A 62,441-nucleotide genomic window follows, 5' to 3' on the forward strand; every position below is an offset into this window, starting at 1 on the left:
GCCGCAGAGACATCACTTGTACAAATAGGTCTACAACAATCACCATTTACTTGCAACATATTACGTGCCAACTTCAGCATGTGGCATGCATCCATCATTACAAATACTTTCTCATCAGTCGATGGATGCGGGAAACTGGTTTGAAGTGGCTCCTGTGGATTTCCCTTCAGCTCACACCCAAGTTGGTTGCACATGCTGACGTTGGAGGCATGCCCATCCATCATGCACATACCCCCCAAATGCCCCGTGCACGCAGCTCCTCCAAAGCATGACTGAGAAGGACCCCTTGTGTTTCTGGTGAGACTTCGTCAGGTAATATGCAATGGGAGCCTTCCAATGTTCTTGTAGGCCAACCACCATGAACACAAGAGCCTCAGTAGCAACATTGGTCTCATTGTTTCCATCACCCATGTCTACAAAACCAGACATTGACTGGTTATGTGGATTATATTGCACATGTTTTCTGTTGGCCATGGCATCCAACATGAGTGCAACACATCCATATTTAGCCTGGTCTTCCTGGTATCTTCTCTCCGGCATATCCAGGATCATCTTGTTGAAGCCAGGTTTGTCATCCACCGAACACAGCCACCTGTTAAGATATTGAGAAGTAACTATTTAACGTATTTGCAACAGTAATTTCCAAAAATTCAATTGAACAACATTAAGACTACCTTTGTAATGTATGTGGGTGAGGGAGGGGAAATTTTCAGGTGTCTCTAAGTTATTTGTATGCCTTTGGACTATGAAGATGGAGTGAGGGCAAACTCTCTGTGGTCCTTTGTGTACTCATGGTTCTACTTGGCCATGAAGTCCATTTGAAGATCTGAAATTGTATGAGAAAAAATTAATAAGTCCTTCATATAATAACAAATGAGTTTAAAAAAGAGTGTAAGAATAAGATGAAGGCCTATATGAATTTCAGAGTGCTAATTTCATCTTACAAGAGTAAAAATCAAGCCTTTCTTTGAGTTCTTCATTAATGAGGTTCTTTTCCCTCAAATCCAACAAAAGACTCCTCACTGTGGTCTTTGCCCTCTTTTCTCGAGCCATGGCATTCTTTTTCTCTCGCTCCAGACTCTTATTCCACAAGAGAGGGGCCTGATAACTGAAGGCTCTGCCTCCCATTCTACTTTTAGAAACTCTGGGAACAACAAGTAAACCTGCAGTTTGGGAGCGAAGTGCTCTGTTAGGAAAATATCTTAAAATGAGATCTTTAAGATATGATGGAGCTCGGTCATTAAGAGCTTTATATGTGAGGAGAAGAATCTTAAATTCTATTCTGAATTTAACAGGGAGCCAATGAAGAGAAGCTAAAACTGGAGAAACATGATCTCTCCTGTTAGTTCTCATCAGAACTCTGGCTGCAGCATTTTGGATCAGCTGGAGGCTTTTCAGAGAATATGTGGGACAGCCCAATAATAAAGATTACAGTAGTCCAATCTAGAAGTAACAAATGCATGAACTAGTTTCTCTGCATCACCCTGAGACAGGATGTTCCTGATTTTAGCAATATTACGAAGGTGAAAGAAGGCAGTCCTAGAAACCAGTTTTATATGTGCGTCAAATTATAAATTCTGGTCAAAAATAACTCCAAGGTTCCTCACTGTAGAACTAGAAGCCAAGGAAATACCATCTAGAGTAACTATATAACTAGACAATTTCTCCCTGAAGCGCTCAGGTCCAAAGAGAACAACTTCAGTTTTGTCTGAATTTAAAAGCAGACAGTTCTGACTCATCCAGGTCTTTATGTCTTTAAGACATTAAGAGGGATGGTAAGCACCACTGCAGTTGAAGAAACAGAGAACCTTGAGATCCAGCTCAAAAGAGCAAATAATGTTAGTTATATGCAATTGTTATGTGTAACCAGGTAACGCTACACCTAGAGGAGTGTTTTGTGTTGGTGCTGCTATCTCCCGCCCTCTCCTTCCTCTTTGTCGTCCTCCACAGGCCAGGAGGTAATCAGTAATCAGGTTGAGGATAAAGAGAGAGAGGAGAGAGGCCGCAGGCTCTCTCACTCTGGGGGCAGCAGCCGCATTTAAGGTTTTCTTTCTTTTGATTAAACAGTTAACCCTTGGTAGTCCTGTTTTGTTATTTTAGGTTATATCTGCTTTTCTTCAGTAAGTGGGGAAAACGCAGGGTGCGATGGCCCACTGCCTGGCTGGTCCTGTGTTTCCCCTTTTTGTTCCCTTTGGCCGGGATCTCCATCTCTTCTTGGTTCATAACTTTATGGGTTAACCTTTTCCCTTTCTCCCCACTGTTAATTTATCAATAAAGATTTTTTTTCTTTTGCAAACCTTGTGTGGCGTCCTTAGCCGATGTGTTACTTTAAATTCATGAGGTCGTAACTGTAACAAATCAACAAGCGAGATCTTTTCTACAAAATTACAACATAGAATGGCACAAAAGTCAGAAAAGGCAGATCACACACCTTATGTACACCTATAATTGCCCCTCGGGGACAAATAAAGTTACATTTACATTTACATTCCATGACTACCCTTGTGTAAATGATAAACAAAGCGTCAGATTGTCTGTCGTATACCTGCAGCTAATGTTATCTAAATGAACACAACAAGGTCAGTCAGACTCGCTTCAAATGGATTATTTGACGTTACAGTTTCAGCTCACACTAAATGATTCTTTTTTTTTGCCATCAGCAGTTAACCGAGATTTGCGATTATCTTCATCTTTGTCCAAGTCATCCTCAGATTGTCTATTTTTAATATTATATGTTATATTTAAGAACCAGTGGCCATATTCACAAAGCTTTTTATCTTTCTGCAAGGAGTGCTCCTAACTCACGCTAAAACATTTTACGTAGGAGTTTTTCCTTAAAAGTGATTCACAAAGCCTCTGAGACCTACTCGTACTAAGGAGTTCACTACAAGTTAACCAAGAGTGACGCACCATTGCTAGGGATTACATCGATTCTCGTGCACGACTTTAGGCGTGCTCAGTACCGTGATTGGTTGCTTGAGTGCAGGCGGTCTCGGTGAAACTCTTCCCACAAACGAGCCCACTAAATCAACGAAAAACGAGGAAATAGCCTAGGCTACAAAGTAACTAATAGTTATGGACAGTTAGGAGAATACACGCATGATGACAAGTTTGTGCAGACTACAATAATAACGTTATGCACGTTAAAGAGAGAGAGAGAAAGCAAACAATACAAATACATCAATTGCATTAAATCAATGAGGTAATTAATTTGTACCCTGCAAATGATCAATTATCCAATGAGCATATTTCCAGTATTTAAACCCTTTAAATATCAGCTGTTCAAGTCCACTCTGTTTCACACGGTCAAATTCAGCATCATCATCATCATCTGGCTGTGGAATGTTCCTCTGCTTGCAGTGGTTGTGGAGAAGTGCACATACAGTGCAGGACATGAAAACAACATTTCATCTGCCCAATTTCTCTCTCCACAACACTTAATGTATTTTTGTGTGCTATATGGACGTAAACAGTAAACAATAATAAATATGGATTCAAATAAAATTTTTATGCATAGGGCTAAGCGTAATCTGTGTAATCACTTACATGTTATACTTTAACTGTACTCCCGGTTGTGGATTGAGAAGGTGTCAGAGCCACGTCTTGCAAGGATAGCCACCGTCACCCAGCAAGTGACATCCAACTGGTACATGGTGCCTCTCAAAAACATCAGACCGCTCTCCATTAAAATACGCAAATCATGGGTAAATCCAGGCCACTTTGCATCAAAAACAACCTGCATATTGATGGAGTGGACTTTCTTTCGATTCACAAACACGTCCTCGTCTATTGATAGCGCAAATATTTTTATATGCGTCCCGTCAATAGCACCGACCACACCGGGCATGCCTACAATTGCCATAAAGTTGGCTTTGATTCTGTGCAGTTGCTGATTGTCCAAAGGAAACCGGATAAACTGTTGGTCTATGTGGTCTAAAGAGCGCATTGATGATTTGGTTTATGGCACGGCTGACTGATGGTTGTGATATTCCTAAATCGCCGGCATTGCAAAGTTGCATTTGTCCTGTTGCTGAACATCGTAGTGTTGCCAAACATTTTGTCTACGGACTGATTGGGTTATTTCTGTTAGTCAGGGACGTTATTGCATCAATTCTCCAAAACATTTCGTCTTGCTGCAGCCATTTTCTGTTTCTTTGTGAATAGCTCTTACTGAGTTAGGAGTCCTCTCGAAGACTTTTAAGCTCTCCTAGAGTTAGGTGCTACTTTTAGGCCTAAAATCCTTTGTGAATTGCTCTTAGTGAAAAAAATGAGGAGTCCTAAATTTAAGACTGACATGCCCATTATTTTTAGGAGTTTCTCCTAAATTCGCCAGTTAGAAGCTACTTTTAGCCCTAAGATCCTTTGTGAATACGGCCACAGATCTTTAACCTCGCAGAGTTACTGAGGGGTCATGGGAGTTTAACCATCCAGTCTACATGTGTTTTGTCAGCTTGGAGAAGGCTTATGACCATGTCCCCTGAGGGATTCTGTGGGAGGTGCTGCGGGACTATGGGGTACCAGAGTCACTTTTCCAAGTTATTCAGTCCTTGTATAACCAAAGCAAGAGCTATGCCCACATTCTTGTCACTAGGTCAAACTCGTTTACGGTGCATGTTGGACTTCCCCAGGGCTGCCCCTTGTCACCAATCCTGTCTGTGATTTTCATGGATAGGATCTCATGGCATAGTCGGGGATAGGAGGATGTCTTGTTTAGGAACTTCAGTAGAACTTCTCTTCTGAATTGAAAGCAGCCAGCTTGAGTGATTCGGGCATCTGGTTAGGGTAGCTCCTGGTTGAGAGATGAATAGATACTTTGTCATTCAGTAAACACCCATCAAAGGCCACACAAGTTCAACAGTCTTATGGCCTGAGGGATGAAGCTGTTTTTCAAACCTCATGGTTCTACTCCTCGGGCTGCGGAACCTCCTGTCAGAGGCCAGCAGGGATAATAGACCTTGGTGCGGGTGAGAGAAGCACTTGATTATATTTCTTCCCTGTGTCAGGCAGTGTTCGTGTCCAAGCTCCTGGATGGAATGAAGAGAATTCCTGATGATCTTCTCTGTTGTCCTCACCAATCTCTCCAGGGTCTTCCAGTCTGAAGTAGTGCAACAGCCAAACCAGGCAGAGATACAGTTTGCCAGGATGCTTTCTATTGTCCTCTTTTAGAAAGTGGTTAGAATGGAAGGGGAGGTAAGATCCCCTCATCCTGCAGAGGAAGAACAAACACTGCTGTGCTCTTTTTACCAGCACCTCTGTGCGCTGAAGCCAGGCCAGGTGAGAGTGTCAGAACTCGGTGCTCCCACCAATTCCTGCTCTGTGTTGTCATTGAGAAGAGGTGTGTGACTGGGACGTATCGTCCTGAAGTCAATAATGATCTCTTTCATTTCGCTTATATTTAGAATCAGGTTGTTCTTCCACACCAGTCGACCAGCTGCTCCACCAGTCCTCTATTGGACCAGTCGTCATTGTTATGGCTGATGCCTACTACTATTGTGTCATCAGCATTCTTGATGTGATTAGTGGTGGACACTAATCAACTGGTGTCCTACCTTTGGAGGTTTTTTGGGCATGTCCAACAAGGAGGAGGACCCGGAGCAAACCCAGAACTCTCTTCAGGTATATCTCTTCTAGCCTTGGAAACGCCATGGGATGCCCAGGAAGCACTGAGAAGAGGAATGTCTGGGTTTCCCCCCTGGACCTGTTGCCTCCGCGACCTTCCCTCAGATAAGCAGAAGATAATAGATATATAGATAAATCTCTCCCTCTAGGCCTATTTATGACTTTAAGATCACTGAGTTAGGTGTTAGAGGAGTTCATTTAAGAAACAGAGGGCCTAATATACAATTTAAGTATACCATACTGTGGATTTTGAAAGTTGAATAGACAGTCTACATTCTTTGGTTTGCCATTTTAGGATAGGGGCGAATAGGCTTCCTTCTGTCTTAGCAGTCCCATGTCACCAGGCCCCTGGTGCCACTGTGGGATTTGTCAGTGATGCTGAATGGTCTGTACAGCCCACTGTTTGGATCACTCGATGATGTTGATCTCAAACACTTATCAATAAAGAAAGTGTTGCTACTTTCTTTGACATCTAGTTTCTAGAAAGTCAAAGTTTGTGGCACCACAGAGGCGGCAGCCTGCTGCAGTTGCTCTGAACATATTGTTTCTTTCTTTGTGTCGTCTATACATACTCTCAGGGTTGTTGTTTTTTTGTGAAGACACCAGTTTTTAAAATGTTTTTCTACACTTGTTTGGATGCTGTTTTGCCTGAATGATTTCTGTTGGTAATTCTGGCACTCCTATTACATATATAAGAATATCATGAAGAATAACCAGGGTGACTATGCCAATGGGAAAGTTGTTTGCATCTTATAGAAGATGATTGAGCTTTCAAAAGCCCAGGTATTGCCTGGGATAAGAGTCCTGATTATTGGAAGAATAGACATTTTAAGATGTAGAGCAGGAACATAACAAAACAAGAAGAGAAGGATGTTTAAAACATTTCATTCCTTGATTGTTGTGAGAAATGTGAGATCACTGGCAGATGAACTGGAAGAGCTCAGAGCGCTGATAAGGATGCAGCAGGAATATTGTCTGTTTCATAAAGATATGGCTGCAACGACAACTCTGAAACTCTCTACTCGTCTTTTAAACTATACAGGCAGACATTGACTGCTGAAGAAAGGTAACAGTAATGAAGTAGTCAAAAAAACACAGTACAGAAGCTTTTACAACATTATTTTACTCTTATATTCAAGTGGATTATTTTAGGGTGTGGAGTGGCCCACATGCCTCTACTCAGTCCTTATCTTCCTCATGGTCTGCCTCTTTTGAAAATAACGTACCTTATTGTGGTGTAAGAGAGCATACAGTAAATCCCCTGAAAGCTTGGAGTACACACACATCAAACTGCCATTTTATTCAATAACGAATGTACATTGTTACAGCTGCTGGTTGATTAATAACACCACTGAGAACTTAATTCCTCTTTTACATACGGGCTCCATAAACTCTGGACTTCATCATCACTCCAACTCTGAGTTTTCTTTAAGTTTTTAGCAGCTAACATTAAGAACAGTTGCTTATGTGACCGATATTTCACCAATGTTTGTTTTTGAAACTGACACTGACCTCATGGTGCATTCAAAGACAAAAAGATATTAGAACAATGTGGTCAAAAGTGAAACATTCTATAAAACTGCAGAGGGAAAGAGGGAGCAAGAGCTTTATTCATGCAATTTAATCAATAGTAGGGGAACTATATAAAAAAAAGAAGTATATAAGGAGTATTATATAACAACATAGTACAACTTACTATATCCTCGATTAAAAATCGTAAATATGAGTTGAAAAAATAGCATATATATTGTATATCAGCATTTCATTGTAAGAAGATAACATTGAGCACAAGCTTACAATTAAGTGAACATGTGATTGTCTGATTGCTTTGGTACGTACCTGTGAGCTGACCTTTCACTAAAGCAATGGCGTCTCGGTAATGTGTTTCCCTTCTCTCTTTTAGGTGGCACCAGACTTCTTTGAGTATTTCCGAGCCCTGTATCCCATCCTGCGGTCTGACCCCACCCTTTGGTGTGTTTCTGCTTGGAATGATAATGGCAGAGATGCCTTGGTGGATCCATCCAAAGCTGAACTCCTCTACAGAACAGACTTCTTCCCTGGTCTGGGCTGGATGCTGCTGAAAGAGATGTGGGACGAACTGGAGCCAAAATGGCCCTCAGCCTTCTGGGATGACTGGATGCGTCAACCTGAGCAGCGCAAGGGCCGCTCCTGCATACGGCCTGAAATCTCTCGGACTATCACCTTTGGCCGTAAAGGTGTCAGCTTGGGTCAATTCTTTGACCAGTATCTTCGCTATATTAAGCTAAACACAGAGTTTGTGCCTTTTAAAAAACGTGATTTGTCTTATTTACTAAAGGAGAAGTATGACGAAATGTTTGTTAAAGAGGTTTATAGTGCCACACTGGTGAAGATCGAGGACCTGCAACAAGGGGGCAGTTTAAGAGGACCTGGACCATACAGGGTGCAGTACTCCAGCAGGGACAGTTTTAAAGTCTTTGCTCGAAATCTGGGGGTGATGGATGACTTAAAATCTGGAGTTCCTCGTACAGGTTATAGGGGTGTAGTCAGCTTCCTGCACCGGGGCCGAAGGGTGTTCTTGGCTCCACCTGAGGGCTGGACACAGTACGACATCAGCTGGAGCTGAGAGCGATCCAGACTCAGGCTCCATACGTAATGAATGATGTTAAGGAGAAACACCCTCTCAGACCAAAGAATAATACAAACATTGAGAGCTGAAGCAGCACAGACAGGGCTACCCATCAGTGGAGATCGAAGGCCTGTTTTCTCAGCTTCTAGAACAGGGTGCTTATCCCTGACCAGCAAGGATCACCCAGACAGACTTCACTAAGACTGTAAACTTTTACAAAAACACTGTTTAAAAACAGCTTTTGGCGATGTGCCTTGCTTTTTGTATGATATGTTTTTGATTTCAAATGAAGACTTTAACGTCGCATTTAGATTATTAGCAGCAGGTGTCAGTGGAGTTAGCAACACTTTGAATGAGGCTAAACACAAGCAGCAAGATCAACTGTAGACCTTTGGAGATTGTACATGAGCTTCTCTTTTCAACATTTTGGGTTTTTTTTAAAAGAAGCTGTTGTTCCAACACATATCCTGTTACAGTCAGAGGCTGTGACAGTAAGTGAAAGCGGAGCTGCTTCCAAACAAATTGAAAGGCTCAACAAGGTTATAGGTTGTAGTGAAATTCATAGATAAGCATGGTCATCATTTGAAGTCTGCAGGTTTACACTGAGGGTGAAACTACAGTGATGCAGAGAAAAGGAAGTGCTGAAGAAGTTGCAACACACATTTTTCACTTCCTGTAGTGCTGATGTACAGTAGGACTCACAGCTGACATCTCACAGGCCTGCTGCTTAATCTTCTGGAACTCTGACACAAGAATGCAGAAAACACTCACCTCAAACAGTCAAAAATGGAGCCAGACGGTTCCGGTTTGACTGACTGTTAAGGAGAATGTTCTCACCTGGTCAGAATTCGGTCAGATCAAAGAGAGGCTGAGATGTCAGAGTTCCATGACCACTTCTATGGTAATTGTTCCTGTATCAGATCTCCGTGTACTTTATCTTCTATAGACTGGACCACATGATGTCAGAAACTCAAAGGCCAGTGGAGAACATTTTGCAAAGAAGCAGCAGCAGGTCTTTGACCGTGCAGGGGGTCAAAGCTGTAGTTTTTCTTGATGCAGTTAATCAGGCAGTGTGCATCAGTCCAGTGATTGAACAGTGCTTTGAAATCAGTCCTATAATTCTCAGTCTGAATGAATGAACTAAATGAGTACAAGTTCATGATAAAGGATGAAAGTATAATATGATTAAAAAAATGTTTCAAATTTCTTGAACTTGACCTTCTGGCCTGTTTGCAAAGCTGCAAATGAGGATGACTCATGGAGTTTGACATTTCACTGATGAACCCCTGCTCGGGGCAGGTTGTAATTATATGATATTGGTCAGTGTCGGGTTCAAGAAAAACAAACAAATGTTGTTAGTTACTGGAGAAATGATTATCACTGTACTGTAATTAGCTTTGGGAGATTACTATCCGATTCCCATTCCTGTATAGTGATGTGAAAAACCACTGCCTGAATTGTTATAACTTTTAATACAGTATAAATAAAATCAACTATTTTGATATTTGTCCACTAGTTGAAGAAGTCTCTCCTTACTGATAACCATGAATGGCCACAGTGAACAGCTGATCACAGTGGAGAAAAAAGTGTACGGATTAAACCTTTTTTCCATCCGTGTGCATTCAGTGGCAGCTGGAAGTCCTCACAGCAGCATATAATCCAGCCTGCTGAATGTTGGACCTCCAGTTCACGCTCTCTACCTTCCTACGGTTCCTCTCCGACAAAACTAAACCAGTGGCTCCAACTAACCCAGGACAGGGACTGTGTCACATTGTAACTAATGGGAGCCAAAGGCAAAAAACAGCTGAGTTTGCTTCAGTAAAAGCCCACACGTGTGGTTTGAACCCATCTGAATACATCCTACTGATCACATTTCTCCAGTTTTAGCTTCTCTTCATTGGCTCCCTGTTAAATTCAGAATAGAATTTAAGATTCTTCTCCTCACATATAAAGCTCTTAATGACCGAGCTCCATCATATCTTAAAGATCTCATTGTAAGATATTTTCCTAACAGAGCACTTTGCTCCCAAACTGCAGGTTTACTTGTTGTTCCCAGAGTTTCTAAAAGTAGAATGGGAGGCAGAGCCTTCAGTTATCAGGCCCCTCTCTTGTGGAATAAGCTGCCAGTAAATGTCCAGGAAGCAGACACCCTTTCCACTTTTAAGATTAGGCTTAAAACTTTTCTTTTCGATAAAGCTTATAGTTAAGGATGGCTCAGGTGAGCCTGAAACATCCCATAGTTAAGCTGCTATAGGCTTAGACTGCTGGGGGACCTCATCTGTCACACCTTTCCTCACTTTGCTCTCTTTTTCCCCCTGTTTAATTTCTCAAATGATTTTATGTACATGTGACATTATTGTGGTTATTAACTTGTGTTTCCCTGTTCCAACAGGTATACTTTGAATGGTGTTATGGTGTTTTTCCCCCTCTTTTCCCTCTTTTCTGTCTTCTCAAACCCCAGCTGGTCGAGGCGGATGGCCACCCTTCCTGAGTCTGGTTCTGACAGAGGTTTCTTCCTGGTTCTGCCAGAGGTTTCTTCCTGGTTCTGGTTCTGCCAGAGGTTTCTTCCTGGTTCTGGTTCTGCCAGAGGTTTCTTCCTGGTTCTGGTTCTGCCAGAGGTCCCTCAGGCTCAGGACGGGAGATTGGACTGAAGACAAGTTTCGGTGCAATCTGTTGGTTTCCTTAGCTAGGATATTAATTTTTTTAATTGGCTCCATATGAATTAATTGGATTATGATTACAATGAATTGAATTCCAATTGGCTTGAATTGGACTATATTATTTAAGTGCCTTGAGATGACAATTGTTGTAATCTGGCGCTATATAAATAAAATTGAATTGAATTGAATTGAATTGAATTCTAAACTGAGTTGTGGGTTTGAGGTTTCAGTTTATTGTGGTGTGTCCGCATCTTTGAGTCACTAACGTGTTCTACTTGGTTTCTCATTCTCAGGTTTGTTCAGCAAGGTAATACCAAAAACTATTTAAATTTAAAGAACTCAGGCTGCTGCATTCTGAATGAGTTGAACTCGTCCTACACATTGGTTTTTTATAATCCTGCAAATAAAGAGTTACAGCAGTCCAACCTGCTTGATATGAATGCAAAAAATAAATTTTTTCCAAATCTACATTTCTTTTTGAAGTGGTGGAAGAACAGTTCCAGTAATGTTGGTATTCTGATGGTCAATACCAAAAATAATGTCAAAGTCTCTGACTTACTCGCTGTGTTTTTAAAGGAGCCGTATGCTGCCCTTTTTTAAATAAGCTGGCACAATTTCCTGAGGTCTGACTGAAATGTATGAGACAGGCTTTGGTCAAAATCCCACTTACATTGCTCAAGCACAATAGCTCCTCTCTGACCTTTGCTGAAACATCCGCCGTGTCGCTCCAGAAAAGGTGCTCTTGGCAGGGCTGGGGCTCCACCTACGTAAAGAAAGGGTGTGCTGCTCAGAGGATGTCCAGTCTCTCATCGCCGCGCCTGTCCCACCAACCATGATCAGGTGAACGACCTCTCCAGTCCACTGGTGATCAGCATGACTGGCAGCCCAGCTCCCCACAGGTCCACTGGCACTGACCTCCACATGATGGAGAAGGTCTTTTCCATCCATTGACTTCAGCTGGTTTTCCTCTGCCATTCGTCTCATTTCCATTCTCAACTCTCTTATGTCCTCAGTAAGTCTGTCCACACCCCGATACAGCCCGCTGCCATCAGGTACAGACTGCACCATTGCTACTGTACTTCCACAAACCAGAGGTGGGTGGCAACATAGTCCAACCTTAAAGTCTCTCAAGCCATCTCACACCGTCCTGCAATCACCAAAGCCTCATCCAGATCACTAGATCCTTGCTCATGACACTTAGCCCTTAGAGCCAGGTCATGCCCCACCAGGAACCTTCTGAACTGTTCCTCTTTGTGAGCTATTCCCCCGTAACTAGGCCATGAGATTATTAGCTATTTTTTACTATTATTATTACCATTATCTGGTATGCCTGGCTGTCCTTCCAGACATTGCCTCCATACTGCTGCCTGGTAATTTGCACGCTGTGTATGCAGCGTGAAGTATGAAGGTGCATACATCTGGCACACAAAGGATTCCATGGCTCTGTGGAAGTGCTCTGATACATCCCATGATGTTCCCAGGGATTTGAAGCGCTCTTGATATGTTCTGTTTCCTTGAACAAGTTTGAAAGCACAGAGAAGTGTCTCATTTACTGTTGATAGCTGTGTAGCAGGAACATTGATTGTAGGCAAACAGCCTATATTATCTTCTTGTACACATGATACACTGTGGGTGAGGATGTTGAACCCAGTCCAGATACGTATCTCTTTGTTGGAAAGATGAGCCATCAGCCACATGTGGTTTTTGTCTGCTGCATCCTTTAGACAAGTAGTGTGATCAGTATCAATTGTCTGTTCAAGAGGAGGGTTGACACGCTCTCCTGCATTGTAAGTAGGAAGCATCGTCTCAGCTGCTCCAATGCTTCTTATCTTGGTTTTTGGGATACAGGGCAAAGATCTGGTCTCAGCAGAATAGTCAGTGATAGGCTTTGCTTGCACAGCAATTCCATTCACCCTGTGTGATGTCCCCTTGCCACTGATTGTTTCCTCCAGTCTGTCTATATTGTCCCATGCCAATGTTGTGAACAGACCGGGTTTGATGTTTTGTGGTAATGGGATGGTATCTTTACTTGTTGCTTGCTTCAGAAGACAGAGGGCTGAGTCTGTTTCTTCTACCTGAGAATATGATACGCTATGGCCACGTCTGTTTAGCATCTGTATCAGTTCCACATTTCCTGTAAGAGTTTTGACACCAACGGGCAACAAAACATGTTTTGTAGGCTTAACTTTGCCAGAGGTAACAGCATAAACTAAATCTTGACCAAAGGATGCAGTGAGCCTTTGCACCCTGTGATGGGTTATCACTTCCTGGGGTTTTACCTGTTGTCTTGAGAAACTCTGCCAGACATTTCTGATCATTTCTGATCTTCAGTGCCACTTGTGATATCACATCACTGCCAGTGTTTGATTTGAACAACTTCTGTTCATCTTGAAGTTCCTGGAAGACTTTTACAAGTTCATCCATTTTCAAATTGTCAGGGTATACCAACAGCTTTCCTGTGTCATTTGGTATGATATGTAAAGATGGACCAAATTCAGCTTCAATCCTGCGGCGTGTTTCTTTATTGAGGGTATCACCTGTGTTACACCACACTTAGCCATTTCTGTATCAAGCATAGTAGTCAGGTCTGTGAATGTGACTACAGTATGATGTTCAATCAGTTCTTCTCTAATATATGCAAACACTTTGGAGAGTGCCATTTTTTCTGCTGCTTCATATGGGGACTCCATTTCATCCATGTTACTTTCATCAGCCTTTTTCTAGCTCCTTTGTGTAAGCTCTGTAGCAGGTTCTGAGGTAATGAGCTTCAGCTGCCATTAGCTCACGACTGACAGTGGCTAACAAGTTGTATCCCTTTTCCTCATCACTGCTCTCCTGATGATATCATCTGCTCTCAACTCTGCACATTTTGTCAACTTTCTTTAGTTCTTTGACCTTTAAGATACTTGCTGACTTTCCAAGTAAAATCTTAAGAGCTGGGATGCTCAAACCTCCAGAGCTATATACTTTGGACTGCTGCTGCAGATGATGCTTAGGGTAAAGATGTAAAGGAAACTAAATAAAACCTCTCATGGCCTGCGAGGCTTCCAGGCTGCTCCTGCCTCACCAAAAATCTTGAGTGCACGGAAATGTGCAAATATGCTCAAATCAGAGGGTGGAGGAGGATGAAGAAGTTGCCTTAACTCTGGACGACGACAACGAGGATGAATAGTTTGTGTTATTTGTGTCAGTGCTGTTCCTACATGTCACAGTGCGATAAAAACAGACTACAGTTTAGGCGAAAATAGTTGTTGAGCCAGTTTGACCTTTATATTTTTGAGATAGGTCCAAAAGAAAGCTTGGATTGTACACTTCAAAATGCTCTCATAACATATGAGTAAAGGTCTGAAAATGAGCACAAGACAGGATATGCCGTCTGCGTTTAGAGGCTATTTATTGCATAAAGTTATCAACCTTTATGTGCTGATAACTGTCATAAAGCTACCACTTAGGATGGGTTATTACACCAAAATATCATCTATGGACATGTGCCTTTTCAAAAAATGTTACTAGATTTTGCCACCCTGGGTGGAACCAAAAATGTTGGCCTTTGGCCCATGGACTAAAGTACACTATGGGAGACCGGAAGCAGTCGCAGGATTTTATATATTCTTGCCAATCACAAATGTAATTTACATACAACATCCCATTTGAAGGATAGACTGCAGATGTGGGGGCCAACTCCAACAGGACAGAACACTTGTTTTCCTTAACATAGACAATGAAAACTAAATGCCATTCTGTAGAACATGTAGATATTGTTCAAGCTCTCTGAGACAAAAGATTTAATAATGGGTCCAGTTTCATAAACCTCTCCAGTGTTAACTGTGCCAGTTATTTTTCCCTGTGAAAAGCAACATTCAGTTCACCTGAAAGGTTTCTTATCTGAACGTGTGCATTTAGTTTGATGTTCAACAAGAAAACACAAGTTGGAACATTTAGTGCTTTGATAAGTGATGAATGTCAATTCCTACCAACCACTGGTCCCAACAGTGGGATGAAGCAAAGCTTTAGGGATAATGAAAAATAAATAAATACATACTTCCATATCCCCACATCTTTCAAAAGAAATGCAGAAGCAGTAGGCATGTTTCCCCTTCCCAGGTTTTATACCACTCAAAGTCACAATAGGTCATGCATCCCAGAGCAGCCTTTTGCTTCACTGTGGGGAGAAACAAACAGCAGTCCCAGAGTTGTCAACCTTTTATTTTGAACCTCTAGGCACTGAAACTAAAGGCAGCAACACTTAATAGTCCAATAGTTTATCTACATACAGAGGTTAAAACCCAAAGTGTTTTTAAATGAAGCTTTGTCCTCCTGACTCCATGCTTCCTCTACCCGGATGACTGAAGGTCCAATCTCGTCTGAAGTTCTGCTCCTGTGAAGGCACATGAAATCTCAGAGTTAACACCTCAGCACTTGTCGATTGTGAAAGCTTCGCTCACATCGTTGTCATAACGCAGTGCGTTTGGCCTCATTGTTGCACCAACGCCACATGCTTAACACGCGCGTCTCACCACAGCCATACATACTGCCATCAATACTAACCTGGTCCATTTGTGCACACATGAACACATTTAAACAACCTGGAGAAGGAGGAAAAAACCTTAGTTTGGCCCAAACCTGACCTTTGAAACCGATGTAAACAGGTTAGTCCAACTGAAACTTTTATAAGCTGTCAAATTTTATAAAAGACAGCCGAGCACACCCAGATAATACAGTTGTGGATCTGATGAGGCGTTCTGTACATGCGCCAAACTTCCATCTTTTAGAAAACACTAAAGTGTAAATGTATATTACTCCAGCTGAAATCCCAATCACGCTGCTCTCGTTCCCATATTTTTCTGTTTTTCAGAAACCTAAAGACAGCGTGTGCAGTGGATTCAGCTGTACTTCCATGGCCTCCCACAGAGGAAGGTAGAAGCAGCAGGAGCTCTTAAATCTGTCCTCACACAGCGTCAGAAATCCCCAAGTAACTTGAGGTTGATTCAACTTTGCATGTCATCATTGTGACCATCTAGCCTGTGCTGCCTCAGTCAAACCCACAATTAAAGAAAGTGACTTATCCCCCAGTGTTTGACTTCCACAGACGCTAACAGCTCCAGCAGTCCGAGTCTCAGTGCGCTGCGAGTAAACTTCAGTTAACATCAGTAGAACCAAATAAGTGCATCATCATCGACCAGACAAGTGGAGCTATGGCCTTCTGCCAGAAGCAGATGGTTTCAGAAACCCTCACCATCCATCCATTGTGGAGGCAACAGGTCCAGACATCCTCTCCCCAGCAACACTGTCCAGCTCCTCCTTTGGGATCATAAGATGTTCCCAGGCCAGATGGGATGTATATATGATTCTGCTCCATGTAGAACATCATGTATACATCTAAAAATATTGTACAACTGCAGTGAGGAAACGTTAAACATAAATACAATAAAAACATTATTTAATTTCCAGGCAACCTTTGATATCATATAATTGAATAAATAAATAATAAATCAATTAATGAATTATGTAAATAGAATTATATTAGAACCCAAACAAAAAGTAGAATAAAAATAAGTACATATACTATAATTACTGGATGAATGGATGAATAACTAAAATTGAGCTGAGCAATGTACATCTGTAGTTATATAATATACTTTAAATGTAGAACTAACTTTTAACAGCAATTTAGAGGGCTTAACATTGGAAACTGCTCCTGATAATTGAATATTGCATAAGAAAGGTGTAGTTCAACATTGCTGTCATGCCGGTACGTGTAAGTAAGAATGACCAAGAAAATGAAAGCTGGACCCGCAAGCTTGTGCTATGCAGGAAAACAGTAATGAAACATCAGTTTCTGAGCGATGGTCTCAGCCTGGCCACCCCGACAAAACTTTCCTGGTTCTGGTACGGCTGAGAAGACTCCTTTTGTGAAGCAATGAAATGTATCATATATTATTGGTTAGGCTTTAAATTACAATTTGCAGTAATATAATAGTGTAATAATTTGTACTAATATTGTAGTAGTACAGTAACCAAGTACTGGGGAACAATGGGTTAGTTATTTCATCACATAAACTGTGACAGAGCAAACCTAAACTGTGACACCCAAGGATAAGAAAGGCTTCAAATGTAGTGAGTAAAGCTGGATTACTTGATATTTCATAGCTACTATTAGTTAATAATAACCCATTAATATTTCATTAGATAATATTTCATAGTTAGATGTGGCCAAAACAACATAGACACTGCTGTCTTCTGCACAGTAGTGTCTATTAAGCTATTCCTTTCTAAATAACAAGCTAATCTCTGTGCAACTAAACTAAAGAGAATCTTTAGGAGAGAGATCATCCAGAGATCATCCAGAACTGACTCAGGTCCGAGGACTCTTTCTCCTTTGGAATAAGAATAGGAATAAACTGTTTCTCCCAAACTATTCTTAATAGTTTAGAAATAGCTTTCTGCTCCACATTTCTCTCTCTAACTGGCCTATTCACCTCAGTATCAGATGCATCCCTTCTTAGAACCTCCTCCTCCACCTCCGTAGCTGTGTTGTTGATATCCTTTGGACTGTGGTTTTCTACCTGTCGCTGCCATGACGCTCTCTTTGCTCTGAGAACTATTCTGCCCAATTCTAGCCCTTGAGAATAGGTCCGTGCCCGTATTCTTCACTAAGTCACATCTCCACCTCATAGTCGTGTTCGTTCCAGTGTCAGTTGCCATGTAGTCTGCTTGTAAGTCATCTTCCGCCCCTCCTCTCGCTGACCCTATCGATATTCTCCTTAATTTACTTGTAGCTTATGCTGATTGTAACAAAGCTCCTAGGCCTCGCTACTGCTACCATGGATTGCTAAGAGCTAAGAGTAAGAGCAGCCTACATTATATCTTTGTACTTGGCTCTTGTTACCATTATATCAACAGCAGAGATTACACATTTGCATATTCAATAGGAATGTTCTTTACCTGTTGTAGGGTGGCAGAGGGTGCTGGCAGCAAGAGATGGCAGGCTGACGCTCCCAGGAAATCTGCCCAGCACCCATCTAAAACTCAGAAACCAAAGCTACAACAACACAGCCCAGCATGATTGTGACAATTCATAGCTGAGACCATGATGGGTGAAGGCACACCAGGATCCAGAAGGTTGTCTTCCACTCCAGAGTCCACGGGGGCGAGAAGTTCTTGGGTTGTCCTACCAAGTTGGACGGTCTCGGGTAGAGTTAAACATGGAGAAGTTTCATGTTGAGTTCCGCCTACCAGTAATCCTTCCCCTACTGGTGGGCTCTGTCTTTTGGCCACACAGGACAGGCGGAGATGTAATGACCCTTGGACCTTCAATAAATGCACTCGTTTGCCTTCACTCGACAAACCCTCTCCTCTGGTATGAGTCTCCGCATGGGGAGAACACTCTGACTGGGCTGGTCTAGAAAAAGGTACGAAGTGAGGAGACCGCCGAGGGGATGGTTGACGTGACTGGGAGACCCTCTCTCTCCTATGTTCCACTAGCCGGTTGTCAATGCGTATGGCCATAGTAATTAAATTCTCGAAGGAGGATGGCTCTTCCCTAGAGGCTGGTCATTTAATGCATTTAAAAGGACTCCCTGGAGTGCACTGGGTGGCCACTCCGTTTCTGCAGCTAAGATGTGGAAGTCTATTACGACTTCTGTTACAGACCTGCTCCCTTGTCTTAAATTCACCAACTGCTTAGCTGCATTTACTTCACGGAGAGGGTGGTTGAATGCTCTTCTTAACTCTTCCTTAAAAGAGGAAAACAGAAAATGGTATCGGAAGAAGGCTAGAGCCCAGTCCAGAGCTTTATCTTTGGATTATGACGGAGGAAATATTAGAAGAAGGAGCGTGGAGAACGGGAAAAGGCTAATGACTATAGGAGAAGAAAACCACCACACTTGTTGATGTCACATGAGAAGTGTTCCAGGGTGGGGAAGGTAGTGTCACGGAAGGCTGGCTAAGGAATGACGTCATGGCTGGCAGAAGGCGGACCGTAGACTTGGGTGGCGGAAGGAACGGAGGAACAGACACTAGGAACATAGGAGAACATGGTAAGTACACAGAGTGTTTTACTATGAAAGAAGCGCTTAAGGATAACCACTGTAACAATCTGGCTGGTTGCTCCTGCAGATCCTTACGAAGGCGATGATGAGCGCCGATGGGTGCGAGTGCAGGAGCTGAACCAGACTCCGCCCCGAGCTTCCTGGAAAACCTGCTCAACCCGCCTAAGACCCAGAAACCAAGCAAACACCACAGCCAAGCATGATTATTATGAGAGTCTATTGCTTGTATGACATCTGTTCCTCAAGAAAACTGTTGTGTCGTCAGCTAACTGACTTCTAATTAGTTAGAAAATGTCACAGTTTATGTTTTAATAGTCTTGTTTTCAGGTTCTGTTCTGGTCATGTTTTTCCCCTGCCACCTAGTTTCACTCACATCACCCGCTTCATTGCTCACAGCTGCACCTCTTGTCACTGATCACTCCCACAGTATTTAGTCTCCTGGTTTCCTTTCATTCACTGCAGAATCCTCACCAACCCTTCATGCCTCAGTCTCTGAAGATAAGGCTGGTTTCCTGCCTCATAGCCATAGTCCCGTTCGTAGTTATTTATTCATAGTCACAGTTAATCATAGTCTTGTTTTCTTTTTCATAGTCTTGGTTTTTGTCATCGTTTAAGTATTTTTTAATCCGGCTCTGCTGCGCTTTCTTTTCTTGCCTTTTGCTCCCTGTTTTTTGGAAATAAACCTTTTTTTTTTAACTTAAAGAACTGCATCTGGGTCCTACCTCTCCACACTTTCTGACATCAGGTGTGCATTACACTACAGTTTATCAGCTCCTTTTTAAAATACACCACATCACAGGATGAAGTTTATCATGTTTAACAAAGGTCTGGCATTTAAATACTTGTGGCCACTTATAAAAGTACACACCTGTAAACATTTCACCACACCCCTTTCTACATTTTAACTCCCACATACTGCTTATTTTGTGTGACTGTATCTCATAATTTCTCTAAACCACGAGTCAGTCACAAATAACTCTTCAGGACTCCTTAACCTTTGAAGCTTGCTACTGATGTACGACTGATAGATTTCATAATGCACACAAAGCTTAAAGGCAGGTAATGACATCTTTATTTTGCACATAATAAAATACACTCTGAACAAAGTATTCCAGTTTCTATGGAACATATTCTCTTTAAATGTGTATTTTCATGTACACATGTATGTTCTGTCTGTAAAACTTCCAAAATATGATGCTCATTATGAAAAGGTGTGTTGTGATCAGCTGGAAGGCGCAAGATAAGGCATTAAGGCTGCACTCCCTCCAACTCCTTCAGTATCTGGAGCAGGTGGTTGTATTGAAATATCTGGCTGTGGATAAGGGTTGTCTTCACTCCACTCCTCTCTATACTTCTCACTATGGCTTTCACAGAGGTGTGCAATGAGCCGCAGCAATGTCTGAAACGCAAACAGAACACGAGTTACAATAGGCCTACAGTATGAAATATTCCCTTTTTGTAATCTGCTCAAAGCAAATGTAACACAGTAGTGAGGATTATTCAATGAATTAATTAAAAGGCCAATAGGTTGGCACTGTGGTGTGTTTAAACGATTCACCGGCTTTAGTGAATTCAATTGGACACAGTTGTACAGCACTTATACAATTATGAAAAGAAAATGACAAAGAATATCGTCACGATTTACGTTCTGTTCCATGTCTTGTCTCGTCATTTCCTCTTTTATTTTGAAAAATCGCTGACCTTCTCCTCTCGTTTCAGGTGTCTGGCCCTTCCTCCCGTGTCATGCGTCTGATTGTCTTCCCTGATTCCAAAGTGTTTCCACCTGTTCCCCTTGGTCCCTCATGTGTTCAAACAGTCTGCGTTTCCCTTGTCTTGTGCCAGTATGTTGTCTCCTTTTGAGCATCATTACCAGCCATTTGTCATGAGCCACAGTTTACCTTGATCCATAGTTCCATGAGCCTGCAGTGAAGCGATCCTCCTGCAGTGCTATCTTGTTTTGTAATTTATTCTTGTTCCTAGCCTTAGTTTATTTATTAATACGGTAAGTTTTCATAGCTTTTTTTTCCTCCGTTTTCAAGGAGTGATTTTTGTTTGCTTTAAGTTTGTAGTTCAAGTTTTATAGTGCCTCTGTTTTTCGAGTGCGTCCTTGGTTTAAATCTGCCTCGTTAGGAGAGCATGTCTTTGTTTTGTAAAACTGTTCATAGCTGTTCTGTTTTCCTCCCAGCGTGGAGAGTTTTATGTTTGTAACTTTCATAGCTGCGCTCCTCCACCCCATAGTTACTGAGGAGAGCGCTTAGGTTTTCACAGCCTTTTCCTTTGCTCTGCCTGGAGATCGCCCGGCCTTGCTGTGCTCTGTGTTTAAAACTAAAGCCTCTTGGAATCCAAAACGACCCTGCGTCTGTGTCCTGAGTCCACGGCACCTGACAAATATACTATCTGAAATACCAATAATACTCGGCTAAGTGTGCTAAGTTCTCAGTTTTAAATTAGTTTGGGTGCACCCTGTTAACCTGACTTCTAAACCATTGTAGAACACAGATTACTCAAATTCAGTTTCAATTCCAGTCTAAACTCAACCACTATTCACATGAGGAGAATTTCCTACACAACAGCTTGTCATACTGTCCCAAATGAAAATAATGTCCAAATGATACAGTCTGAAAATTCCTGGGGTGAAAGATTAGGAATGAGAAAATGTCAGTCAGTAGTCTTGCCCATAACGGGCTGTGTGTGAAAGTGTGCATGATCCAGGCCTACCACACCACAGGGTGCAGCAGAACTCTTGAACTGGAAAGGACCGAATCCAAGTCTCTGTAAGTCCATGTGGGAAGGCTCACCGTCTAATTCACTGGAGGAATCCACCTCAGGAACAATCCAGCATAAAAAACCTGACCTGCCAACAAACAGGATCAAAGGAATAATATTTTTTTCAAGCTGTTCTAGCTATAATCCACAATTTAGGTTTCTCAGGACACATTTGACATCAATTTTACATCAAATTACTCAAATTTGCAAGAATAAAACATTTTTTCTAATACAAGTGCATTATTTTTGTGTACCATCCATTCACTTTGTGTAAATTGCAAAACAATCATTTTTCCAAAGACAATATGAAAACATTACATTTCACTCAAAAATTCAGTAAAGGTTTTGATTTAAAAGTTAAACACTTCAGATAAACACAATTATTCAACAACAATATGCAAAACAGACTGAAAACCTAACTGAAAAGCATAGAATATGCTCACCGATCTCAAAGTGACACGATGGAGACAACAGTATAGTGACTCTCAGTCAGAACACACAGGGCACTAGATAACGTAACAAGGCATGTTTTTGTGCTTTAATCTCAGTAATATGAAATTTCACTGTGAGTAAAGTAAATATATATTGTTTTAATTATGACCTTTCAGTTAACTGTAGAACGAAATGAGCTTTTCAGGAAACCAACCGCAAATAAGAGCTAACAAGGCTAGCAAAGTAGCTCCAACAGTACTCTTTAAAGTCGGCAGAAAACTGAAACACCGGTTCATTTATTCATTTCGACTACCTTTCAGCTCAGAAACCAGTTGATAAACGGTGAAACTATACTGCAAGTTTATATCTGGTACTTTTTCCGTCTTGAACTACATGGACTCATGCTGCACAGTGCGGCGCTCTCCCTTTCATATCGGCATGTCACGACACCCTCAACACTGCGCAGACACAGAAGGATGGCGGGACTTCCAACAGGCTGCATTCCAATTGGTTGAAACACCCTGGACCGGAGCTGTTGCGCTACACCTATACAGTCTATGCGCTGCTCAGAATCTCTGCCCATGGCTGCCTGTGACTGTGACCAAGAGCTGTGACCCTCTTAAAAAAAATTCCCCCACAGAACACAAGCAACATGTCCGTAAGGTTCTCCAAAGACTCCTGTGGAATTGTTTCCTCGTTAAGGCTGAAAAGTGTGAATTCCACGCATCCTCAGTCAAAGAACTAAACCGCCAGTACACACCAGGGGCCTCATGTACAAAAACTTGCATGGATTTCCTACTGAAATGGGTACGCTCAAACCAAAATGCCCTCCAATGTACAAAAATATCCGGATGTATCAATGTGTGCACACACATGAACATGTACATCCCAATCAACATGGAATTGAGCGCACATGTTGGAGTACCCGACGCCTCCCTGTCCACGCCCCTACGTAAATATGCAAATCATATTTAAATGAGCCCTACACCTGTGATTCCCATCTCTGCACATAAGAAAATAAAGAAAAAAAGAATAACTTAACGGAAGGTGAGATGGAGGTGCTACTTTCTGAAGTTGAGGGCCGCAAAAATGTGCTCGTTGGCAGGCTGTCCTAAGATATAAGCAGCTAACGTAACGTGTTTGAACAGAGAGTCGGCACAACTATGGGTGACACTGCTCTCTCAGGGGTGGTGGGTGTGGGAGTGTGGATGCCTCTGATTAAAGGTAAATAACTATATTTGTGTAACTCACAACAAATGTGTTCATTCAGCAACCTATAGTGCAGAAGTGCGCCGGGGAAAAGGTGAGGCTGATTAAGACATTTCACACTTTACACACAGGGTTACTAACATTTGTACACAGAGACGATCAGGGGCTTGTTAGAAAGATCTTAAGCTGCAGTTTAACCAGCAAAAGACAGGAAGTTACTAACTTTAACCACCGACTATGATGCTGTGAAGACGGAATAGAAATTGGGGGGGCACACGCTCAATGCACGTCACGGGGAATAATATTAGGACAATTACACGGATAAAATTACTCACCAAGAAGCCACCCATCGCGCACAGTGCCAGGTTGTAATCTGTTCCCAACAATTCTGTTACTGAATGTATGAATCGTGCGTTGAACCAGGCCCCCCCCACAAAGCATTTACGCATCACATACGATCTGTACATTGATGGAATGAAAATGTTTCCTGTTGATATATAAATTCATCATGTGATGGTGCTTTTACAGCACTGTGTGTGCAGTCGATAGCTCCGACTACATTAGGAAAACCGGCTGTCGCTGCAAATTGTGCTTTAATGTTGGCCTGTTCAGCTGCATTGTGGGAATTTGATATACCTGCTGAGATGCAGATAATTCCGTCCCACTCAGCTGGCATGGCTCGGCTCAGGGTCGACTGGCACAGTCCCAATCGGTTGGCCAGCTCTGGTTGCTAGGAACCCCAGTGTGCACATCACCTGTGGTACAAGCAGCGCATGCCTTCTAACTGTGTTGCGCTCCAACGCCGACCGCAGCTCTGCGCACAGTTCCAGGAGGATTGCCCTTGCACCATATGCAATGTCTTCCAATACCGCTAAAGCAGCCATTGTTTTTAATGGTATGCACTGCAGCACTTTGCGCATGCTTTTATATCCACTCGTGTAATTGCAGACACATGGGTGTGTTAATTGTTCATGTGTCTCAAATGTCTCAAACAGCTGTAGAAAAGTACGTACGACAGCCCTTAAGTTGGCGTGAGGCACCACACATTTCCATGGTAATTTCGCTCTGGATACATCTGATCGTTGATGTGAAAAAGTGTGTACGTCACTTTTTTTGTGCGTACGCACCCTTTGTACATGAGGCCCCTGGTCAGCATGTTTGGCTGGCAGCCAAGGACATTCCTCTGTAATCCACCTCTAAGAAACTGACTTCATGTTCATGGGCCCCTTCGAAGTCGAGTCCGTAATCAACTCCTCCACTGTCCGCCTCAAGCTTCTGGCCTTCATGCATCCTACTTTCCATGTTTAATTGATTAAACTTGTCACTTTGAGCCATTGACAACTGGTTGGAAAAAATTATAATAACAAAATTCCTCAAATACCGAATTCCTCCCTAACATGAAAAGAATAATTTCAAAGCTATCAATTACACCTCTCAAATTAATTAATCGAAACTAAATTCAAACTTGTGGTTGATAACTCACACCTATGCAGTAACTAGTAAGAATCAGCAGGGTGTCAGATGATTCCATACCAGTGGAAATTCCAACATGACTGGCTGCGTTCAAACTCCATGAATGTAGACTTTTTTTTTTCAATGGTGTGAAATTTGATGTGATTTTGAAAGACAAACCAATGGAATTCTTAATCAACATGTGTCCTAATCTAACTTCTTTGCCATATTTCTTTATTTCATTTATATGGTTTTGATGTTCAGAACTTAGCCTACTTATTCTTTTTTGTGGAGTGAATGTGAAGAATAATGACCTTGTTTAAATATATAATGTGAACAACGTGTGTCTAATGAATTATATATAATGCACCAGTATACCGTTGCTCTTTTGTTATAAAGTTAATTGAAAAAAAATAAAAGAATAAGCAGGAGCAGCATATGTCATCACAGTAACAGCCACATCCCATTATCAGTTTCTTAAACTCTTTCTGCTATTTTGGCTCCTAAACATGTGCATGCATTGTTTGCTACACGGTTAACAAGCAAGTTATCTCAATTAAACAGCAAGACATGTTAAAATGCACAGTGGTGTGGTGGTTAGCACCGTCCCCTAACAGCAGAGGGTTCCTGGTTCAAATCCCTGCTGGGGCCTTTCTGTGTGGTTTGCATGTTCTTTCTGTGTATTTCCGGAGAACATTTAGTGACACTAAATTGTCCCTGGGAGTGAGTGTGAGTGTTGTTTGTCTTTGTGTGGCCCTGTGATGGACTGGCGACTGTGGCGATGTACTCTGCTTCTCACCCAATGACAACTGGGATAGGCTGCAGGCCCCCCTGCAACCTTAAACTTGATTTAGCGGGTATAGAAGATGGATGGATGGTAAAATGTGTTACAACATTGTGAACGGCTAACATTAGTGAGTTTCACCTCCCAATACAAGAATATAATAAAGTTATGAAAATCATTCCTACTCCTGTAAAAACAATGATTCAACAGGGTGTGGTGCACTCTATTGAGTCAGAATTGAGGTATTAATGGTGTCCACTTAAACAACATACTGTTCACTAACAAATTCATTGGAGAGGAGTTAACAGCTCATAACCATCCTTATCAACTGAGAAGAAAACATATTCCTCTGAATTATAATGAAGATGAGGCTAGGACAATAAGGAAATGATACTTGTCTTTTCCAGTTCTCTAAAACCAAAGAAACATTATTTAAAATTATGAATAAAATGGATCTATCTTATGACTTCATACATGAGAGATTCAGTAACAATAAATCCTGTGGACTCTGAAAGGGATGTTAAACAACTGAACCCATGTTCTTTCTATGTGAATATGTGTGTGATTTTTGGACAGCACTTCAAAGTACATTGCTACACCCTCTTGACATTTTAAAAGCTGTGAAAGCTGGTGTCATGTTGAAAGAGAGTAACTTGGATTTTCTTGTGAACTTTAATTCTGTTGGTCAAACATTTTTTTCATCAAAAACCAAGTCCCATATCAGAGGATGGAAGAATACCCTAAGACTTTTTCCTTAGTGGACTTCTGTATGATTCTGGACTAACAGCCCTGCTTTGTTCACTGTTTGGTTACCCTGAATTATTTTCTAACTTTTTTCTGGTTACAAAGCTACGTCAACATTTGGAGAACATTCCGACTCTGATTACCCAGTTAGGCTATACAGTAACTTTCTGTTTTGTACATGCATTTGTACCAATAAAGTTATTTTAAAATAAACAGTTACAGACTCACAATGACGTCATAGCATGCGACAGTGGGACGTCTTAAGACCCTACAGTGCACCTATGCGGTTGCCAAACTCGAAGTAACACTAAAACAGAAGACGGAGTTCAGCCTGCGGCTTGTTTGTGGGTCTCAGCGCTTCAGACTTACTAAAAGGTAATAAACGAGGATCAATGTCTTTGACGTGGCTGAAACCTGATAGCTAAATGTTTAGCTAAACATGTCACTCTCACGTGCTGAAGTTAAACACGCTGCAGGTTTTAAGAACGTGTTCATGTAGAAAGTCTGATCCAAAATGGGAAACCTGAAACCATGTGATTATTGCTAACAGATCATTTGAAACCAGGACCAGCAGAATCTCGCTGAGATGTCGTGTTTTGGTGGGGATCCCAACTTCTGTCCTGAATGTGGGAACGTTCTTCCGCTCCCAGGAGTGTCCGACACGGTCCGTTGCCCTCGCTGCTCTTTCTGCATCCCTGTAACAGGTACTCTGGCCAGGAACACCCTAATCATGGTGTGTACGTTAGCTCACTGCGGTCAAGCCAGACCTCGCCTTATTTTGTTGTGCGCGCTGACCTGAGGAATTATGGTATTCACGGTTAAGAGCAACTTTCAAAGTAAAAGTAAGATTCCTCTGCATGGTATGTGACATTTGGTCAGTAGTTTTCACATTGAAACATTTTATGAAGTGTAAAAAGAAATTAAATAATGCATTGTCAATGCAAAATTAAACGTATAGGTAAATTAAATGTATAAGTTCTCCTACTAGAGTATACCAGCTCCTCAGAGAGAAAAAGTTAATATAGTATTTCAAAATAAAATCCCCAATAAATGGTCTAATCTTACCCACATTTTTCATCTTCAGATCCATAGTTATAAATAACGATTTCACAACAGGATGGATGCCTAGTGCCGTCATCCCAAGATGAAGTGGTCCCAGTAGAGTGCCTGTGTAGAAATCCCTCTGTTAGCTCTCCTATAGCCGCAAGTAGCCACATAACAGCACCTATGAGCTAACGTTCATTCATTCATTCTTCTTAAAGTATTGGTGAAATAAAGACAGATAATGCCTTATTTAGAGGCTGCATCGTCTAAGCCCCGTTCACTTCGTTATATGGATATACGCCGATCGCGTGTTATCTAAATGGCTTTCGAAGGACGCCAACTTTCGCCAAACTGTTCTCAGTGAGTAGATGAACGTATTTCATGTATGAAATAAGGTTTAGGTTTAAAAATACCGGAGTTCCCCTTTAAGGGTCTCTCTGAGGAGCTGGTATACTCTAGTAGGAAAGCCAATAAATTTCTGTTTAATTTTTAAATATATCACCAGATTGAGATATTGCTTGACTGACTTTGAGGATATGTACTCTGAAATGAAACTGGTATGTGGAAACAACACATCACTTGAAAGTTCTTCTGGTATTGGGAATTTTAACTTGTGTATGAAATGCAACAGGATCTAATTTTGAAATTTGAAATCATAATTGCTGAGTATTGTAGGGATGACACAATGTTTTTTATTACTATTTATACATTTACCAATGTGAAAACTTCTGGCCAAATATAAAATATTGTACAGGGGAATCATACTTTTACTTTGAAAGCCGCTCTTAAACGTGAATAGCGTAATTCCCCACACAACTTGCACTGGCTTGACCAGTTGAGTTGGGCACAGAGGTGGACTGTGATTATTAAAAAAAAAAAAAAAAAAAAAAAAAATAAGGTCAGCAGGCCACAGTCATGAGAACTTATTAAAAAGTTGGAATTCAGATGAATTTTTGGGCACCCCATTATCAACAAGGCATTCTTTGTGGAATTCTTCAAATTCAAATAGCTTGGAGTGAGGGCTGGGCGATATGACGATATTAAATCGTGAAGGATTGCAACGTGAAGACGCTCCGTAACGATCTGTCAAACTGCAGAGATCGTGGGATCGTCTCGGGCACATTCTATAAATTGCAGTTCTATGCTGACGCACCAGACGTGTTACGTCATCAACCTGACCGACCAATCACAGCGAATTACAGGCAGTGACGCGCTTTCTTGCCCGCCTCCTTGTTTGTGTGTGTAGCAGTAGCTGCATGGAGAGCCATGGCTGAAAGCCAAACAGAGGAGGTCGCTAAAAAAAATTCCACCTCCATTATATGGAACAAAGTTTGCACAGAAACGGTTCGCATGTGGGGTGGCAACACCACGAACCTGTTCAATCACTTGAAGAGGAAGTGTCCCAAAGCAGCCCCTCGCTGCTGAGAGCCAAGCAGCGAGGGGCCGGAGGTGGAGGCAGCAGCTGGTGTAAGGCCAAAACAGATAATATTAACACAGGCGTTTGACAAAGGCACTCCTATGACAAGTCAAGCAAGCGATGGAAAGAGGTAACAGAAGCAGTTACCGTTTATCTTGCAATAGATATGGTACCGTTCAAGATGGTAGAAAAGGTTCGAACGCCTGCTTCAAGTAGTTGACCCGTGGTACGAGCTGCCCAGCCGAAAATACTTCTGCAACACTGCCTGTTTTTCACTTTTCAATTTAAGATCGTCATTTTTAAAAAATTGTGATGATATTTTTGCCATATCGCCCACCCCTTGCTGAGTCCATCTGCCATGTTTGTTTTGGGAACTCAGAGCGTTGCTGAGAGCTGAACATGTCGCAGATTATAGTAAGTTATCTCTGGAACTTATCTTTTACTTCCATCTATTCATTATCCAGAGTTTTCTGGCCAGGAGATCCGGTCAACAGTTGCCTTCAACTCTGTGGAGCACTTATCAATGGCTCTTGACGATGAGGAGGGCTCTGAGCTGAAGGGGCCTGTGGTAAGAACGGTCGACCAGCTGCTCACTGACTGCTGCAGGTGATGCTAACAGCTGGATGCTGTTAACCAGGTCTTCTGCTTCCTTTAGATTGACAGGCGTTGCTCTCGCTGCAATAAAGAGGGGATGATTTACCACACCAGGCAGATGAGATCTGCAGATGAAGGACAGACTGTCTTCTTCACCTGTACACACTGCAGGTAGCTGACATGAACACTTCACTTTTGTGATGTGCTGACGACTCATTTTACTGATGACTTTGGTCTTCTTGTTGTAGGTATCAAGAAAAGGAGGACTCCTGAGAGACACTCGACATGTTGATTTTAGACGTGACGGTCACAGGCCCCTCCCCTCCTCCAGTGGGGGCGTTCTGAACATCTCAGAGATACGTCCGTCAGCATCACCATGATGCCCTCAGTGTTCTCACAGTTTCCCTGGTTGCTAATGATAAGTGTGGCGAGAGAAAAATCTTCACTTGACTTAAATTGCTCTTTTTCAACAGCATGATGATCACGAGCTTCATTTAAGCTGTTATTTGTAAATCTAAAGTTGTTTCTAATAAAAAAAAATATTTTAACAATCAGTTTTGTAGTTAAGCATCCTACAGTGGCAAAAAAACAAAACCAAAGAGGTGAGGATGATGAAATAACAGCTGGATTCCTGTAGTGCTGCATTCTCAACAGGCTTCTTTTCTGAGGTGATCTGAGGGAAACTGGTTCAGAGGAACTCCAGCAATCTGTAAGCTTCCTCATTTCTTTATTTTATAAAACTTTTCCAGTTATGTGCTTCGTACATGGTATGTGTGTATGTGTGAGTGTGCATACCTGCCTGACTGGTGTCGGCCCGTAGTCTTACCGTCGGCCCGTAGTCTTACCGTCGGCCCGTAGTCTTACCGTCGGCCCGTAGTCTTACCGTCGGCCCGGAGTCTTACCGTCGGCCCGTAGTCTTACGGTCGGCCCGTAGTCTTACCGTCGGCCCGTAGTCTTACCGTCGGCCCGTAGTCTTACCGTCGGCCCGTAGTCTTACCGTCGGCCCGTAGTCTTACCGTCGGCCCGTAGTCTTACCGTCGGCCCGTAGTCTTACCGTCGGCCCGTAGTCTTACCGTCGGCCCGGAGTCTTACCGTCGGCCCGTAGTCTTACGGTCGGCCCGTAGTCTTACCGTCGGCCCGTAGTCTTACCGTCGGCCCGTAGTCTTACCGTCGGCCCGTAGTCTTACCGTCGCCCCGGAGTCTTACGGTCGGCCCGTAGTCTTACCGTCGGCCCGTAGTCTTACCGTCGCCCCGGAGTCTTACGGTCGGCCCGTAGTCTTACCGTCGGCCCGTAGTCTTACCGTCGGCCCGTAGTCTTACCGTCGGCCCGTAGTCTTACCGTCGGCCCGTAGTCTTACCGTCGGGCCGGAGTCTTACCGTCGGCCCGTAGTCTTACCGTCGCCCCGGAGTCTTACGGTCGGCCCGTAGTCTTACCGTCGGCCCGTAGTCTTACCGTCGGCCCGTAGTCTTACCGTCGGCCCGTAGTCTTACCGTCGGCCCGGAGTCTTACCGTCGCCCCGGAGTCTTACCGTCGCCCCGGAGTCTTACCGTCGCCCCGGAGTCTTACCGTCGGCCCGTAGTCTTACCGTCGGCCCGTAGTCTTACCGTCGGCCCGTAGTCTTACGGTCGGCCCGTAGTCTTACCGTCGCCCCGGAGTCTTACCGTCGGCCCGTAGTCTTACGGTCGGCCCGTAGTCTTACCGTCGCCCCGGAGTCTTACCGTCGGCCCGTAGTCTTACGGTCGGCCCGTAGTCTTACCGTCGCCCCGGAGTCTTACGGTCGGCCCGTAGTCTTACCGTCGGCCCGTAGTCTTACCGTCGGCCCGTAGTCTTACCGTCGGCCCGTAGTCTTACCGTCGGCCCGTAGTCTTACCGTCGGCCCGTAGTCTTACCGTCGGCCCGTAGTCTTACCGTCGGCCCGTAGTCTTACCGTCGCCCCGGAGTCTTACGGTCGGCCCGTAGTCTTACCGTCGGCCCGTAGTCTTACCGTCGCCCCGGAGTCTTACGGTCGGCCCGTAGTCTTACGGTCGGCCCGTAGTCTTACCGTCGGCCCGTAGTCTTACCGTCGGCCCGTAGTCTTACCGTCGGCCCGTAGTCTTACCGTCGGCCCGTAGTCTTACCGTCGGCCCGGAGTCTTACCGTCGGGCCGGAGTCTTACCGTCGGCCCGTAGTCTTACCGTCGCCCCGGAGTCTTACGGTCGGCCCGTAGTCTTACCGTCGGCCCGTAGTCTTACCGTCGGCCCGTAGTCTTACCGTCGGCCCGTAGTCTTACCGTCGGCCCGGAGTCTTACCGTCGCCCCGGAGTCTTACCGTCGCCCCGGAGTCTTACCGTCGCCCCGGAGTCTTACCGTCGGCCCGTAGTCTTACCGTCGGCCCGTAGTCTTACCGTCGGCCCGTAGTCTTACGGTCGGCCCGTAGTCTTACCGTCGCCCCGGAGTCTTACCGTCGGCCCGTAGTCTTACGGTCGGCCCGTAGTCTTACCGTCGCCCCGGAGTCTTACCGTCGGCCCGTAGTCTTACGGTCGGCCCGTAGTCTTACCGTCGCCCCGGAGTCTTACCGTCGGCCCGTAGTCTTACCGTCGGCCCGTAGTCTTACCGTCGGCCCGGAGTCTTACCGTCGGCCCGGAGTCTTACCGTCGCCCCGGAGTCTTACCGTCGCCCCGGAGTCTTACCGTCGCCCCGGAGTCTTACCGTCGCCCCGGAGTCTTACCGTCGGCCCGTAGTCTTACCGTCGGCCCGTAGTCTTACCGTCGGCCCGTAGTCTTACCGTCGGCCCGTAGTCTTACCGTCGGCCCGGAGTCTTACCGTCGGCCCGGAGTCTTACCGTCGGCCCGTAGTCTTACCGTCGGCCCGTAGTCTTACCGTCGGCCCGTAGTCTTACCGTCGGCCCGTAGTCTTACCGTCGGCCCGTAGTCTTACCGTCGGCCCGGAGTCTTACCGTCGGCCCGGAGTCTTACCGTCGGCCCGGAGTCTTACCGTCGGCCCGGAGTCTTACCGTCGGCCCGTAGTCTTACCTTCGGCCCGGAGTCTTACCGTCGGCCCGTAGTCTTACCGTCGGCCCGGAGTCTTACCGTCGGCCCGTAGTCTTACCGTCGGCCCGGAGTCTTACCGTCGGCCCGGAGTCTTACCGTCGGCCCGGAGTCTTACCGTCGGCCCGGAGTCTCTTACATAAAGTTGGCTGGGACTCTTTTTGAGGCCATGACTCTGAAAAAAAATCCCAAAGAGGCCTTTGTTTATAAAAGAAAAAGCAACAACATATGCAGAACTTTTGATTGTATATAACATGAAGATGTTAGTTTGCATCTAACGGAAAACTGCAAAGAGAAAATGTGGATGAAGAATTTTCCCTGTGGAGGAGAAGCTGCACTGGCTGAAGGCGCGGAATGTTAAAGGGGATGTTTTGAGGGAGGTTCCATAGACCACATACCGTGCTGTTCCCTTTGTTACGATAAAAACTTTTTGGCACATCTTCGTATTTCAGCATAAAGTTTTAATAGAATTTTTTTTCAAAGCTAAAGAAAGCAGAACGGTTCAGCAAACTCTACAGGTTTATTTGTAAAAGAAAAGAATATTGAAAAGGGGTATTGTGTCCAAACTGTAATCAGACACGGGCATTCATACGACTTCGGTGGCTCAGAGCCGGCAGCAGCTCCGTACCAAACGGAGCCCTTTTCCTTGTGCGAGCTGCTGGTTCATCAGAGTGGACGTCAGTCATAGAAAAAGGCGCAGTATGTCATGGTTGGGCTTCATTCTTTAGCTGAATTTCTGGATTAGTCACAGCATGTATTTTATGTTGCCTGCTCAGGCCGCCCACCCTTCATTCCTGACCTCTCACTCAGTTACCTGTAACCAGCTGTCTGTGATCGAGCTCATGTTGAGTTACTGTATTTAAAGGTCCCCCTCAGTGATAGCAGCAGGACATCAGTGGAACACACAGCTGTTCAGTACAGCTACCTGCAACAGAATGACCGCTTGGAACCGTCACAGTACATTTGCAACAATAAACTGTTGTTTTTCAGTTAGTCCAGACTCCACTGCGCTCTCTGCTGTTACGCACTTGAAAAGAGCAGAACAATTTCACATGATCTTTCTGATTTCATTGAATTGTATGAAAACCTCTTGAGGCAATGAGAGCTATCAGGTTTCTGGGGATTTGCTCTGAGAAAATGTTACCATGATAAAATATCATAAATGGTCCACAAAGCTTGGGGCAGGAGTGGGCAGAACATGTCCTGGGTTCTCATGAGATCCATTCAGAACTGTGGATGCACTGCTCATGTGTCAGCGACTGAATCCAACTTTAATGGGCTGCAAGCCCATGGCCAGAGAGGCTGCTGTGGAGCATTCAGAACATCTGTAGCATCTGCAGCGCAGGTAGAAATGGGAGAAATGCCATTTCTGATTAGAAGATGATGCTTATATGATCACCAGGGGCACTGTGATCCACATAAGCATTCCCACAGATCCAGAGAAGGGCTGATGGAGGCCATCAAGAAACAACACCAACATGAACAAAGTTCAGCTTCCATTCAGCAAAGCACAGGCATTTATCATTGTCTTCTTTCTTTCTTTTTTTTTTTTGGCCAAAGATGAAATAAATTGCAACTGTGTGGAAAAACTAGTTTTTCTGTAGTTAGTCTGTGTTCTGGCACCATGTGCTGTTCAAACAGAAACTGGTGCAGAGGGCAGTCAGTGACCAGCTGAATGTCTGATGAGAGAACATGGCAACTCTGTGCCCCCCTGCTCACTTCCACTCCATCCATACTGTAGGGCTGTGTGGGGGGAGTGAAACGACACCAATCCCATGGAAACATATGTGAGGCTGAGACGGAGCAAATCCTGGACGCAAATTTAGCTCTCAAAAAGAGGACGTGTCCAGGTAAGAGGTCTGGTCAGCCTGTCAGGAAGTCATTTAGTGAAAGTAACCGGTTTGTCTTTTCTGTCGCCCGCTCCACCCTCCGCACCAGCTGGGGGCGGTAATGGGCCTTTGCGTCGGTCTCCCAACCGCCAGTGAACCAAGAATAACAAGAAAAAGAATGTGAGGAAGAAAAAGGTCACATGATGCCCAACATGGCAGCTTGAAGCCCGGCAGAAATCAGGCCACGGGGATTGAGTGACAGCAGAACTCTGCGGCAGACCATGAAGCTGCGTGTCCAGCTGCAGTGTAAAAATCTGCACGATTACCTGAGAGAGCTGAGTCCGGACATCCTGGACAGGCTCTACAACCACCCAGCAACATGTCTGGCAGTCTCCAGGTATGAGTGCGTCTGACGCCGGCGTGGACACATGACTGCGCAGTAAGGTGTCATTTCAAGGTGTTTTCTCTCCAACAGGGAGCTCCCCTCGCTGGCCAAGAACTACGTGATGCGCATGCTGTTCCTGGAGCAGCCTCTCCCGCAGGCAGCCGTGGCCCTGTGGGTGAGGAAAGACGGTGAGAGGTGAGTCCAGCTGCGCAGTCTGCGGGTCAACCGGTGGAACAACCCCCTGCAGGGCTTTTAATCAGAATTCACATTTTTCACTTGCTTTTTAAACGGTGGTTTTCTCAAAGTGTGCAATCCACGTGTGATCTGCGGAGGCTGCAACTGTTTAATTTATGTGTCCACGAATCAGGGATGCTCTCCTGCTGCTTCTCCACCGACCTGCTTTAAGAAGTCTCGCACTTTGTGGAACACGTGGACAAAGTATAGATGCTCCTAACCGGTGCAGATTAGGGTGCCAGTGTTAGTTGCCATGGTGATGCAACACAGTAAAAAGTGTATGATTTTCCCGATACTGAAAGCGAAGAGCTGAACCTGAAGCTTTGCAGCCGTGACCTTCCAGGAGGAGGTGCTTCACAGTGGAACAGAGTGGCTCCACTGTATCTCTGAGCTCCAAAGGCCCAGGGCTCTGTCAGCTCCTTGAAAAAAGCTGTTTGAAATTTTCCCTGTTTAGTAAACTGTTGGCTGATATCTGCTATGAAAAAATATTACCATCTCAAGATCGTAATATATGTTCATCACATCCGTCACTGTTTGTGCAGAGATCGGGGAGAAGTTGAGACTGGAAAACAGCTTTAGGGCTGAGAAAAAGAATTGTTTGGTGTATCCTCTGGACAGAGGAGAGAAGACGATGTTTGCAGACAACATTATGGTGTATGGTGAGGTGGAAGATGGATGAGTCAACCATCCAAAGCAACGGCCAGTGCACACAAGAGGTGAAGAAGAGAGTGTATGCAGGGTGGAGTGGGTGTAGACGGGTGCCAAGGGTGATTTGTGACAGAAGGATAGCAGCAAGAGTAAACCTATTGCTCATAAGTGTCAGATGTTACAATGGATTCCATCAGTGACTGGGACAGCGTCTCTATCACAGCTGAATTCTTGCAGTGTGGAAACTCATCTGAGACTTCTTGAAAGTAAAATGGTCACTGGACAGTGACTATAATTCCTGTGGTTTGCAGCTTCTCTGCCTCCTCTGTGAGCTGCACGTCAGAGTGCTCGTTAGTTCATCTCAGTGCGTTTGTCTATCTGCAGGGATCACGAGGAATGTGTCTCCGTGTTAGCAGGTCTTCGACTTTGGCACAGTCAGCAACTGCAGGGTGGTCTGCAAGGATACATTTTAAATCCAGTGTTCAAGGACAACCTGAGAACTGCTCTGCTCGGTGGGTAAGTCTGCCCCTGTGAAACGGTGTTAATCACACAACTTTAGGCTCTCCCCTTTCATTCCACAATGTAAATGAAGATGTGAGTTCAGTGCATATCAGGATCTAAATCCCTCACAGAGGACTCTAAAACAAATAACAAAGCATGTTTAAGATTTCACAGACATTTACAAGCTAGCTCCAAAATCACATTTAATATCCTATGTTAATCTATTGTCCATATATTTTGTTTTAAAGAGTCACCTGCAGTACATCCTCTGCAATCTCATTATGTTTTATTCGCCTAAAACACACTGAATTTAGAAAAAGGCAACAATAGGAGGTCTGTGAAGCCTTAAACTATGTTCCTCTGATTCATTCTGAAGTTTATGTACATTCCTTGGTCTGAAACTGCCCTGGGATACCATGGGACTGATATACTGCAGTCCATGTTGGTTTCTGCACTGCTTTTTTGGTACAACATAACACACCAACACTGGGATAACAATTCAAGGTAAACGCAAAAAACTTGTGCTAAAGAAGAAAAATGGACCAGACTCAGTGAATAAGTCTCTATAATCTCTATATAGACCAGGGAGCAGTGCTGACCAACATGTCATTGGGGTCATCAGGTGGGAACCTCCTTTCATCAGTGTTTCATCTAGTTGGGCCCATGGCACCTCCAGGAGGCTAGACAGTGATCTCTGGCGTCCCAGAGTCACTCCCCTAATGCCAGCCATCACTGCTCCTCACACCACAGAAACCATCTTTTCTTCCACAACCACAAGCTACCCCAGCCTCTCACCAACTGCACACCAGTCATAGCTGGTGGGGATACAAACCCTGTCCACTTACACCCAACTCCCTCAACAGTGAGACAACACACTTTGCAACAAATCCTCTACATCCCACTTACACTGAACATATCCTAACTTTCCATCCTCGCTGCTCTGCTTCTGCCCCCAACTCCACACACCTAAGCTTTTTCCTTTCATATGCTTCTGCCACTAATTCCTCCCAAGGGACAGTCAGCTCTATGAAATAGACTCTCATTCTACTCCTAGACCACAAGACTACATCAGGCATTAGATTTGTAGAGGCTATTTCCTGGGGAACAACAAGCTTTCCTTCTAAATCTACCTGCATCTCCCAACCACAAGCAGCCTCTAAGCAGCCTCTAACCCTCCTAAATTCACCTGCCTTCGTTTATCTTCAATACCTGCAGCTAAGCTTCTTAATACTTGGTTATGTCACCACGTATACCGGCCTTGTGACAGATTAACCTTACAACCTGACAAAATGTGCCTTAGAGTTGCAGTACCTGAACATAAGGGGTCTCCATTTCCCCAGAGTTTTAGGTTCTGGGGAGTGGACAATACATCATATGTTGCCCCTATCAAAAATCTAATACTCCTTTCCTCCATACACAGCTCTTTTCAGCTAAGCTTTTACTTCTCTACACCTTCCCAATTCAACTACTGTCCCTGCTTAGCCTGAGCCACTGCCTTTGTACCCCTTAATGTTTCCTCCTGTCTACGAACCTGCTCAGCAACTAGCTTTCTCTTCTCCTTGGGACCTGTTCTACTCCACACCGGTTTGCCTGGGCCAAGACCCAAGCCTCCCCGGCCTATTTGAACATTACCCACAATCTCTGTATGTCTAAGAGTTGCTTCTGCCTCCTGCGCTGCCATTCTTGGATTCCATTTCCTCCCCTTGGTTGGGTTTGGAACCACCTTACTAACTACAACATCTTTACTCCCAGCTAACAGGAGCTCTGTCCTAACTTTAGTACATTTAAACTCCTACCAGACCGAATACTGGGAGCTGGAGTATGCCTTTCCCATACAGTGCCACAGTACTTAAGCATCTAGGAACACCTAGCCACTTCCTAGTGTAAAATTTAATTAATCTTTCCAGTTTTTCAGAAACAGATAATGGAATCTCATACACAGAGAGTGGCCACATGAACCAAGGAAACAATCCAAATTGCAGACACCACAGCTTAAACTTTCCTGGAAGCCCTGATTTATCTATTCTATCCCTAAGAAACATCTTTCTGAAACTGCACTGCCTGCTCTCCATCATTCATATCTTCCTGGTACCACCTACCTAAAGTCTATACTGCCTTTTCCCTAATTATTGGAATTTTTTCTTCATCTATTACAAACTTTCTATCATTTAATTCCCCTCTACTTATTGAGATACTCCTAGACTTAGTGGGTTTGAGTTTCATACCAGCCCACTTTAGATTTTTGTTAAGTCTCTCAAGTATTCTCCTCATACGTGTCACTGTTGTAGTCACCAGCGTCATATCATCTATGTAGGACCTAATTGGTGTAATGCGCATGCCATCCTGTTGTCTCTCTCCACCTACAACCCACTTGGAAGCTCTAATAATTGTCTCCATCGCCGTTGTAAATGCTAATGGAGAAATTGTACACCCTGCCATAATGCCTATTTCTAGCCTCTGCCAACCTGCTGTGAAACCTGCTGTACTTAGGCACAGTCTAATATCCTGGAAATATTATCTCATTAAGTTAACAACTACTACAGGCACTCTAAAATAATCAAACACTTTCCAAAAAAAGTTTGTGGGACTGAACCAAAAGCATTTGCTAGATCCAGAAATATAACATGCAAGTCTTTTTTCTCACTCTTGGCTGTCTGAATCTGATGCCAAATCATGCTAGTGTGCTCTAAACACCCGACAAAACCTGGTATTCCTGTCTTCTGCACAGTGGTATCTATTAAGCTATTCCTTTCTAAATAACAAGCTAATCTCTGTGCAACTACACTAAAGAAAATCTTCCCCTCTACATTTAGGAGAGAGATCATCCAGAACTGACTCAGGTCAGAGGACTCTTTCTCCTTTGGAATAAGAACGCCTCCTGTCCTACACCATGCTCTAGGAATAAACTGTTTCTCCCAAACTATTCTTAATTGCCTCCACAAACATTTTAAGATAACAGGAGCACTTTTATAAACCCAGTAGGGGACTCCATTTGGCCCTGGGGCCAACGAAGCCTTTGCACACCTGACTACCTGCTCAACCTCCTTCCACCTCGGTGGTCTAACATCCATCTTATGAGCTATCTCTCCTAATGGTGGCATGTCAGGTGGAAGGCCTACTACTCTACACTGCTCAAGATCTGAATATGTATTTCTTTGATACTCTTCCGCCTCTGACTTTGTTGCTTTAAGCTGCCCTCCCTTTTCCTGGTTAAACAACCCTTTAACAAACTTGAACGGGTCCCTATAAAACTCCCATCTTCTCTAGCCTATCGCCTGCATTTCCTCCTGGCCTACTTAGTATTAATGATAGATCTTTATTGACTGCCTCCCATTCTTTGTTGCTATTTGCCCTAGGCCACTTAACTCTAGCTTTCTGCTCCATATTTCTCTCTCTAACTGGCCTATTCACCTCAGTATCAGCTGCATCCCTTCTTAGAACCTCCTCCTCCATAGCTGTGTTATTGATATCCTTCAGACTGTGGTTTTCTACCTGCCGCTGGACTTCATCAGACTTACTCGACTGACTTCTTAAAAAGTACTGATCGATGCGGCCACACTACCCTTCTTTTACCACATCTCTTTCTTCCCTGATGCATTTTAAGGCCTCTAACTCTGCTTTCTGCCAGCCACAAGGATAAACCTGGAGATTATTTCCCTCTAGCCTACCACTTATTTTCTCCAGCTACGCTCTCTTTGCTGTGAGTCAATATGTATTAGACAATATATTACTGCCATAGTGAAGTTTTAAAAGATGGAAAATACACTGTCACCGTCTCTTTGTGAGCATGTTTTCAGTCTTCTTTGGTCATATTACATTACCCTACTTTGTTCCTTGAAATTTTTGTTGGTTTCTAGAGGTGTTATTGTGAGCCTCTAAAGCATGTCAATAAATTCACGTGTATAGCTGTGTATGTACAGGGTTCAGAGGTACATTTGTTTTAATGACAATAGTGTTACAACTCACAACTGTAGGGGGAGCCAAAGAGAAAAATAAACTGCTCAAAGCATCAGTTGAGAATCTCTTTTTTTTTCTAAAAAATTCTAAAGATCCATCATCTTGTTGACACAGGGGCACAGCGTGGGCAGATGAGGGGAGCACTCTGGGTCCTGATCGCCATGCTCGGGACATTGAGAGCCTCGATCGCTATGCTATGGAGCGGTGGGAGGTCATCCTGCAGTTCATGGTGGGTTCTCCCAGTGCTGTCAGTCAGGACCTGGCACAGCTGTTGGTTCAAGCTGGCCTCATGAGAAGGTACACAACCATCTTCAGCTTATTTGACTTTTTTCCCCAGAGGGGAAAAGAGGTTGACCTATTCACTCGTTGGAACAGTAAATCTGTGCCTGTTGGACATTTTACAAAATCTCAGAATTTATGGCAGAAGATTGGGAAGCCTCCACCATCTCTGCCAGCCACACACAGACACACGAGTTTTACATTAAGGCTCCATGAAGTTGCTGATGTCACTGTGTTTTAAGTATGTGCAGTTAAGTGTCACACCTTTCACCGAGTACGTGGCTAATTAGCAATGTGTTTTTTCTTCTTTTTTTTTTTTTTTTTTTTTAAACCACTGTGTCTCAGACGACAGAATTCTCCCACACCAATTCGGTGTACACCAACTCAAAGTGTTCTTAATGAATCAACGGTTCAGCAGAAGGATGAGTCTTTGTCGTAAGCAGTGATGAACTGTTCTTTGTCAAAGCCACGCCCCCTGGGTGGCTGCTTACCTTGAACAGGTGATGGCAGAGCTCAGAGCTGCAGCTCAGACACTTTGACTGATCGTCTCCATTACTGTGAACATTTTAAGTCATGTCTATAATTTTGTCTTCGCGTTCCAGTTTAAAAAGCTGAACAGAAGTCATATTTATCAGGCTGAAGGGTCCAAAGGCCAGGATGTTCTGGCTAATTGACATTAACACTGGCAGCCTACGAGTTAAAGGATTTTTATTTTTTTTTTCAAACCTTTACCCTAAATATCATATTGTTATAACCTGTACCAATGTTAATGTAGGAGCTTGAAAATGTCTACCTTCCTAAAATGAGCTTGAATGTAAAAATGTAGTAAAAAATTAGATAATGAACTATTTAAAAGATAACGTTTAGAAAGATGTATGTCAGACGTTACAATACCTTTTTAAAGGAGAGCTCCAGACTGTAACCATTTCTTTTAGTTTACATTTGGCTGGATGGACAGTTGCAATGGTAACTGCTTGATAATCTTGAGGGTGTTTTGTGCCCTTCCAGCCCAGGTAGCTATTGCTTCAGCTCATGTGTTTAAAAGTGTCCTCACAGATTCTGTCATTAATATATAATTCTGCCTCACAACAACGATAACATGTGATTTGAGGAAAAAACATTGACCTGTTGTGGTTTTCATGCATTCATTTGTGAATGAAAGCTTGATAGCAATTTTTCTCTTTGAGAAGTGGAGTTTGTGGCTGCAGTAAACAACAAACTCTAGAGCAGCAAGTGCCTGAAGTATGTAGATCCTCAATTATATTTGATTCTGTACCCCTATCGAAATCCAGTCATTTTAAAACTCCTAAATATCCAATTTAAAATCAACCAATATATTTATCAGCTACAAAAGTACCTTTTTAAAAAAGACACTTAAGATTCCATCCATCCATTTTCTATGCCTGCTTAATCCCACTCAGGGTTTCGGTGGGGGGGAGCCTATCCCTGCTGCCATCACATTGACGGGTTGCCAGCATAGACCTAATACGTGCTCACTCCATGGGTCAATTTCGAATGGCCACTTACCTTCACGTGCATGTTTTAACAGTGGGATGAAGCAGGAGTGCTCAGAGAGAACCCACACAAGCTCCACACAGAAAGAACCAGCTGAGATTTGAAATGGGAGCTTTCTTGCTGTGAGGCTAGCCACCACACCACTGAGAAACCTCATTGTAGGTCTCTGTTTAGCGCAAAGATAACAACAGAATTGACAAATGGACACAAAAATAGTGTTGCCAGCTAAGAAAATGAATTGGGCAAATTCTGCTGGTTCTATGAGAAAGGCAGATATGGAGATTGTCTGATATCTGAGCAGAACCCATCACAGGGAGGATCATCAGATAACTATGAAAATGGAACTTTAGGTTCACTACCAATCAGAAGGTCAGTGGGTCAATACTCAGTCTACATGTGGAAGACGTTGAACCCCACTTTGCCTCAGTTGCCTTCATCTGTGTATGGTATAGAAGAAGTAGTGCTGTATGAGTGGTGAATAAAACCTTTAATTTTAAAACAGCAGTCTACAAAACCACAGAGGTGTTTTTACTTTACCTTTGAACTATTGTTGTTTTAAAGCTTTGACCTGTACCTCATGTTGTGCTATCATCTTGTCTGATTGTCAGTGAGGCAGGAGAGGCGCCGTACATCACCTCAGCTGGTTTTCAGTTCCTCCTGCTGGACACAGCCTCTCAGCTTTGGTACTTCACCCTGCAGTATCTCAAAACTGCTCAGGTAAATTTAAACTTAAACCCGATTAGCTTTAAAATGTACAAAACTCTGGTTGATGCAGCAAAGAGACCCGAGAAAACATTATTGGAGGAAGAAGTGACAAAGTGTTCGAGCGGGACAAGAATAAAGATCGGGTTGGATTTTACTGCTTGAGAGATCTCAGAGAAAACACAGGATGACAGACGGATACAGAGTTGGATTCACTGTTGCTATCAGTCAGTAATAACTGAGCAGCTCTCTGTTCTGACCCATTAGCTTTTCTTGGTTCTGTTGGTGAAGAAACATCTGATCTAGATCAGTTCTCCCTCTGCTCTGTGTAGGCTGTAAATCGGAGGAGGTTGAAGCTCTTATGGTGTTTTTTCAGTATGTGGTACAGTTAGACTTTGCACTTCTCTTCAATGCTTCGTTTTCTATGACAGACAGTATCCCCTCGCTATGGTCAGGATCAGCTGTTTAACACATTGAATCGCCATTACATCTATTAGCCAAATAGATCACTCTGATTGACTGGTCTTAATGGTAAAGGAGGTCTATATTTTAAAGTTACATTAACTCTTTACGCTGCAGGTAACTTGATAAATTCACAAATGTGTTAAACCATCCACATGTATGTGTTACATTGAACTGAACTGTAGGTTTTTGAGTTGAAATGCATTAAAACATGGCTAACCATGCTACAACTATGTTAAATCTTAAAAACTGAACTAACTTTATGAACTTTTCAATTGACTTAAGGAAAATGTATATTCCCTAATGTTTTTTATTTACATGGTCCTCTTGCCTCCCTTACTGAGTAACCCATAGACTACTGCTCCCTTGTACACTGCAAAGTTATATTGTCTTGTGAAGATGTACTTTGTATGGCCTAGTTGGCAGGAGGAAGTGGTCTTAATAGTGGGTTGTTTTGGAGCTAGTTGTTTTTCTGCAGACAACCTGAAAAATATGAAGCACCTGGTCTTGCCTTCGGCTTGTTTTGTCATGACCTTTAGGCATGTTTTTACTGTCAGTCATTTTAAAAAGAAAAAAATGTGGAAGTGGAATGATCAGTGACATCAAAAGCAATTTACCACTAAGTAGTAATGTTATTTTTGACCTTTGATCAGTCTCACTAGTACAATGCTAGAAGAGTTCCTTGGTCTATAGTATTCTAAGATGTTGTAAGTGAACCACTAATTCTACGATAATTGAACACTTAATTGAAATGATCCCCGAAAGTAATTTTCTGATTGGAAAATTCTCTGAGCCCTTGGAGTAATCCTGTGACGGAATCATCCATCCATTTTAATCCGCTTATCTGAGGTCTGGTTGCGAAGGCAACAGGTTCAACCCAGACATTCCTCTCCCAGGTGACACTCTCCAGCTCCTCCTGGGGGATCGTTCCCAGACCAGAGTGGATATATAATCCCCCTCCAGCGAGTTCTGGGTCTTCCTCCAAGTAGGATGTGCCCGGAAAACCTTGAAAGGAAGGCTACCAGGAGACATCCTAACCAGATTCTTGAACCACCACAGCTAACTCCCTTTGATGCAGAGGAGCAGAGGCTCTACTTTGAGTTCCCTCCAGATGGCAGAGTTCCTCACCCGATCTGTAATGCTGAGCTCAGCCACCCTCTGAAGGAAACTAATTTTATCTGCTAATTTCATCCAGGATATGGTTCTTTCCAGATCTTGTGACCACAAGATAAGGGTTGGAACAAAACACGGACAAGTAAATTGAAAGCTTTGCCTTCTGGCTTAGCTCCATCTTTACCACAACGGCCTAGAGCAGCCCCCTCATTACATCTGACAAAAACCCAATCCGTCTGTCTATCTCTCACTCCAACCTGCCGTCACTCGTGAACAAGATACCCAGATACTCAAACTCCTCTGCCTGAAGCATGGACTCATCGCCAACCCAGAGAGAGCATTCCACTTATTTCTGGTTGAGAACCGTAGTCGAGGATTTGGAAGAGCTGATTTTCATCCTTGCTGCTTCACACTCGGCTGTGAACTGCGTGCTAAAGGTCTTGGCTTGCATAAGCCATCAGAACCACATCATCTGCAAAAAGCACGGATGCAACCCTGAGGTTCCCAAACCAGATGCCCTCCTCTACAGGACTATACTTTGAGATCATGTCCATGAAAATCACAAACGGGATCAGAGACCTAGCGTTGCTCTGGCAGAGTCCAACAAGCGCTGTAAACAAGTTTAGCTGCCAAGAATGCAGACACAGCTCTTGCTTTGGTTATACAAGGACCGGATAATTCTTCCACCAATCCTCAGACTGTGCCTCCTCAATGGAGGATATGCTGGCCAGATTGAGGCGATCCTCAAAGTGCTCTTTCCACCACCCAAAAATATTCTCAGTTCAGGTCAGCAGTTCTCCACCCAGGTCAAGCACAACCTGGGAAAGGTCCCTGCTTTCCCTTTCTGAATCATTGAATGGTTTACCAGAACATCCTTGAGGCCAACCAAAAGTCCTTCTCCACAGTTTCCCCGAATTCCTCCCACACCGGAGTTTTAGTTTCAGCAACCATCAACGCTGCAGCCCTTTTAGCCACTCGGTACCTGTCGGCTGCTTCAGGTGACCCCTGGGACAATCAAGCCCGAAAGGCCTCCTTCTTCAGCTTGACAGCTTCCCTCACCACTGGCATCCACTAGATCTCCAGGATGAAGGAGGATTGCCTGTGAACACCTAATGTTTTTGTGTTATTAGGTATGTAGCTGTAGGTATATAGATGTGGGGATAACTCAGACTGACAGGTCAAAATGGTAGAATGCCTTTCAAAGATATCAGCACTCAGAGCAACACTTCTGAATTAGTAATGGAAATAAAAAAAGCGGGAAAGCCAATTTAAAGATGTGTAGGAAGACCGCTTGGTATGCTAATAATAATCTCATATTATATAATGATAATTTGTTAATAACATGAATTTTGCTAATGATAAGATGGTAATATCGGTTCATTATTTTGAGTTAACCTGGTAACATTAATTTGGTAATAAGTATGATGTAATAAAGGAAAATAGTTTGCAATCAGCCAACCTGCTATGAAAGAAGTTAAGACTAAGTTTAAGGTAATAACCATGATATAGAACCAATGTTGGTTAATACTGTAGAAAGTAAATATTTTTGCAACCTGTTACATGGAAACACCTATGGTAATTTATATGGAAAAACTATGGCCAATTATCTGTTCCCATTTAATTTATTGGTAATATTACAGTAAACTAAACAGCTAGAGTCCTGTGCTTATGCCTGTTACCAGGAAAAGCGTTAGTTTCCATGTTCTAACCGTGGTCTACAAACTGACCAATTACCTGTATACTTCATATGCACGATCTGGAGATCACACTTGCCTCTTTTTTGTTTTTTGGCCTAAGAAGTAGACACATCTGAGTAAGTTATACAGACCGATCAGAGCCCCGTCATTCTTGGAACTGGTTGCGTGAAAAGAATGTCTTCTCCAGCCTCATATAGCTGGCTGTTATTTGGGAATATCTGCTCAAATGAATTTTGTGCTCTGTCCTTTGCAGTCCCGGGGGATGGACCTGGTGGAAATCTTATCATTCTTGTTCCAGCTCAGTTTCTCCACACTTGGCAGAGTGAGTACAATAAACTGACCAGACTGTTTAATTCTCTGAATGGTTTATGTGCATGCTGTGAAGCAACAGAAGGATGTCATTGGGCAGTGGTCTGAGCTTTTGGACATTCTTTTTCAGTCTGTGTTACTTTTTTTTATTGATCATGCGCTTCCTGTGTGCCTCAGGATTACTCAGTGGAGGGTATGAGTGAATCCCTACTCACATTCCTGCAGCATCTGCGGGAGTTTGGACTGGTCTTTCAGAGGAAGGTGAAGAGCTGAGAAGAGAAAGGAAGATCTGCTAGAACTTTTCATATTGTCAGCTCCAGTGTTTTTGTCATCTGTCACATGTATCTGTATCAAAAACAGTGATAGAATATATATACTAGTCACTGAAACATGGTTACATCCATTTAATTGTTTTAATTTAATAGCAGTTCTCAAAAAGCTTTGCCGATAAAGAAACTTATGGGTTGTATTGAATCTTCAGTTGCTGTTTAGCTTTAGTTTTATGTTCAAAAGGAAAGGGACAATAGTGAAGTTGTATACCTTACAGTAATTAAAGGTTTTACATCACAGTGGCAAGTTACTCAAATGAAAAGCACTGTGTCTGAATGTTCTTTGTCTGGAGTAGCAGTATATAATCTGTATGGAGCTACTTCCATAGTCCTATCGAGACTCTACCAAAAAAGTCTGAGTTCACCAGAACTTCTGGGAAATTGCACACTTAATTGGTATTAAAGGTAAAAATGTAAGGATATTAGCTTTAGAGCAACATATAGTCTTGTCAAACCTGGAGATGTTTGTAAGTGTGGTAGCTGAAGATGGATTTTTTAAATTTATTTCTCTTTGAGCACAAAGTGTGGTTCCACATGGGTTCGTTTCATGTAGTAAACAGTGCGAGTAGTAAAACTCTCTCTTAAACAAGAGAGTAAAACAATTTGATTCCTTGATCATGTGTCATCAGAGAAAGTCCCGGCGATACTATCCCACCAGACTGGCAATCACACTGGCTGCCGGAGTCACCACCAGTTCCTCCTCTTCCAACTTGGCTTCCACTCCTGGAAGTGGAGATGCAGGATTCATTGTTGTAGAAACCAATTATCGTATCTACGCCTACACAAGTATGTGTGAATTTTATGCTGCATGTTAACACAGAAAAACGTTTTTCTTCATCTTTGTGTCCTGAAAGCCCTTTTTCAGAAATGAGAAATGTAACATGAGGACATTAAGATCGTCTTCATCAATCTGTAACCGCACCAGCCTTCAGTCGCTTCCGTGTTGCTGTTCCTCTCTGCATTCATACATGTCTGTGAGAGAGACAGAATGGTGAAATGACATTTGCCGAAACACGAAACTTGACAGCACATAGTGAAGTCCAACAGTTCCTCCACTGTTCCACTGTGAGGGTGGAGTGTACTACAGTAACCGTGTAGTTGTTCTGCCCTGCAGGAAAAGCGTGAAGTTTGACTTCACCTGAGGACACCGTCTGCACCATCACTGTTTGCCAGCTGCTCAATCTGTCAGTGCTTCTGCACTCAGTTTTCTCACAGCAACCAGAAAGCTCACACCAAGATAAAAGACACGCAGCATTGTGTTAAACTAAAGGTGGTGGATGGAGCAGCTGAAAATCTGATCTCTAATCGGAGAGAGAGAGAGCAGAAGCTGCAGCTCAAACACTTGAAACCAGTTTTCTCTTGTTCATTTGGTTGAGACGCTGAGAAAAAAACCACCCGGTGCTGCAGCTGATTATTGGAAGTAAACCATGGCGGAGGAAAGTTTATTTATTCAGTAACTGGACCTGTGGGATTCCTCTGATCAGATGACTCCACCTCGGCTGCATTTGTCTTAATGTGACTGCAGCAGTTCACACCTGTGTTGAAAGGGATGCAATATGTGACTTGGTTCACAAAATGTTGGAGAGACTCATTTAGGCAGCGCACAGACATGTTCAGGTGCTGGAAATCAGGGCAGTTCTGAAAGAGGCTTCACCCATTCAGAGCTGAGGTGCCCTGTAGACACGTGTTGCGTCAGGTCTTAAAGGGGGCAGAGTGTTGCTGGCTCTTCTAATGAGAAACTCTTAGTGATGGTTCTTTTCTCACTGTTATAATTATGCCTTTCAGAAAACCTGATGAAACTGATACTTATACTGACTGAAGGCAGCGCTATGCCTTCAAAGATGTTTCCAACATGTAAAGTATGGAAAAGGCTTATTGGCAGTGTTTCTCACAGTTAGAATATAGGAGGGTTTTTTTCCTACTGCGCTCATTACAATGTGTTTCTCCTTTATACTCACCCATTTAATGCTTCTTATTGTACATTCATGTGGCATCTGTGGGTTTGTGTACCCCTCCCAGATTCAGAACTTCAGATTGCTCTGGTGGCTCTCTTCAGTGAAATGCTATATCGCTTTCCCAATGTTGTGGTGGCTCAGCTTACAAGAGAGTCAGTGCAACAGGCCATTGCCAATGGCATCACTGCACAGCAGGTAATGACCAACTGCACACACACTACGAATACAGGGGAAGTTAAGTGTCATACAGGTTAGAGAACTGTAAAACTGTACCAACAGCCTATGAGTAGCCCTAATATTTCTTAGTTATCCTCCATTAAAATATTGTGCTGTATTGGTATTTAATTGCCCAGACAGTCTTCTAACTCCCTGTTGCTGGGGGCATGATAGCATGTGTAACTGCATGTCTGCTTAGGACTGTGACCAGAGGAAACTCACGGTACTTTCTTCTCATCACTGAGCTGAATTTTGATAGATGTGAGGTTATATGATCGAACTTATGCTTCTTATTGAAAATTCTTGACATGCCTAAGAAATAATGAATCTGTCTGTTGTATTCTCCACGATGAACTGGAGATGCTGTGATGCAGAGGGATGTCTGAAGTGCCTTGTGAACCCTGCTTGCATCCTTTATAATCATTAGAAGATGGACTGATAGATGGAAGCTCACAACAGCAATAGTTGTCACCAGGCTTGCATGTTGTCACTTTCAGCTAATGCATACGAGTGCCCTGAAGATGCAGAATATCATTCAGTGCAACAAACGGAGCATAGAATAGGCAAAGAAAAACACAACAGAATGATGAGAAAAGGACTCGCTGGAAAAATATGGGATCCATTCATTATACTCATGCTGCATCACAAGTATTTTGACTGTCCCAGTTTTGTTCAGTGCAGCTCTGACCAAAACATATTCTCTGCCTCCATTCAGAGAGGTTCTGGAAGTCATTGTTTTTTGCAAAATCACAAACAAAGTGCTCCATTTTTCTTCTCCACTGTTCACCCTTAGTTCAGTCAGTTCCATTTGTAGGCTTGTAAATGCTCCACGTTGCTTAAATGATCTTGTTTTCACAATTACTTTTAAAGTCTGTGAATCCATGTGTAACTAACGGTGTATTGATGCTTCTGATTAAGGTGCAGCAGTTCAGCTTTGCCAGCACTCCTGACATACTGTGTCAGATGATGCAACAGCTGTAAAAGCACAGTGAACATGCCCAGTGAAGCTTGAAGAAGGATTCACAGCTTTTCCAGTCCCTTTCAAAACAAGACAGCTGAAATTCTCTCTTAATGTCCCTCTACTGCCAAAACTAATAGAATATGATCACAAGGAATCTTTTACGGGCCAGCACTCATGTAGACTGTTTTCAGTAAATCAGAACTATTTAGTTCTTAATTTACATAGTGTACAATGAACATATGCACAGATTTAACCTCCAAAAGTTAGTTAGTCCAACTTGAATGCCATGTCACATGTGCAATTAGGACCAGAAAGTTGCAGGGGACCAGGAACAATTTCAGCATCAGTGTTTTTAACATTAAATCCAAGATGAACACAAAACTCAATGGACGAAGACACAAGGCGGTGAAGGCAGAAGGCAGGCTGGTCAGTTATGCACACGCATGGCATCTAAGGGAATCATCTGGCAGCGTGTTGGAGTCTTGGTTGTAGAAGGACAGGGATTGATGGTAATGATGGACAGGTGTGTGTCATCTGGGTCTGTGAGACCAGCCACAACCTAAAAACACAACACAAAGAGGAGGGGGGAAAAGAGAAACAGAAGCAATAAAAAAACACAACCCTCACATCACTGTCTGTGTTATATTGCTGTTATTCAGATCATCCACTTTCTGAGGACCAGAGCTCACCCCGTCATGCTCACACAGGTATAAAACCCAATCCGTTGTCACATGGAATTCTAATGAATTTGGTAACAGCTGCCTGGCCTTTTAGGGCTCTATACAATGTGCTCATCAGGCGTGTTTGTGCTTCAGATCCCCGTGCTGCCTTCAACCATAACGGATCAGATCAGACTGTGGGAGCTGGAGAGAGATCGGCTGCAGTTCACAGAAGGTGAGTGTGTGCACACGCAAGCCTGGGGAGAAAAAAGTGTCCGGAGCTGTGTGCAGTAACTCCAAAGTGACTACTGCTGGAAATGAAAAGAGAAAGCAGAACAGCATGGTGGTGAATGTGGTTTTTACACCTCCACCGGAGAGCTAAAACGTTCTGAAGCAGTGGAACTGGAACCTCGAGAACAACAGCACACAGATACTTCTTGAACATTTACTGCCCGCGTGAATGCTGGTGCTTCTCCTTTCTGCTGACGCTGTGCTGCTTTCCACTCGCTTCTCACTATTGTCAGTCGTAAAGATGGTCCTGGTATCAATATCAACACACAGCAAATTGTACAGACAACACAGCAGTTCCAAAGCCTCATTGCATGTGCTTCAGATGTTTCCCTGCTACCTCTCCTTCACATACCCAGTAAGTCAGTACATGTGGGAAAATAACTGTGGCTCAGCAGTTCAAAGTTCTGTGGCACGCATTTCTGAATGAAAGCGTTCACTGCTGTCAGAGGTATTGTACAGTGTAATAGAGAGGATGAGAGCGGTTTTATACGGTCTTTCCTGTGTGTGATGTGGATGGTTCCATCTCTTTCAGGTGTGCTCTATAACCAGTTCCTGTCCCAGGCAGACTTTGAGGTGCTGCGAGACAGAGCTCAGGTTGGATTTTCTTTCCTAACAAATCTATTGAATAATCATTTATGTGTACATACAAACCAGCCTCGACATTAAAACCCCGGGCCAGTAAACGTAGATGGTCTCAATGTTTTGCTGGGAATCTGGGGTCCTGGCAATGATGTAGATGTTACCTTCACACATACCATCCACTGAAACACTGTTGGAATTCAGCCGCTCCCCCACCACTTGGCATCACACTCCTTGATAGAGGTGACCTCGCCCTATAGAACAATGTGCTCTGCTACCCATAAACACAGGAAACAAAAAATTGCCCAATTTATCGATCCAGCTTAAAATAATTGACAGATTCCAAAATGATCACGCTTTCTATTCAATTCTGTTTTATTTATATACAGTCTCTACAATTCACAACAAATGTCAAATCCATCCATCCTTTATACTCGCTTAGTCCAATTCACTGGAGCCTATCCCAGCGGTCATCTGGCGAGAGGCGGGTACACCTGGACAGGTCGCCAGTCCATCACAGGGCCACACAGAGACAAAGGAGACAAACAACCACACACACGCTCACACTCCCTCCTAAGGACAATTTTTTAGAGTCACCAATTAACCTAACATGCATGTTTTTGGATGGTGGGAGGAAGCTGGAGAACCCGGAAAGAACCCACACATACACGGGGAGAAACTCCACCCAGAAAGAACCAGCCGGGATTAGAACCAGAGACTCTCTGCTGTGAGGCGACGGTGCTAACCACCGTGCAGCCCCCAGCTGCTTTTACGCGAGCTGCTGCCTTTGCCTGCGGTGCCGGTGCCGCCGGGCCCCTCGCTGTTTGGCTCTCAGCATACTTTTTTTTAGCGACCTCCTCTGTTTGGCTTTCAGCCATGGCTCTCCATGCAGCTACTGCTACACACACAAACAAGGAGGCGGGCAAGAAAGCGCGTCACTGCCTGTAATTCGCTGTGATTGGTCGGTCAGGTTGATGACGTAACACGTCTGGTGCGTCAGCATAGAACTGCAATTTATAGAATGTGCCCGAGACGATCCCACAATCTCTGCAGTTTGACAGATCGTTACGGAGCGTCTTCACGTTGCAATCCTTCACGATTTAATACCGTCATATCGCCCAGCCCTCGGTCCCAGCCATTTGAACACAAAGAATCTGCTCCAGTTTGCTCTTTCCAGACATAACAGGACACCCGTAGAGGTCCAGGGTCAGTGCTCCAACATACCAGAGCTGTTTTGGCAGCATGAAGAAGACCTAGACGATATTAAGCAGTTTGAATGTTGTGGCTGGTCTTTGTATTTCATATTCATTGTTGTATTGTATTGGGGTTTTTTGTTTTTTTTGTACGGGTGTCATCCAGCACAGTGTTTAAAGTACTGTATTTCAATAGGAAGTTTGGTTCATAAATCCCAACATGTTTTGTGTTTAGCTGAAACTCTGCATCCAGAGAATATTTTATTAGTGTCCGTTTCAATGCAAGCCATACTGTTCTGCTAACCTTAACCACCTTGTTTTTAATACCTAATGGTAACCAAGTACCGTCGATACCTAACCATTGTTGGGAATATGGTCGGAGCTGGCTTAGTTACTAGCAATTACGTATGCAGACAGTTATTAATATTCAATACAATTATTAATGGAAATCTTTAATTTCAGGGCATCACCTAGAAACCAGAAACTAATAACGCATACAGACCAACAGACACTTGTGACTGATAGTTTAGTTATGTGTCAATCTGAGACAGATATGACACAAATAGAGCAGACATGAAGGATGAATGTAAGCATTGACCTTTTGCCTCAGCGATTATCACATTCAAATTAAGTACAATAGAACTGACTGAAGTCAGGTTAATAATCATAAATCATTAATAGTTAATCTGATAACGACTACTGTCTGCTATGCTGCCACACTATGCACAAAATGACCAGGCAGCTAGAATACACAAGAAAGGCTGGCAATCATCCACTTGTGTTTTTGTGACAAAATGGCAACTTACCACACAAAGCCATGTGAGACTGGATCGTGCCCATGACAAAGCATGGCTCTTTATTTGTGAATACACATGTTTTAGCACATGTGGAACAAACGGTTGAGTAAAGAATTGAAGAAGTGGGATGTTTACATCTGTCTGTGTGTCCAGGTAAGGTCCAGTTTTTGGGTATCATTTAATGTGCCCTTTGGAAGAGGGACGCCAGTTGCATCTGTTGTTTTTGTAGTTCTCACCAGTACTAACTGTGTCCTTCTCCAGTTAAAAAGAAGGAGTGTTGAGCAATGTGTTGCTGCTGCAGGAGACATATTGGTGACTGCCAGCAGGTTGTGCCTGAAGACTTTTGAGAGCAAGTTGAGATGAACAGACCTAGTCCTGTCTTAGTGGGGAGAAGCGTTGGAAAGATGGATGTGCTATCCTCTTCAGAGTCTGGTCAAGAATAGAGGAAGAATGATCAGAGCCTTATGAGTTTCACAGTTGAGTTAGGGGTGTGGCTACCTGGAAAGGAAGCTGTTGGCGCTAAACTGACTTTCAGAGTAAAAGGTCAGTTCAACCCACAAATGAATCATTTTAGTTTATGGTGTCTGCAACACAGTAATAATATCTTCTTTAGTACTAAGCCTAACCAAGTAGTTTGGAATTTGTAAAACAACAAATGAAAAACAGTGGCTGAAAATAAAAATGACTTTTCTTGAAGAAGTCACTTGAAACTCCCAGTGGCCAGGATGCGACTCGACCTTGGTTCCACCGCTTTGCAGGTGTGTTGTGCCATATTCCACCTCCAACCTCCAAATGTAGACTTTCTGTCCTTGTTAGTCGTGAAGGGTGCAGGAAGGATTTTCCATATATAGATAGTTCAGTGACCTCTTCTTCCTCACTGACTCAAGAGGCTCCAGGTTCAGCCCAATGAGTTTTCTTCTCTGATGGATGTGTCATTGATTCTTCTTGCATATCTGGCATTGATGCTGCTAACCCAGGCAGCTACACCACCATAGATGGCAATCATCACCACAAACTGGCAGAAAATCTCCAACAATTTACTGTACAAATTCAATAATGAGCATCCATGGAAAAAAGTCTAGATCCTGCTCACCCCCTGCTTGAATATAGCATCACTATCGTGTACAACCCCAAGTCCAAAAAAGTGTGTAAAACGTAAATGAAAATAAATTGTAATGATTTGCAAATCTTATGATTAAGACGTATTTCTAAAATCTTGGGGTAGGAAGTGTTTTACATCATTCTTTCACCTCTGTTACAAAGAAAACCAAGGTTGAAAAGTTGTATAAAAAAAAAAAAAAAACTTTTTTAAAAACACCAATCTAACATGTCTAACTTTGCATCGCCAAGTGCTAACTCCAAGAGCGCTGCTAATAACAAAACCATGAACACCGAAGACATGGCTGAAACTGGAGTAACACCTAAGGACACGGACAGTGTGGTACTGAGTACGATACGGCATCGGAAAGCATACTGGCAGCTTACAACAGCTTGAAAACAGAGTTTTCTTCCAGAGTTGATTGCAGATTAACTGCTATTGAAGGTGTGAGGATAGATATCACGGACTGTGCTGAATGGGTCCCGCACGCTTAGACACAAACTGAGGATAGTGTCAAAGAGCTCCAAGCTAAGGTTAAAGTCCTGTAAAATATGAACAAATATTGGGAAGAAAAAATTCTCAACCTGGAGGCTAGATCAAGATGCTCCAGTTTAAGATTTCCCAGAGAAAGTGGAGGACAGATCTACTCCCTGATCATGCCCCATTAATCTTGGGTATGCAAGTGATCCCAATAGGGGGCATTTTAAGCAAAAATGGTAGCGGTAGATGGAATGTGGTTATCTGCTCCTTAGAAGAGCAAATTGAAATGTAATTGGAACAAACATAAACCTCAGTAATTATTAGGTGGAAAGCCTTTAAAGCATCTATGAGAGGCCAAATAATCATCACAAGTTGTAAAGCTAAACAAATGGCAAGGCCACTAAAAACAAGTACTTTCAAGAAAATATTACCAATCGGGTGCGTCTGAAACACACCAAAGACACTTTAAGTACACGAAATAATGAATTATCAGCATTGAAGGCAATAACTAGCCTTCTGAAACTTAAGCAAACCTTATATGATCGGGGAGAAAAAGCTGTGATGGTGCTTGCATGGCTCATCAAACGACTACAAATGAAAAGTACTATTGTGGCTCTGCGAAACAACGAAGGTGAAGCTATTATAGAGCCAACTGAAATAAACGAAGGATTCAGAAAATTTTATTTTATAGCCCATAGTTGACTCGAGATGAATCACAATGAGCAGGTTCTTTGATTAAATTCAGATTCAGAACATATCTGCACAATTCAGAACGGAATTAGAAAAAAGGGAACTCTCAAAGTTTCCAGAGTGATTGATGGCATAGATATAGGAAATAGAGAAGAGTAGAAGGAATAATACCAACTATAATTGGGGAAAGATCAGAGTGGTTTTATTAGGTAGACAGGGCTTTCATAATGACTGTTGAATATACTTCATAATCAAAAGGAGGTATGAAATACTGCTCTACTGTCACGGGATGCTGAAAAAGCTTTAGACAGAGTTGAATGGCCCAACCTCTTCAATACCACTGGCTCTGGCAGTAAGAAACTATATTGGCATCTCAGGTATAACTGTAGGACAAGAAGAACACCACCTGGGGTTGTAAGCAGACGATATAATCGATAGACTATGTTAAAAACTTGTGGAAATCCGTTTTGTACAAAAGTGAATGCTGCACAACTTAATGAACATATAGAACAGCACTGCCCACGCTCTACATGGCATCGTGTTGAAACAAACAATCTTTACATAACAGAACAGCTTATAATGATTGTTAAGAAACGGATACATTGGAAAAATATAGTTTCACTTTGGGATGAATATGAATATTATTTTTTTATTTCATTCATAGAATTTTTAACCTGCATTTGTGGATGTTACGTTGAGCTGTGTTCACAGACAATGATTTCTGGAGTCCATGCAGTGATTTCCAGGTTGGAATCAGCTCTGTTTTCAATGCAGAGCTGCCTGAGGGCTGAAGATCAGACATTCAGGACTGATGTTCAACATTCAAGATTTAACATGTTTATTCGTCATATACACAAAACAGACACAGTGGTTATAATTGGGTAATGAAAATCTTACTGTGAGACTTCCTAACCAAAAGAACTAAGCTACTGCGACTATATATTATTATTTATTTAAGTATTTATTTTTAAAAAGGAAATGTAAAAAAAATGAATAATAAAATATATATGAATATAAAATGCAAAATATGCAGCAAAAGATGAAATGTCGTGTAAAAATTGTAAATATTGCAGGTAGATGTGGTTATTGTCCAGAAGTGGTCCATGATTCAGAAGCCTGATGGCCTAGGGATGAAAACTGTTTCTCAGTCTGGTAGTCCTTGCTTTCACACTCTGCCAGATGGTAGGAGTGTGAACAGTTTGTGTTGTGGGTGGATGTGGTCCCTGACGATGTTTTGTGCCCTTTTAGTGACCCGGGTGTTGTAGGTGTCCTGTAGTGGGGGGAAGGCAGCTCCACAGATGAACTGTGTTGTTTTAATGGCCCACTGGAGAGCCTTTCTGTCCTTGTTTGTGCCGTTCCCATACCCCACTGAGATGGAGTTTGTCAGGATGCTCTCCACTGTGCATCTGTACAAGTTGCTGAGGAGTTTAGTGGACAGTCCAAATTTCCTCAGCTTCCTCAAGAAGAAGAGTCTCTGTTGAGCCTTCTTTACGATCTGCTGTGTGTTGTGTGTCCAGGTTAAATCCTTACTGATGTGAGTGCCAAGGAATTTGAAGGTTTTAACCCTCTCTACCTGATGTGGTGTGTTGCAGCAGGGAAGCATTTAAAACCTGCAGGACACGGCATTGGAGGACTGGAGTTTGACATCCCTGCTCTAAATCCACAGAACAGTCTTCTCTCAAAGCACCAGTCTTAAACACAGGGAGAGCACACTGCTGGTTTGAATCATACCTCACTGGTCGGTCACACTTGGTCACACTTCTGCAGCGTCATTCCCACCTGACGACCACAAGGTCTCAGCACAAATCTCAGACTGTCTCTCTGACATATCAACATGGATGAAAGCCCATCACCTCCAACTTAACCTCCCAAAAACTGAACTGCTGGTCTTCCCAGCCAAACCAACCATACACCACAGCATCTGCATCCAAACCAAATTCCTATCTCTTGCTCCATCAAAGGTTGCTAGAAACTTGGGTGTCATGATGGATGACCAACTAACCTTCAAAGAACACGTTACCTCGGTGTCTCGTTCATGTCGCTTTGCATTACTAAACATAAGAAAGATCAGACCATCCCTGACCCAACATGCCCCCCAGCTCCTGGTGCAGGCCATGGTCATCTCCCACCTTGACTACTGCAATGCTCTCCTAACTGGTCTCCCAGCCTGTGCTATGAAACCTCTGCAGATGGTCCAGAACGCGGCGGTGCGTCTGGTCTTGGATCAGCCTAAAAGAACACGTCCCCCCTCTGTTCATTGAGCTCCTCTGGCTGCCCTTAGCCGCCCGCATCAGATCCAAGTCCCTGATGTTAGCTACAAAGAGCTTAATGGAACTTGAATGCTCTTGCAAAGGCTTCTGTCCCAACTGGGTCCCTCCGTTGGTCCCAGGATTGTCGTCTAGCAGCTCCTACACCACGCCTAAGACAATCCAAACTCTGTTCATGTGTCGTCCCACGATGGTGGAATGACCTACCGAGCGCTACCAGAACAGGGGCGTCCCTGTCTATCTTCAAGAAGCTCCTGAAAACCCAGCTCTTCAGAGAGCATCTCCTATCCCAGCACTTACCTTGTACTTCCCTACCCCCTCTATCTCTGCCCTTTATCTTTCTGCACTTCCTTCTATGCCTGCACCCTATCTCTACTCTGTCCCCTCTGACAGAGTCGGACTCCTGGGTTCCTTCTATGTAGCTTATTGTTAGCTTTTTATAAAGCTGTTATATCTTCATTTGTAAGTCGCTTTGGATCAAAGCGTCTGATAAATACAGAAACATCCCAGTTTGTAGAACTGAAGTAGTCCTGAAGTAGTCTCTTCATTCCAAACTTGAACAGTTTTACTCACTGGGGGGACTTGTTTAAGAAGGGCCTTGGGTAGCACATTCCTGAGGTACGTAACAAGAAGCTGCGTATGTATGAAGTAGTGTGTGCACTAGACAGATGTGCACACACTGCTTCATACGTACGCAGTTTGTTGCGTGGGAAATACAATCTGCACGCACAACAAAATAATCATGCGTGCACACACACAGTTTGCGCACGTCATTTCCTCGTACGGGTGACTGTGTTACAAAAATGTTCAGGCAAACGTTAATGCGTGTGTTCGCCAAAAAACGCGTGGATTTTACGCGTTGTCACTACGCGTCGTGTGATTACAGGCGTGCAGCAGTCATCACGTGTGAACGGGGACCATTATAAGTCAATGAGGAAACTACATTACACGTCAGGCATGGTTTGCTGCACAGGTGTCAAAGCACGCGCCACTGACACGTTCAGTTGATAGTTGCGCACGCAATGTGAAACAATTCTGACGGCATATGTGTTGACTGTGCGTTTGTGAAAGAGGGCGTGTGTGCGTCAAAATATCAACGATTTATGTAAGCATGGTGGGCACCCACCAGCAGAAACATAAATAAGGTGCTCCTCTTTTAGCCTGTCATGTCGCTGACCTGTTTCCAGTTACCCTAATTATTGCAACATACTCCTGCCGCTGTTTCTTCTCAGCACAATTTACTTTTCCAGCTAACCTTGACTTTTTGAGACATGTTACTGCCATCAAATTAGCTAATATTTTTCATGAAAGAGAAAAGGCTTTCACAATCAACATCCTTTATTTTTTTCTATATTCTGTTTTGCAGAAAATGTTGGTTTATGAGATTGCAAAATCATTGCATTCTGTTTTAATTTACATTTTACACTGCATCAAAACTTTTTTGGAAATAGGTTTTATTGTACCTGTCAAATCCAATGTCCTCACCCAAGATCTTCATGGGCTTTTTCGCAGTTCTTGTCCTCCTAAATTGACTACCATCTCCCTGATCTTGCCATGTAGGACCTTGTAGGGTCTTTTGTATTTTCAATTAAAGCTATAAAGCTGTTTAAATAATTTGCTGATCATTGTATCCTATTTTTATGTTGCGTTTAAACATGTTTGTATTGTAACTGCATTACTCAGTTGTAAATGATTCTGCACGCTTAACTGGTCTGTCTGCAATCCAGACCCGTCAGACATTTATCATCAGTTAATTCTTAAAACACGACTTGTTGTTGTGAACAGTGACTTTAGAAAAAGTTCTTATCAACCTTTCCAACTCACTGCTGATATTTTGCCATTTACTGATGTGATCATCAATGCTTGGCTGTTAATGCTATTCATGTAGGATAGTCTTCATATTTTTTAATGAAGTTAAAGTTAGTAAAATACTGAGATTGTCCTGATGTCTGCTGCAGGGATTGGGCTGTCTGGTGTGGCAAGATGTCGCCCACAGGGTTATGGTGGTGACCCCGCAAGGACACAGCGAGGTCAAGAGGTTCTGGAAGCGACAGAGATCTCATACGTAACCAGAGGAGATGTGGAGGGAGTGACGATAATGCATCAAGGGACAGTTCCTTTGGGGTTACCAGTGTTCATTACTGTCAGTGGTGAAATAAAATTGAGAGAATTGTGTATGTTTTTATAAAGTGCTGACCTCCATGTATTTTGGATTAAATAAATAATTCCTGTTATTTGTCTTTTTTTTTCCTGTGATTCAATTCAGTTTTATTTATAAAGCGCCAGATTACAACAATTGTCATCTCAAGGCACTTAAGTAATATAGTCCAATTCAAGCCAATTGGAATTCAATTCATTATAATCATAATCCAATTAATTCATTTAGAGCCAATTTAAAAAATTAATATCCTAGCTAAGGAAACCAACAGATTGCACCAAAACTTGTCTTCAGTCCAATCTCCCGTCCTGAGCCTGAGGGACTGTGGAAAGGAACGACTCCCTTTAACAGGAAGAAACCTCTGGCAGAACCAGAACCAGGAAGGGTGGCCATCCGCCTCAACCAGCTGGGGTTTGAGAAGACAGAAAAGAGGGGGGGAAAAACACCATAACACCACCAAAGGATACCTGTTGGAACAGGGAAACACAAGTTAATAACCACAATAATGTCACATGGACATAAAATCATTTGAGAAATTAAACAGGGGGAAAAAGAGAGCAAAGTGAGGAAAGGTGTGACAGATGAGGTCCCTCAGCAGTCTAAGCCTATAGCAGCTTAACTATGTTTCAAGATTACATGAGCCATCCCTAACTATAAGCTTTATCAAAAAGGAAAGTTTTAAGCCCAATATTAAAGGTAGGGAGGATGTCTTCCTGAACCAATGCTGGCAGCTGGTTCTACAAGAGAGGGGCCTGATAACTGAAGGCTCTGCCTCCCATTCTACTTTTAGAAACTCTGGGAACCACAAGTAAACCTGCAGTTTGGGAGCGAAGTGCTCTGTTAGGAAAATATCTTACAATTAAATCTTTAAGATATGATGGAGCTCGGTCATTAAGAGCTTTATATGTGAGGAGAAGAATCTTAAATTCTATTCTGAATTTAACAGGGAGCCAATGAAGAGAAGCTAAAACTGGAGAAACATGATCTCTCCTGTTAGTTCTCATCAGAACTCTGGCTGCAGCATTTTGGATCAGTTGGAGACTTTTCAGAGAATATGTGGGACAGCCCAATAATAAGGAATTACAGTAGTCCAATCTTGAAGTAACAAATGCATGAACTAGTTTCTCTGCATCACCCTGAGACAGGATGTTCCTGATTTTAGCAATATTACGAAGGTGAAAGAAGGCAGTCCTAGAAACCAGTTTTATATGTGCGTCAAATGATAAATTCTGGTCAAAAATAACTCCAAGGTTCCTCACTGTAGAACTAGAAGCCAAGGAAATACCATCTAGAGTAACTATATAACTAGACAATTTCTCCCTGAAGCGCTCAGGTCCAAAGAGAACAACTTCAGTTTTGTCTGAATTTAAAAGCAGACAGTTCTGAGTCATCCAGGTCTTTATGTCTTTAAGACAGACTTGTAGTCTGACCAACCTATTGGTTTCATCTGGTTTCATAGATAAGTACAGCTGAGTATCATCAGCATAACAATGGAAATGTTAAAAAAAACAAAACTCGATAATTAGCCAACACTTCTGAATCAAGAGTAGGTTTTTTAAGTAAAGGTTTAATTACAGCAACCTTAAAAGTCTGAGGTACATATCCTGTCAACAAAGACCGATTGATCAAATCCAATATGGAAGTGTCAATTAAGGGGAAAACCTCCTTGAACAGTCTGGTTGGGATTGGGTCTAAAATACAAGTTGATGGTTTAGAAGAGACTATTGCTGTTGTTAGCTCAGAAAGATCAACTGGGCAGAAGCCGTCTAAATACAAATCAGGTTCTAAAGATACTTCTAAAGCTGCTCTACTTGATGATTAGTGATGTGTCGTTCGCGAACGATTCGTTCAATATTAACTAATCGTTTATATGACTCGGGAGTAACGAGTAGTCTCAGTGAGTGATTCGTTCGTTTTCACGCAGTACCCTTCCTCCCCATATGACAGGCGGCTGCTGCATAAACTCAGTCAGCACGACAGGAAACAGAAATTATTAATTAATTTACATGCAGTACCCTCTCTCGCCACATGGCAGGCAGCAGCTGCATAAGCTCAGTCAGCAGGACAGGAAACAGTTTTGATTCGTTCCTCGCACAGGAAACAGTTTTGATTCGTTCACGAGTCAACTCCTCGGGTTATGGCTCCTCGCACAGGAAACTGTTTTGATTCGTTCACGAGTCAACTCCTCGGGTTATGGCTCCTCGCACAGGAAACAGTTTGATTCGTTCACGAGTCAACTCCTCGGGTTATGGCTCCTCGCACAGGAAATAGTATTGATTCGTTCACGAGTCAACTCCTCGGGTTATGGCTCCTCGCACAGGAAACAGTTTTGATTCGTTCACGAGTCAATTCCTCGGGTTATGGCTCCTCGCACAGGAAACAGTTTTGATTCGTTCACGAGTCAACTCCTCGGGTTATGGCTCCTCGCACAGGAAACTGTTTTGATTCGTTCACGAGTCAACTCCTCGGGTTATGGCTCCTCGCACAGGAAACAGTTTTGATTCGTTCACGAGTCAACTCCTCGGGTTACGGCTCCTCGCACAGGAAACTGTTTTGATTCGTTCACGAGTCAACTCCTCGGGTTACGGCTCCTCGCACAGGAAACAGTTTTGATTCGTTGACGAGTCAACTCCTCGGGTTACTGCTCCTCGCACAGGAAACAGTTTTGATTCGTTCACGAGTCAACTCCTCGGGTTATGGCTCCTCGCACAGGAAACTGTTTTGATTCGT

The 62,441-nt window shown here is 43.2% G+C and overlaps 3 protein-coding genes across 3 annotated transcripts in view; all 3 read left to right on the forward strand.

The window, feature by feature from the left end:
- The window catches only part of mgat1b (alpha-1,3-mannosyl-glycoprotein 2-beta-N-acetylglucosaminyltransferase b), a 34,500-nt gene extending 24,771 nt beyond the window's left edge, over positions 1–9,729 (forward strand). Inside the window, exon 3 of the mRNA XM_072370828.1 lies at positions 7,523–9,729. Coding sequence (XP_072226929.1) covers positions 7,523–8,224 — 702 coding nt within the window. The 3' untranslated portion in view covers positions 8,225–9,729. The remainder of the gene's footprint in view (positions 1–7,522) is intronic.
- Positions 9,730–26,586: 16,857 nt separating this feature from the next.
- polr1h (RNA polymerase I subunit H) lies at positions 26,587–29,910 on the forward strand. The gene is made up of 5 exons (XM_072370856.1): positions 26,587–26,700; positions 26,876–27,029; positions 29,251–29,354; positions 29,442–29,551; positions 29,629–29,910. Exons 2-5 carry the CDS (start codon positions 26,912–26,914, stop codon positions 29,651–29,653), a joined length of 357 nt encoding a protein of 118 aa, XP_072226957.1. The 5' UTR covers positions 26,587–26,700; positions 26,876–26,911; the 3' UTR covers positions 29,654–29,910.
- A 4,492-nt stretch (positions 29,911–34,402) lies between these two features.
- gtf2h4 (general transcription factor IIH, polypeptide 4) lies at positions 34,403–59,784 on the forward strand. The gene is made up of 13 exons (XM_072370830.1): positions 34,403–34,632; positions 34,711–34,815; positions 35,887–36,018; positions 40,075–40,257; positions 42,363–42,471; positions 45,982–46,050; positions 46,215–46,298; positions 46,996–47,152; positions 48,386–48,516; positions 50,158–50,205; positions 50,314–50,392; positions 50,981–51,042; positions 59,512–59,784. The coding sequence occupies exons 1-13, from the start codon at positions 34,517–34,519 to the stop codon at positions 59,620–59,622; spliced, it is 1,386 nt and encodes a 461-aa protein (XP_072226931.1). The 5' UTR covers positions 34,403–34,516; the 3' UTR covers positions 59,623–59,784.
- The last annotated feature ends 2,657 nt before the right edge of the window (positions 59,785–62,441 follow it).

This window comes from Leuresthes tenuis, unplaced genomic scaffold (genome assembly GCF_036924035.1).
Source record: "Leuresthes tenuis unplaced genomic scaffold, fLeuTen1.0.hap1 SCAF_18, whole genome shotgun sequence".
NCBI classification, from domain to species: Eukaryota; Metazoa; Chordata; class Actinopteri; order Atheriniformes; family Atherinopsidae; genus Leuresthes; species Leuresthes tenuis.

Coding starts and splice junctions, on each gene's coding strand:
- polr1h (XM_072370856.1), top strand. CDS start 26,912: ATGTCGTGTTTTGGTGGGGATCCCAACTTCTGTCCTGAATGTGGGAAC. Junction 29,355..29,441: donor CTGAGCTGAAGGGGCCTGTG/GTAAGAACGGTC, acceptor TGCTTCCTTTAG/ATTGACAGGCGTTGCTCTCG. Junction 29,552..29,628: donor TTCACCTGTACACACTGCAG/GTAGCTGACATG, acceptor TTCTTGTTGTAG/GTATCAAGAAAAGGAGGACT.
- gtf2h4 (XM_072370830.1), top strand. CDS start 34,517: ATGAAGCTGCGTGTCCAGCTGCAGTGTAAAAATCTGCACGATTACCTG. Junction 47,153..48,385: donor TCGTATCTACGCCTACACAA/GTATGTGTGAAT, acceptor TACCCCTCCCAG/ATTCAGAACTTCAGATTGCT. Junction 51,043..59,511: donor TGCTGCGAGACAGAGCTCAG/GTTGGATTTTCT, acceptor TGTCTGCTGCAG/GGATTGGGCTGTCTGGTGTG.